This window comes from Chenopodium quinoa, unplaced genomic scaffold (genome assembly GCF_001683475.1).
Source record: "Chenopodium quinoa cultivar QQ74 unplaced genomic scaffold, ASM168347v1, whole genome shotgun sequence".
Classification (NCBI taxonomy): Eukaryota; Viridiplantae; Streptophyta; class Magnoliopsida; order Caryophyllales; family Amaranthaceae; genus Chenopodium; species Chenopodium quinoa.
In genome coordinates, this window is record NW_018744239.1 from 1,717,475 (window position 1) to 1,789,563 (window position 72,089).

Consider the following 72,089-nt stretch of genomic DNA (forward strand, 5'->3'; position numbering starts at 1 on the left):
GACAAGTAGACAACACCCCTACCTTTTGGGGTTAACCTCGCCGAAAATGGTTGCAAGAGGAAGAAGATGATATGGCGATAACTAGTATAGCTTGTACATCCATGCTGCTACTGCAACAGATCTACAAGCTCGAAACAAGTATGACTACTGCAATAGATATACAAGCCCAATAATTTCCCGTCGCTTTCTTAGTGAACACTCAAAATTTGGCGGTGATCGAAATTCCTCAAGGTTTGCTCCAGGTGCTGACCCAGTGTCTTATCGGGCTTCGTTTTTACCCTTCACCAGCAAATTCTTACACCGTTGCTCCATCGCTCATAGTTACCCTTCATATGCAAATTCAAACGTCGTCACTCCGTCACTCGTGTGCAATCGTTACATGCCATACAACTCAACACAATTAAAAAATTATTATTTGCGAAATCCAAGACAAATGTTTGCCACATTGCCATTTAAGTTACAACTTTTGTTACTCATGCATTATGAGCAACCTAGTCATGATCAGCTCCATTGAAAGTTTAAAACTATTCTAGGCTTCTAGCAAGTACTCATGTGACTATGTTTGTAGCATAAATGTTGGTCAAAGCATACATTGAGACAAATCAAACCATTACTTTTATTTAATAGGACTATGCTTAATCTTATGTTAATGGTGTAAGCGTCATATTAAACTTATTTTTTCTAAAATGAATAAAATAAGATGAAATAATAAAAAAAAACAAATATACCACCAAGCACTTTGAAGTACGAAGTATCTATAACTATATGCACGAGGTGCTGAAGACTGTTGTCATATAAAATTAGTGTTTTTAGACTTTTTACATAACTAATTCAAACACTCACTATTAGTCGATCAAAGCTTCAACAGAACAGTCCAAAGCTTTCAAATTTTTGCTTTGCCGATGATATCATTCTTTTCGCAGAAGCCACTACTAGTCAGGCTGCAACAATTCAAAGTGTCCTAACCCATTTTTGTGGAGGTTCTGGCCGGAAAGTAAGTAATACAAAATCTCAAATTTTTTTCTCCCCTAATGTTGATCTTGCTAAAAATTGAGCATTTGAAGTGGTTTTAATATGGTTGAAACTGAGGACTTGGGGACCTATCTTGGAATGCCTACGATAACAAGCAAAGTTACTAGGAACACTTTTGCTTATTTATGAGAAAAAGAGGATAGAAGGGTGGCAGATTGGAAGTCCAAATATATTTCTCTTGCAAGAAGAATAACTCTTGCAAAATCTACTATCTCGACCATGAGCTCTTATGCTATGCAAACGGTAAAAATCCCTAAAACATTTTGTGACGATATTGCTAAATGATGATCAGATTTATTTGGGGAGGCAATGAGGAAAGGAATCGTATTCACTTGCTTTCCTGGGAAACTTTATAACTCCCAAAGGATCAAGGTGGACTAACTATTCATTCAGCTCGTCAAACAAATGCTGCCTTCTTGACAAAATTAGGATATAGAGTCTTGACCGAACCAAATGCCCTTTGATCTAAAGTAATAAGAGCCAAATATTGCAAAGGAAGATGTGAATTAGACATGTTTGAATCTAAGGCGAATATGTGTAATGTTTGGAGAGGTATAACGGAGAATTTTGCAACCTTGTATGAGGGTGCTCGGGTGGCTATGAGATGGAGGAATAATAATGTAGTAGCATTTGGGAAAGAAAATGAGAACCCGATTGATATAGTTGATACAAATCGAGTACAGAGGGTGATGATGTAGTTAATATAAATCGAGTATAGAGGGTGGGAACTGAAGCTTTTGTTAAATGGATTGCTTCCTTTCAAGGGTGGATGGTGCTGAATTCTGATGGAGCAGCCAAGGGTGCCCTTGGGCCTGTTGGAGGTGGGGGTGTGAATAGGGACAGTACGGGTTAGATGGTGTATGCCTTCTCTCTAAAGTTGGGTGCCTGTAGGGCCATTATGGTAGAAGCTCGAGCCTTAGAGTATGGTATGGGCCTAGCTGCAAGGATGAGAATTAAGAAGGTGCAAGTTCAACTTGATAGTCAAGCCTAAGTGATGGTGCTTAATAATACAATGTCGTATAATGGAGAGTGTGTGCATATTATTAATAAATGCAGGAACCTCTTGGAAGACAGCAGTTGGACAATTGAAGTGCATCATATTTATCGTGAAACTAATCGTGTTGCAGAACAACCCGATAGAGTTGATTCAAGTCCCTCCTTTAGAATTAGAAAGAATTTTATATGATGATGTGGTAGGAGTTGCTATGCAATGGTTTGTACACCGTTAATTTTTTTACTTTGCACTAGTAGAAAAAGGCAAAAAGGCACCGCTCAATTGCCACCGATTTTTAAGAACCGGTGACAAAAACAGGGGAAAAATGGGCAGGGATAGTATTGCCACAGGTTCAAACCAAACCGGTGGGGAAAATATTATTCTCACCAGTTCAAAACCGGTGGCTTTCTAATATAAATAAAAACCGACCCTTTATATACCCCCAAACCCTACCATTTCTCCTCCTTGATCAGCTCCGATCCCCTCTCCCCTCTTCTCCTTCATCCTCTCCTCCTTCTCTTTCTCATCTCCTCGACCACCACCACCAATTTTTCCACCACCACCAAGATCACCACCGCAACAATAACACCACCACCGCTACGATAACACCACGAACACATGCATGAGCAACACCGACTTTTATAGAGGTTATGGTTTGATTTTAATCGATTTTTATTTGATTTTAATTCTATTGATTTTAATTGATTTTAATTCGATCTTTATTCGATTTTATTCGATTCTTGTTGGTTTTTAAATCGAATTTATCTGAGTTTTTAAATCGAATTTTTATGGGTTTTTTAAATCGAATTTTCTGAGTTCTAAAATTGATTTTAATTTGATTTTAATAGATTTTATTTGATTTCTTCTAGGTTTTTCTTGGTTTTTAAATCGAATTTTTCTGGGTTTTCAATCGAATTTTTCTGGATTTTTTAAATCGAATTTTTTGAGTTTTAAAATCGATTTAATTCGATTTTTATTTGATTTTAATTCGATCTTCTGGGTTTTATTCGATTTTAATTATGGGTACATTCTTTTTTTTCTGGGTATAATTCGATCTTCTGGGTTTTAGTGTTCTGTTTTTTTTTTTTTTTTTCAGCTTATATATTTTAATCAATTTATTTGTTTTTATTTTAATTGATGCATGTATATTGATTTAGATCTTAAATCGAAGAATAGATTTAGGAATATTGATTTAGATGTTGTATGGTTTTTTTTTTTTTTTTTTTTTTTATGTTGTAATTTTTTTTTGATTTATATTGTATTTTTTATTTATTTATATGTTGTAATTGTTCGATACTTCAATTATATTGATTTACATTGTAAATTATTTTTTTGATTATATGTTGTAAGTTTTCGATTATATATATTGAATGATAATATGATATTCGATTTATATTTTGATGTTGGAATTTTTTTTTGTTTGTTTGATTGTTTGGTATTTCAAGTGAATAAAAAAAAATTATATGGGAGAATTGCCACCGATTAACCGGTGGCATTAAATTTAATATCAAAAAAAAAAGAAGCGGGAATTGAGTATTAACCGGTGGCAATAATATATAATGCCACTGGTTAACCGATGGCAATAATAGTTTTTGCCACCGGTTTTGAACAGGTGGCTTTTAAAGAAGCTATTGCCACCCCCCAAATGCCCACCGGTTCAAAACCGGTGCCATAAGGGGGTTTTGAACAGTTGGCCTTTTGTTTTAGTTCCCGGGGCTCTACCCCTCGTTTGCACAAAAAAAAAAAAAAAAAAAAAAAAAAAAAAAAAAAAAAAACTATTACCCTTTATTTGGTCACAAATAATGCAATTTTGTGGTTAATTACAGTTAGCTACACTAGTGTTTTTTTTTTTTTTTTTTTTTTTTTTTTTTGAAGGAACAATTTGCTACACTTGTTGACCAAACATTAAATTGAAATATTGAATCACTCAATAATTGGATAACCTCGTGTAATTTTTATGCATCTATGCTTCTGTTCTGCAACATAGGGACTTTATGAGAACATATCTCCTCTTCATTGCATCTATTCTCATCAATTTCCTTGAACGTTTCTTCTTCGGCTTTCCCCTTCATTACGGTGTAGAATCCCAAAGCTATGATTATTCCTCCAATTACACTATATGATAAACATTTTTTTCATAGTTCAGCATTTCACTATGATACATTGTACCAAGTATGTCACAGGATATAAGCTTAGAAAGATTAATTAGATACACGTTTTTTATTATAAAATCTATAGTGTTTTAGACAATTGTCACATGTCGGTACATATAAACTATAAAAATAAACTATTAAAAGGATCAATTTAAAAAGGTGTTTCCATTTTAAAAGGGGTATCCAGCAATTGTTACGTCTTATGATCTCTTACCTAATTTAGGACGGGAACCTCTTTTATGTTACCCATTTAACGTCTAAGTAATAATAAGTTGAAATAGTTGAATTTGAAAAAAATTAGTGATTGTACCTCCCAACATGAAGAACATCTCCTAGAAAAGAAACACCCAAGTTAACAGCAATAATCATTTGAAGTGGCTTAAACATAGCCACAAAAACTGGTCCCTTAACTCTGCATGCCCAAGTATTCACGGTATTTACTATACCAACATCGAAAGCCTGTTAAAATATCATTTTTAACGAACACCAATTAGTATTAATTTTGTTAATTTAATTTGGTTCTTTAATTAGGAAGATTATTAACATGATGATCTTGCTATAAGTTTGAATTATTACCCCAAAGAAAATAGCAATCATTTCGATATTAATGGTTGGTGTCCAAACACTTGCATCATTTTCTGCAATCAAAGTAACGATTGCTGCCACTATTGTCTCAAAGAAGCAGCTTATTAGTGTTATTAGCACCTCTGATTGGAAATCTCTAGCAATCCAAGTCTGAAAAAAACATTGTAATTAACATGTTTTTTACACAAAGAAAAATACTATAATTACTAGCTACCTTTGTTCCTTATTGTATTGTAAGTAACACGTTTTTTACACAAGATTTTAAAAAAGAAATGATAGAGCGAGTGAAAAGATGAGATTGCAATTGGCAAACTTAAGAATTCATGTATGCAAAAATATGCCCTTTTGTGTTGTATAGGGGATAAAACTGTAAAATGTCATCATTAAAAGGTGTGAATAGCCAAAAAAAAAAAAAAAAAAAAAAAAACTTGGAATGGTATACTTCATATGATACAAACTTACAAACTACTTCATCTAACCCTATTTTTTTGCGTCAGTGTAAAAAAATGGGTCAAACTTCAAAAACTATAACCATAAATTTTCATTAATCAACAAGAAATAATATAGTCATGTGCGGTTTTGTTAAATTTGTCTCATTATAGTTTATTAATATCAAGTTTTATAATTTTTATGCGTATAAAAATGAAGGTATATACGTTTTAAAATGCATCTTGAAACTATAAAAAGTCAAATGGCACAAAAAATAGGTACATAGAGAGTAATAATTATCTAAAAGCCTATTTTTGTTTTAGTGTATGTGTGTATCGCGTAGAGATGACAATGGATCTGATTCGAAGCAGGTGGAGCTCATCCACATTCATCCATTATTCCATTCGCTCATCCATATTCACCCGTCATTCGCTTCACCCATCATCCATATCCGTTCGTCCATCATATGCAAATGAAATGGGTGTTGAGCAAATGATTAATGGTTGAAGTAGTTAAAGTGAAAAAACTTCACATAAAGTCTAATTTTCGTATTTTTTTTTATTAATAAAAAAAAAGACACTATAAAACATGTTGTTTGATAAAATTAATTTTAATTTTTTTTAAATTTGAGGAAGTTTGAAAAAATCAATTTGCAACAAAAAAAAAAAATCTTGCACATTTTATATTTTATTATTAAAATTCTTAGATAAAAATTTAAATATATTTTAAACGGGTAGGAAGATGGTTAGTGGGTGAAATAAAATATCATCTGCATCCCCATCCGCATCCGATCCGATCCATCACCCGTTTCATCCGTCACCCACTTCTCATCCATTTAATTCGAATTTTTATCCATTTATTTAAAACATGTAGAGCGGATTAGCGGATATCTATTTAATATTGTCCATTTGTCATACCTAATAACGTGTAAAGATTGAATTATCTTACCTTTGCAATATAAGTGAGGGATAGAAAAATGCTACTAGTGGCAAGCAACAGCGCTCCAACGGCCCAATTTGGTTGAGTTTCAAATAAGGAGTGGAGCAATAGCTTGTTTGGTGAAGAGAAAAATATGATTGGTAGTCCTTGGTAGAATGTCACTATGAATGCTCCAATGATTGAGACTATTGTTCCAATCGACTTAAGTGTGCTACTTCGTGCACTAAAATTTATCATCTCCATCCTACATATATTTGAAAAACCATCAATTCAATGAAAAATTAAATAAGGTTGACTAATTTACAATAATTTAATTTATATATGTAGCATACTTTGACTATAACTTTCTACTATTTATTCCTTTATTAAAGGTAAGATGAAGGAAGGACTCTGCTGAAGTGACATCTTTCACAGGTACAACTAACTTAGCTCTGTAGATCAACTCTTGAGATTTTGAGAATAGAGGGGGATGAGGGAATCCCCCTACTCCCAAGCAAATGTAGTTGGTTGCAGTGGCAGAACCAAGGGGGGCTAGGGTGGGCTAGGGCCTCCCCCTTGGTTTAAATTATCTATTAATTGTTGCAGCATTTTATGTTAGTTATACCATAGCTCAGTTGGTAGATAAGTGAGTTATAGGCAATTTCAAGATGATCCCAAGCTCAAACCCCATCCCTTGCATTTTTTTTTTTTTTTTTTTTTTTTTTTATACTACTAATGTTTTACTTCTTTTACTATCTCGTATTAAATAGATTATATCGCTACTCTAGAACATTAGAATCCCTTTTTCAAATATATTCATTACTTAGTTTTTTTTTAAAAAATTTTCTTTTTAATACTTGAATTGGTCTCACTCTTTTTGACATTACAAAAATTAGTATATATACTAATTAAGTTTGGCCCCCCTAATAAAAAATTTCTAGCTCCGCCCCTGGTTGGTTGAACTCGAACTCATGATCTCAAAGTCAAAAGGTTAGTTTCGCACCAACTTACCAATGAAAATGAATGGTATATACAAAATACTTCATGCTAGTACTTTATAGTTTATACGTGGTATAAAACCTTTTTTTTGGGTGAGATAGAGCCGTGGAGGGGTAGAAGTTGAACACAAGCAATAGACTAAGAAAAATTAAACGAACTAAACAAGCAAAGGAAAAAAGGAAACAAAGAATACTGTGGCAGATAAAGTAATGACTTTAAGCAAGAATACTAGTATGCCATAATGTTGTTAGTCATGAAAAAGATGTTCTACCCAACCAAAGATACGAAATTAGCTAGAATGTATCAAATATTCGAAATTAATTACCTCAAAATAATGGCTATGATGAATGTGAAAGCAGGGGAAAGATTATTTATTGCCGATGCAAGAGTTGGTGAGCTATATCGTATTCCAACAAACAAAAAGATGGAGCATCCACAACTGCATTTTTAATACATATTTTCAATAATTTTGAAGATTAGTATAATCTAAATAATCATTATTTCATTAATTTCAATATTAAGTTGATCAACCATAGAAGAGAAACATAGATTAAAAATACAAACTTGAGAACTCAGCTCCAAGGAGAAAAAGCCTCATAATTATAGACCATCCAAGGGGAGGAGGTGGAGTTTTTCTGTTCATATCCAATAAAAAAATATCTTGATAAATAATAATGTGACAACTAAATCCGAACAGAGGTAGTAATTGACGAGTTTCTTGATGGAATGATTGATAACGTACCTGTGTAAAAAGAAAGCCAAGGGAACAAGAAAGAAGAGAGAAATACCATGAGTATAAGTAGTGAAGATATAGTTGCTCACTAGCATAGTGCCCGTGCGATGCACGATTTATAAATCAAATTATTAAACCCGTAGGAAAAATAAAAATAAAAACAAAGGTAATTCATTTACTATTAAAGGACTTGGTTACTAATTGTCAATAAAAAAAAAAGTTAAAGAAACGTTATTTGAATAGTATTTTATGTTATTTGAATTTTTTTTAATTTTTTATAATGTTATTTTATTAATTGAAAAATAATTGAATAATACTCTACATAGCTATATAAGAAGTGGACTAATTTATTTATATCTCCCATTGAGAAAAAACTAAAATTTTCTTATCATACCATTCGCATCAGTAACTACAATCAATCTAATATATACATGTTTTATTTATCCGTCGCACTCATTCAATCTATAGACACAATAATAACCTTATATTTGACCTACCAGAACATATATTTTCCTAAGTTAAGCATTGTGCCAAAAACTATATATTATATAATAGTCATATATATAACCAACAACTGATTAAATATAGTATACAACACAAATATTTCGTATATAGGTATGGATACTGATAATTTTATATAAATAAAATATACAAAGTATATATTACTAAGATTTATCCCTACCTTAATTATAAAATGGTTAACAAAACTCTTATAATAGTGCATGGACATTTATATATCTAAAAATGTTCTTTTTACATATATTTTCCCCCATTTAATTTTAAAAGCCTTAAAATTGTCTCTTGAATTCGCTAAATTGATTTAAAAGGTTATGTTTATTTCAATATTTATAGCCATTTACTATTTTCATTTCCTTTTGTTTTAATTTTTCTATTTAGAATTTATTAGACTATTAGGTTTCAAGATCGAAGTCAATATCTTTTAACCGTACAATCACTAAATCAAAGTCACTCAACTAAAGTTTTGGACATTGCATAGCTACACAACATCCAACACATTTAATGATTACATGCAAATAATTTTAATAAAACTACGCATTCGATATAAGTTATTAAACAATTTAACTATAGATACATTTTGATAGGTTTATATCTTTCATATTAACAAAAATTTACAAATGTTATTATTATATTTTGAAAAAAAATTTAGACTTTGGAGTTTTGTATAAGATAGATTTTGGATAAGTTAATTCCCGTCATATATGCATTGAGTTTTGGGTGTTCTATCCGCTTCACCCTTTGGGCTAATCCAGATTTGAGGATCTGTTCTAGGCTATTAGGTTCCAATCCCCTTTCGATTGTTGTTGCAGGGGAGCAAACACAGGTCCTCCCTACCAAGTGTAGTCACAATCACCACTACACCAACAAACAAACACTTGGTATGGAGGACACGTGTTATAAAATATTACTTTTTTATATTATAAAAAATATTATATTATATACACATACTATTATAGTTAAAAGTATTATTATGTATAATACAACATAAATTATTGCACATGATTGTTGTATATCTGGTATAGTACATGAGCAATGCACTATTTTTAAATCAAAATGTTAGTTTTTCTATAAAAAATTCATAAGTAATAGCATTGTTAATACGAATATTACAATTTAAAACACGAGTAATAGTTATAATATATTTTATATCTATCCTTTTTCCGTCAAATGTCTAATTCAATTTAACTTTTATTCTTCTTGTTTAGATTGGTTAATGGTTCAGTTTTTTTTTTTTTTTAATGCAAGAAAAACAAAAGGTCATTGTAAAAGACATTGTATAGAAAATGAAAGGCCGATTAAAATTAAATTTTTGTTCAAGATTATGTATTTTATTCCAAGACAACATTTCGGCTCAGCATTCAGTATTTGTCAAGGTGTACAACAAACGATAAAAGTAATTTTTACACTATTTTGTATCTTTATCAAAAACTTTTGTATTCAACAGATTACTTGAATTCAATTTAGGATAACTTGTAGACTATTTTGGGTAACTTTTATCAATAAAACATAAGTAACTTTCATTCATTACAGGGTAGATTTTATAGTGAAACGCTAAACATCGCCCGCAATTTACCATATAAAGCCCACAAATATGATATGGTTTGACCATTATGCCCATTTTCTAAAATTGAAATAATCTCGGTGTAAAAAATGTGGAGCCGTACTGGCTCGCCGGGGGAGACCGGAGGGCAGGCCGGAGATGCGGGGGACGCCGGAGGTACGTCGTCGTCGACGGAAAACGAGGTAAGTCACCGTTAAAATTCACGGTTTACCGTCGGAGTGGCTCCGGCGCCTAGGATGGACGCCCAAACCGTAGCCTGGACGTCCAAGCCAGACGCCAGAACCACCAGAGTGGCGTCCAGCCCAGACGCCCAGACCACCAGACTGGCGTCCTGGCCAGGCGCCACTCTACTGGCTGAGGCGGCCCTGCCAGGCGCCAGTCCAGTGGCTGTGGCAGCCCTGGCAGACGCCACCCTTATAAATTAATTTTTTTTTTCTTTTTTGATTTTGTTGTTGTTTTTTATTTAATTTTTTTTTAAAAAAAAAAATCGAAAATGATTTTTAAAAAAAATTTGAAATGGGTTTTTTTTAAATTAAATTTGAAAATTCGAAATAGGTTTTTTTAAAATTAAATTTGAAAATTCGAAATGGTATATTTTTAAATTTAGTTTGAAAATTCGAATTGGGTTTTTATAAAAATTAAGTTTGATTATATATAATTATGCTTTTTTTTTGTGTTAATTCTGTGTAAATATAGAAATTAAATGTATTATCCGTTAAATGTATTTATTGTAATATATAATTGATGCAGGAATATGGTGGAGACGAAAATGATTACAGTGGGATATTTGGACATGATGGTCCATTCGAAGAAGCTCAACAGGCGATTGATTGGGCAAAACAGGTTGCAATTGCAGCTGGATTTTGCTTGGTAGTAGTAACTCATAAATCTCAACGGGATGGTAGAATGGATCGCATTTTGAGATGTGACCGTTATCGCAAAAGAGAAGAAAGAGATTTTCGTACAGCCACTCGGTTTGATACAAAGCGGAAAGGTTGTGGGTGTGAGTTCAGAGTAAAGGTTCGACAACTACGGAGTCGTGACGGTTGGGAAGTGATTGGTAACTCTAAATGGGGGTATCACAACCATGAGATGATAGTATATGAAGAGGGTCATCGACAACTGAGCGGCTTAAGTCCTGCTGCGAAACTAGTTGTGAAAGAAATGAGTGATGCTCAAGTGAAGCCTGCTAAAATATTAGCATCTGTGTTAGAGAAATTTCCAGAAGACCATCCAAACCGAAGACACATCTACAACGTCATACAACAACTCAGGTTTGAACGGTCAGAGGGAAGGAACCCTATACAGCAGCTGCTACACCAGGCACAGTCACGTGGTTACCTGTTCTGGTTTGATTCTGATGAAGATACAGCGGAGGTGACTCATCTTTTCCTTGTGCATCCTGATTGTGCTGATATAATCAAGTCTTGGCCATTTGTGATTTTAATCGACTCAACGTACTAGACAAACAAGTACAAGTTCCCACTGGTTGAGATCATGGGGATGACTCCAACGAACCAGAACTTTCTGATTGGTCATGCAATCATCAAGGATGAGACGGCTCCAAGTTATTATTGGGTGTTGGAGAAGCTGAGAAACTACATCGGGCCTAATGTTCATCCAGCAGCCATCGTCAGCGACTGTGAGGGAGGTCTCTTTGCCCCCATAGCAGAGCTGTTTCCCGAATCGAACCACTTATTGTGCACATGGCACATCAACAACTGCGTGAAAGTGAAAGCCTACAACCTTTTCAAGAAGAATTTGGAAATGGCAGAGAGATTGGTGAATGGTAAGTGGCGGAAGATCCTACAGGCTACCACAGAGGAAGCGTATGAGCGAGCATTGGCTAACTTCAGGGATTCGTACCAGTGGTGTCCGGCACTGGTGGACTATGTGATGCATCAATGGGTCCCTCACAGGGAAAAGTTTGTCAAATATTGGACAAACCAGGTACTTCATTTTGGGAACACTACAACATGTAGAGTTGAGAGCGCTCATAGAGCTACCAAGGACTGGATTGATTCATCGACCGCTGCTTTGGATACACTGTTCGCTAGACTGAACAAGTCAATTGAAACTCAGAAGAACGACATCAGGAACTCTCTAGAGGACTCCAGACGACGACATGGTACGATGTATAGCCATTTTATATTTAAGATTCTCCATGGTCGTGTGTCGCACTACTGCTTGGGGTTGATTTTCACTGAGCTGAACAGGATGAGGGACTTGGCTGACGAAGTGTATGCTCGGTGTGGGTGTGCTATTTCAGTAACTCATGGATTACCTTGCGCATGCACCATTCACTGCGTTATTACAGAAGAAAGGGCGTCGTTACATGTTGATCAGGTCCATTCATTCTGCAGGACGCTTGTTATTGGTGAGCATGCAGACACTCAAACGGCCGACCGTGAACAGGAGGAGTTGGAGCAGTTTTGTTCGATGTACGACCGAGTGTCCTCCAGCCATCCTTCTATTATTCGTGACGCTACTCATGTACTTCATGACATGTTCCACACGTCTACCTTAGATTATGAGGAACCCGAAGGAGTTGACCGTCCTCGAGGTCGACAACGGCGGAACAGGAGTGCGTTTGAGTATATCCGTGGTCTTGGTCGTGGTCGTGCTCGTGGTCGGACATCGTCATCTAGTCGTAGTCAATCTTCATCGTCTGTGAATATGCCCCTGAGAACTGGTACGTTTTGGTTGTTTACATTGCACATAGTTTTAAAGTGTTACTCCTGCCTTCTTAACTGTCTATAATTATATGGTGAATAGGAAGAAACGATGTTGATCAGTTTCCGTACAAGGAAAGGATACCTGCGATCATCATGCCGTACTTGGAAGGGTGGAATGATGTAGTCGGAGATGGTAACTGCGGATTCCGGGTCGTGGCTGATGTTTTTCAAATGGGCGAACACAACTACGGTTTGGTGCGTCAGTTGATGTACAGCGAAATTGCATCTAACCGAAATGTTTATCGTCATGTGTACCAGGATGACTTGGATGGCGCTCTGCGGCGTATCCGGTGGGGAGGTGGACCTTGCGACCAAAATCATTATTTTGACGCGCCCCTAGATCTGTTTGCCGTTGCAAACATTTACAAATGCGCAGTCATGCATTTCGGCCTGGGAGTGCATAGTCAAGCTTATTATCCTTGTACCACGGTTCTCCCTTAGCGGTCGCGTGAGACTGTCACCACACCGGTCAGAGAGCTAGCTATTGCGTTTCTTGGGTCGTCATACAGACATTTCATCCGACTAGACATGTCATCCGATTTTCCAGTGCCACCGATTATACCTCGGTGGTACAACATTCGCACAGCGAGCGTAGAGGGTTGGGATGCGCTATATCATGACCGGATCCACGAATGGAACACCCTAGCTGCATTTTAGTTTTTCATGTTTACATTCTTTATTTGTAATCTTATTTGTACGTTGCTCTTTTAATGAGAACATTAATCTTTTACATTGTATTGCTTACTGCATTCTATATGTTGCATGGGTAAGTTGCGCGGATCCACGAACGGTTATATCAAAATTTAAAAACAGCAATGATTAAGTTGGAAGCTAAAAGAACAATCTAAAATGTTACAAACTTACAACATAATGTCCAATTTAATAAATTAAAACGATGATATTTAAAGTTCTCTATAAATAAAATGACAAAACAATCAGTAATCCCTCCTCGACGACGACTCCCACTGCGCAAGGGTCTGTTCCAGACTATCAACAACAGCTCTCCCTGTTGCACTCATGCTGTCCTTCTCAAGAGAGAGTTTCTGTACGTCCTGCATTATCTTTCCCATCCACTGCATACAACAAAAAACAGAAGATGAAATACAATAACAACATATAAAACTTAATTAAAAGACAACGATAAATATAATATAAGACATACCGCTTCCATGGCAGTAGGCGGTGGCACATAATCATCATCGCTGTGGTCGAGATCTGCGATCAACCACGGGTGCGAATACCGGTTGAACCATTCCATGTAGTAATGGTCACACATGGGAGTAACCCCAGAGGGCGGCCGCTGTAACTCCGCAGTCCATAAGCGGGCCACCATCGGAAACTGGTCCCACGTCCCGGTCATGATATCCGGCCATTGCACGACGTAGTCCCTCGAAGATGCAGGTCGGACCGCCTTCATCGGGCATGCCGGGGGAGGAGGGACAACTTGGACAAATCCAAGCTGGCGAAGACAACGCTGGGGCATGTACGCCTCGACGATCTCACGATACTGAATGAGTCCCGTGTACAGGGTCCTGGGTACCCTAACACTAGGGTTCGGGCCGAAAGGCATCCAGTTCACCTGCACATAGTTTTAAAATTTAATAACATGAATATAATATGTGCAAATAATAAAATGTAGAAACAATTTATAAACGTTACCTCTAAGGGGGACAGCCTGTCCAGCAACAACCGTATCGATCGGAGGCGGTCAACGGACTTCTTCTCCGAGCGCGGACTCCACGCACAAGCACGCGGCATCCCCTCATCAATAGGAACTGGGTCACGATGTGGTCGCAATGCAGGAAAGTACTCGTATATCCAGGTCTGCAATAGAGTCAGACACCCAGTGATACCTGCCGCGTCAGCCCGACTCGCAAATCCTAGTTGGCGATACAAATACGCCAACGTAGCCGATCCCCAGGAAAACTGGCCTACACTGTCGGGGTCACACGCCTCCACTATGTCGCGTGGCCTGAGCTTGTTTCCGCCGCTCTTATCCGGAAACAAGGTACATCCGAGGAGTAGAAAAACATAAGCACTCAACTGTGCGTCGTGCGTCCTACGTGCACTGGGGTACAAACACCGCTGCAACACGGATGCGATCTTCACACCTCCGTGTTCCCAAACACCTAGCGCCTCGGTGTACAGTGCAGCCCTGTCCACCACCAACAACTCTGCCAGCAAATCTGCCTGATCCGCATCAGCCACAGCACAAAGTCGTTTACCCTCAACACGAATCCCCAGAATGGCCTCGACGTCATGTAACATGATCGTCATCTCACCGAACGGAAGGTGGAAAGAGTTTGTATCCGGCTGCCATCGCTCAATGAAAGCCGTGATCAGCGTACTGTCAATCTTATCGTGCATGGTGGCAGGAACGTGATTCACCCCAGTGCCCTCCAGTCGCTCGAACATCTCGCTCTCCGCCGGCCAAGCCTCAGCCCATGTACGCAAAAAGCTACAAGTCTTTTCCCGGGTATGACATTTCAACAACCCCGTAACTGAAGGCCTCTCCTGGTCCTCCCAAATACGGGCAGCTATGTGTCCTAGAAAGCTAGGAATCACACTCCCGTCAACAGGCCCACCGGGCACCTCACTCCTAACAACCCAAGAATCATTACCGGCCCTCGACCGTTTCCTGCTTGCCCCAGATACAGTGGACGCAGATGATGTGCCAGATCTACTAACAAACCTACCACCCCTACCCTTACGCACCTCCACCATATGTGTCTCGTACATGTCATCAACCCTCTGACTGAATGGACCGTAATCATCATACGGTCCACTGCCATCGTCCACATCCTCATCCTCATCTGCGCCCTCCTCCTGCTCCTCCTCCTGGTCACCCTCCTCAGCATCATCATCGTCATCGTCATCCTCATTCCGACGGTGGATCCGTTCTCTACGAGCTGAGGCCGAAATACCACGGGATCTGACATGTCTATGCCCCGACCTCTCCACTAAATAGCTTCTACTAAGAAGCTCTACATTTTTCCCCGCACCATGACGACCTAGTGAATTCTACACAAAATTTTAAAATATATAAACATACAAAAATTTATACGAAAAATAGCTACCACTCCCAAATCAAATAAACTAAAAACATACAAATAATTGTAAACAAAATATAAACATAGAAAAAATACAACGAAATTGAAAAAATTTATAAAAATAAACAACAAAATATAAAAACAATTCAAAAATATATTACACAAAAAAAAAATAAAAAAAATTAAAAACAATATTTTAAAACAAATATAAAAAAAAGGGGGGGGGGCGCCTTGGCTGGACGCCCAGCCAGCGGTGGTGGCGCCAGCTGCAGACGCCGCCACCAGTGGGCTGGCGCCTGGGCTGGACGCCACAGCCACGGCTGCGGCGCCTTGAATAAACGCCACAACCGTGGCTATGGCGTCCAGCCCAGGCGCCAGCCAACTGGTGGCGGCGTCTGCAGCTGGCGCCACCACCGCTTGCTGGGCGTCCAGCCAGGGCGCCCCACCGCCGTCACGGCGGTTTTTCCCTTTGTTTTTTTTTTTTTTTTACAAATTGTACCTTGCCTCCTTGGGACATCCTTCCCTCCGCCGCCGCCGCCAATTCCTTGCCTTGCCGCCTCGACATTGCCGTTGTTTGAATTTTTTTTTTTTAAGAGAGGTTGAAAGAAGATGAGCAATGAGAGTGTGAGTGATGAGAGTGTGAGTGTTTTTTTTAAGGTCAAGGGCAATTTTGTCAAACCAAGTGAATTTTGTGGGCTTTATGTAGTAATTTGTGGGCGATGTTTAACAAATCCCATTTTATAATAGGTGCACAATATTTTATTGTACATCTGATTTTTTTTTTAAATGTTTGTATTGATTTCATAATTGACGTCAAACTAAGTTCTATCGATTTTATTTAATTTTCATAAAAAAAAATATTAGCCTTTCAAAATACGAAATATTTGTTTCCTTAATTATGCCACTTTAATCATATTGCTTCAAATTAGTTATTATTCTTTAACTTGACTATAAATTTAATTTTCATACAAAAAAAAAAAAACAATATTAGTCTTTCAAAATACGAAATATTTGGTTCCTTAATTATGCCACTTTAATCATATTGTTTCAAATTAGTTATTATTCTTTAACTTGACTATAAATAAAGATTGGAAAGACTTTATGGATTATTTGTAGTATTGGAAAGTATATATTTATTATAAAAAAAATTAAATCAATATTTATGTTAGGAAATTATGAAAATCTTATACATGTATAGAAACTTGCTTTTATTGTTTGAAGTTTAATAAAAATAACTATGCTTGAACATGTAAACAGTAATTATATAGATATATTTTATGTTTAAGATAAGCCAATGAGAGAATGACATTTGTCATCTTCACATTGAGGCGCTTGTCTTTTAGTATAATATATAGATAGATTCATTTAGCCATGGCTGCTTTGCTTAATGTATTTGTACTTACACTTATTCCTTCCATTGCCAATAATATTATTTCCAATTTCAATTCCCACATTTTTTTTTCCCGTTTCACAATGGAATTTTCTCTCCAAACTTATTACAAAGTATTTCTTTTGGTATCACCAAAATTGAAAATACATACTTTTGGGCTTTTAATAGAAAATTCATCGTAGTTTAGTCCACCATCACTCATTTACGGAAAAAAGTAAATAATTAAATAGACCCACCATGATTGAGATTTTGATGAGAATATACTTTGTCGATTTATAATAAAATTTGCTTTTAAAAAAAAATATCGTTATAGCAATATCTTTATTTGTCACACAAGTAAAAAATCGACTTCTGATCGAATTGACAATTTGAAGAGTTAAATCCACTTATTTATTAATGTGGTTCTTCCCTTAAAAAATGGAGTATTACGTGGATTAATACCAAATCAAAGACATTGAACATAACGTGAAATGGTAATCATGATTTCCATTCTTGTGATGATGATTTTTCTCTTGAGTTTATATTTTCTTTTTATATTTATATGGCAAGAATTGTAGATGTAGGATTTCATAATATTTACAAGAATTCGGAGGATCATATGAGTATTTTCATTCAAACGACTATGTATCAGTGGATTTTAAGCCGAATCACTGCGAAATTATAGATTGTATTGCTTCAAATGATATTTTTTATTAACACGATTGTTAATTAAATCTACGATATATTTAGTTTTAAGGTGCGTTCTTGTGTTGGAATTCTTGGTTTCCTAGAAATTATATGTAAATGTCATTTGACTATATTTTATTAGTGAAATTTCTTTTCTTCTTGTCATAAAAAAAAACAATATATATATATATATATATATATATATATATATATATATATATATATATATGCACCAATTAATTCTAATCAAAATTTACTATATGTGCCTCAATTCCTCTAATAAATTGAAATGGATACTTTGCACCTTGAAGGCAACACTTTGTTATTCATATTAGATGATGAGAAAAAATTTGAAAATTTTACAGTTTGAAAAGTGACTACCACAAACCTTATTATGTGGCATAATTTGATTGGATTTACTTTGTTATGTAATCTTTGACTTTTCAATGCATGTTTTAATAAAAAATTCATTTTTGCAATTAATTTATTATTTTTACTTTCTTAATTAATTTAAGAAAATCAAAATTTGATTAAGAATCAAAATAAAAGTTGGACATCTACGATCTACCGCCACCAATCCACCGTTGTCGTTGTAGACACGGAAATTTTATGAGTGTCATACATTATACTAAATAAATTAATTTGGGTTAAAATCATATGAATGATCCATTTTAATTAATTTTGGCCCACCTAAATAAATAATCTGAATTAATTAAATATGATTCGGGTCATAAAATAAATCAAATGGACCAGGTTAAAAGACTTCTAAGTCATAAAATGGGCCAGGCCCAAACCTACTAAGTCCATCCAAGGGGTTCTCATCTCCTACAAATACACCATTCCTCCATCAGTTGAGGGGATCTAGAAATCATTATTCCAAGAGCTCATAAAACTCAAACGGAATTCTCTTTGAAGTAAGTCAACAAGCATATCAAACTCGTGCCGACTTGTTCAGATACACTCAAACACATTTGAACAGGACTAAGCTTCAAAGCCCTCGTTCAGGTCTATTCAAACAAAACCCTTGAATACAGGTTGACATCATCAAACGTCACCCTGTATTCAAACTCAAGTCGACGTCATCAAACGTCAACCTAAAGGTGTCACATACGTGTCATCATCAAACTGCGGAACAGGATCAGAGGACTTAGTTTATTTTATTATAAACTTTTATACAGAAATTATACCCAAAATTCATATATTAATATAAATTCATTTGATACTTTATTTCCCGTCTTTATTTATTTAGACACGAAATTTGTGTAAACAAATTTTTGGCACGCTCGATGGGACTATCTCTGCCTCTCATCTCTGTTTCCGCACGTTAAAAAAAACATGAAATGGCCTCAAAGACCCCTACCGTCAAAAGGATCTCTGCTACAGCTCAACAAAGGGCTGTTGAGTTGGCTGAAATGCTTAACAGCCAAACTGATGAGGGCATCGTTACTAGAGGGATGAAGCAAGCTGTTGTTGACTCCGCCGCAAGAAGCTTACGTGCCGCGTCAATCCCAACCAAAGCACGAAAAATTTGCGCTCGTCTTGCTGCTTCTGTGAGGTCTCTCACGTCCTCCACTCGTGAACCACATGAGAGTCTTGTGTTTGGTTCATTAGAGCATGTCACCCATACAAACTTATCCTTCGATCACTCTTATGAAGGACATGAGAATGAGTTTAGTGTGAGTTCACCTGAACCTACTTTTGTTGTTGTTATGGTGACGCACACTAAGACGGTCGAACAACAACTGGCTGAAATGAGCAGTACCCTTGAACAGCTGAAGAAAGATGAGGAGGAAAAAGATGCTCAAATCAAACAGCAAAATGAACAAATTGCTGCTTTGACAAAGAAACTTGAGAAAAAAACGATTGATACTGAAAGCGATGACAGCTTAGATGGTAGCATTAAATCAGCGGAATTAAAGCCAAATGGGGCACAAATTTAATCACTGCTGAACAAGTTTAAGCTATGATAGTCAATGTTGTCAAGAGCCAGCTTAGAGGGGGAGGTTCATATAATAGCCGACGTTATGTGAAGCCTTACACCAGGAGGATAGATGAGCTGAAAATGTCGTTTGGATACCAACCTCCAAAATTTCAACTCTTTGATGGAAAGGGTAACCCAAAACAACATGTTGCACACTTCATAGAGACGTGCAGCAATGGTGGTACCAAGGGTGACTTGCTTGCTAAAAAATTTGTTCGTTCTCTTAAGGGAACCGCTTTTGACTGGTACACCAACTTAGAGGCTGAGTCCATTGACAGTTGGGATCAAATGGAAATGGAGTTTTTGGGGCGATTCTTCAGCACTGAGCGTGTCGTTAGCATGACTGAGCTAACTTAAACTATGCAGTGGGATGAAGAGCCAGTCATTGATTACATCAACCGCTGGCGCGCTCTAAGTTTGGAATGTAAGGATCGACTCACTGAAACTTCTGCCATAGAAATGTGCATTAATGAGATGAGTTGGGAACTACATTACATCCTAAAGGGTATCAAACCAAGATCTTTTCAAGAGTTGGCGACGAGAGCTCATGACATGGAACTCTCAATCACCTACAACAGGAAGAAAAAGGGGCTTGCTTCAGAAGCCAGGAAAGAAAAAAAGGAGTATTATAAAAATGACAAGTCCTCCAAAAGTTCAACTAAGGAGACGTTGTCTGTGACTACTTCTTCTGCACCCATCAAAATTTCAAGGAAGAAGAAAGAAGAAAGTAAGGGTTCATCTTCGAGATTTGTCAAGAAAGATAAACCCACTTTGAAAGAGCTTCAAGCTAAGAAGTACCCTTTCCCAGATTCTAACTTGTCTGGCATGTTAGACAAATTGCTGGAAAACAAAATCATCGAGTTGCCTGAGTCAAAGCGCCCTAAGCAGATGAACAAGACATCCGATCCCAATTATTGTCTATATCATAGGTTGATTAGTCATCCTATTGAAAAGTGTATAACACTTAAGGAGAAAATTATGTAATTGGCAAAGGATGGGACAATCGAGCTAGATGTCGACGAGCCAGTTACATCAAATCATGCCTCGATAGCTACTGAACCATCATTTCAGGCTCAAACTTTGCAATTTGGTAGTTTGGAGCCTGTGATCATACTTGTTGAGAGTCAACCTATTCAACACGAAGTCTCATCTCAGGTTAAACACCAAACACATGTTAACTCCCGAGATGAAGATGATGACAAAGGGTGGACATTGGTGACAAGGAGAAGGCCAAGGAAACAAGTGCATAATCCTAAACCACAACCTTTTCATCGCAAAAGAAAGCAACAAAAGAAGAGGAAATCCATGCATTCAAAGGGTAAAAAGAAAGCAAAAAAGGCCAGCAAGCAAAAGGTCCTCCCTATTGATTTGCTTGAGCAAGAGACGTTGTCTCCTGTAACTTTGGAGGAATATTTCCCGGAAAACTACTATACTGTGGTTACGGCGAATATGGTTTCCTTTGTGGAAAGTGAGGAGGAACAAGTTGATGATGATACATCAACAAAATCAGTTGTACAACAATCCGAGGTGATAGTAAATCAAAAAATATCTACTGTCTTGGATGCTCTTTCTTCGCGCATGGGATGGAGGCAAATTTTTCATTTGCCTAAAGAAATGTGTCAACAGTTATCTCTTTCACTTTAACGCCCAGAGTTGTATGCCGATAAGGTGAAAAATGCTGGAGAACCTGCGGAAGATGCCACGAAATGTGTGTCGTGCAACGCAGCCTTGGCGTTCACAGATGATGATTTGTTGATGGAGTCAAAACCCCACAATAGACCCTTGTTTGTGTTAGGGTACATCCGTGAACAAAAAGTGAGTCGCATTTTAATTGATGGTGGATTTGTTGTCAACATCATGCCAAAATCCACTATGATAGAGTTAGGAATCAAGATGGATGAACTCTCTAGCAGTCGCATAGTGATCCAAGGATTTAACCTTGAAAGTCAGCGTGCAATAGGCATAATACGCCTAGAACTCACAATGGGAGAGTTAACGTCATCAACTCTCTTTCATGTGATTGACACAAAGACATCATACAAAATGTTTCTAGGACGCCCTTGGTTGCATGAGAATGGTGTGATAGCATCGACCCTCCATCAATGTCTCAAGTACTATCGTGGAGGCGAAAAGAAAATAAATGGGGATGTCAAACCCTTTAGCAAAGCAGATTCTTACTTTGCTGACGCCAAGTTTTTTGAAGAAGAAGAGGCGTCAAGTGAGATACTACCTTCCCAAGTCCTTTCAACAGGAAAAAGAGAAGTTAAAGAAAGCACTGCTTTGGTTTCAAATGACAAAAAGACATCTCCTGTCGAGGAGAAGTCTCAACAAAAGGTAGAAGTGGACGAAAAGAGTGTCTCTCAGCTCGTCATAAAAGAAAAGCCAAAGTTATCAACTCCTATTTTGCGATACATCCCAAAATCACGTCGCAAGGAGGGAGAATCACCTTTTGTGTGTCGAGAGGTTAACCTTGATGCTAAGGTAGCAAAGCCAATTGATGACACTACTCTTCAAAACTTGAAGGGTAAAACAACTGTACCATTGGGTAAAGGCGCGCAAAGCCCAATTTCTAAGTTATCAACAGAGTCATCTAAGGCAAAGGAGCTTAACAAAGCAAAATTCGGCCAAAATGCATACAAGCTATTGGCAAAGGCAGGATATGACTTTGAAAACCCAACACCCATGGGTAAGGTCATAGACATTAAAACCAACGGACTCAATGATACTCAGAAGAAACTGCTTGACTATGGCTCTAGTTATCAAGAATCCAAGGCAGGCCTAGGGTTTCAGCGCCCCAAACCAATCAAAATTGGTGTATGGCGTAAATTAGACGCTTCTTCCTCACAGTACATTACTGCCAAAGAACTCAAGGAAGGTGAAGGTGAGAGCGATGTTCCCACACCCAGAACTTTTGTATTTGATCGACTTCAACCATCTACTATGAGGAATCATGTCTCAGTGTTCGATAGGCTTGGAGAATGTGACCATAGGGTGAAAGAAACTTCAAGTTCGCAACCCTTAAGACAAAAAGTATTTGTATTTAACCGCGTAGGCATGACAAATGCCTTTAGCAAAGAACAAAGACAGTCAGCTTTTAGTCGCATAAAGAAAAGGGAAGACAATGTCATAAAAAATGATGAGTCAAAAAGTGTTGTTCCCTCTCGCATGAAAAGAAAGCAAGACATAGATATCACTGAGAAACAACCTTTAAAGGCAAGAGTTCGCACCGTGGTTTTCACTAACCAAAATGAGTCGTCAGACCATGCTATAGAGGAACATAAGGAGATTGTTTCCACGAACCATGTGACGGCTGAAGAGGTGCCAAATCCCGACGAGGAAATAGAAACTGATGAAGCTCCCAAGACACTTGAAGACGGGGGGAAAGCAACAGTAGATGAGTTAAAAGAGTTAAACCTTGGCACTCTTGAAGACCCACGCCCTATATACATTAGTGCTCTTCTTACCCAAGCGGAAGAACAAGAGTACTTCAAATTACTCTCTGAGTACAAAGATGTCTTTGCATGGAGTTACAAAGAAATGCCAGGTCTTAACCCGAAAGTCGTCGTCCATCGATTAGCAATAAAAAAGGAGTGTGAGTCCAAAGAAGCAATCACAGAGGCGATTCAGGCCAGAGTTGATCCCGGAAATTGAATTTGAGGTAAACAAACTCATCGATGCAGGGTTCATTCGTGAAGTCAAATACCCTACATGGATGGAAAACATTTTCCCTGTGAGGAAGAAAAATGGGCAACTACGAGTTTGTGTGGACTTCCGAGTTGAATGAAGCATGTCCCAAGGATGACTTCCCACTTCCAGTCACGGAAATCATGATCGATTCCACCACTGGACATGAAGAATTGTCATTCATGGATTGCACAGCTGGATACAATTAAATTCACATGGCGCCTGAAGATCAAGAAGCCACGACATTTCGCACCCCAAAAGGGATATTTTGCTACAAAGTTATGTTGTTCGTTTTAAAAAATGACAGGGTCACGTAACAGCGTAAAATGAAAAAGATCTTTGAAGATATGATGCACAAAATTGTGGAGTGCTACGTGGACGATTTAGTGGTTAAGTCTAAAAAGAGGGAGGATCACCTAGGTGACCTTCTCAAAATCTTTGAAAGACTACGCAAATGTCAATTGAAGATGAATCCTCTCAAATGTGCGTTCGGTGTTACCTCAGGAAAATTTTTAGGTTTTATCGTAAAACATAGGGGAATTGAAATTGATCAAACCAAAATTAAGGCAATTCAAGAAATGCCTGTACCACGAAATCTCAAAGAACAACGCGGTCTCCAAGGGCGCCTTGCATATATTCGGAGGTTCATCTCCAATCTTGCAGGCAGATGTCAACCATTTAGTCATCTCATGAAAAAGGATGCTCCATTCAAATGGGATGAGTCATGTCAAAAAGCGTTCAACAATATAAAGAATTATTTGTCCTCTCCGCCGGTTTTGGGGGCGCCAGTTAAAGGAAAACCTCTAATCCTTTACATTGTTGCTCAAGAAAGATCATTGGGGGCAATGTGTGTTCAAGAAATTGAAGATCGCAAGGAGATAGCTCTTTATTACTTGAGTCGAACGTTGGTGGGTGTTGAGTTGAATTATTCACCAATTGAAAAAAATTATCTTGCATTAGTTTTTGCGATTCAAAAGTTGAAGCATTACATGCACGCTTATACAGTCCATGTCGTCTCAAAAGTCGATCCAATCAAGTACATCCTCTCGAGACCGTTGTTATCAGGAAGACTAGCTAAATGGGCTGTACACATCAAACAGTACGATATAATGTTCGTACCACAAAAGTCTGTTAAAGGACAAGCCATCGATGACTTCTTTGCCGACCACCCAGTACCACCTGAATGGGAGATGTCCGTTGATTTGCCTGGAGAAGATGTGTTTAACATCGAAATACTACCACCATGAGAAATGTATTTTGATGGGGCTGCTCGTCAAGACGGCGCAGGTGCAGGGGTAGTCTTTGTGTCGCCAGAAAAGCACGTTTTACCTTACTCATTTGTGCTAAATCAGTTGTGCTCAAACAACATGGCTGAGTACCAAGCTCTTATTATGGGTCTTCAAATGGCGGTTGAAATGGGAATTCAAGATCTTGATGTTTATGGAGATTCACAACTCGTTATAAGTCAACTTTTAGGCGAATATGAAGTCAAGAAAGAGGATTTAATTCCTTATCACAAACATGCATCAAGATTGCTCGACAAGTTTGACATTGTCAAGCTAAGCCATGTTCCAAGGAGTGCCAACAAGATGGCTGACGCCCTTGCTGGTCTTGCAGCCACTTTGGCATTGGTGGCAGAGGAAACCATGTTTATGCCTGTTTGCAATCGTTGGGTAGTTGCACCTGAAGAATATGAAGTTGAAGATGACGAGATCGAGGAGGTTGACATGATCACTGTCTGCCAAATTGACAAAGAAGACTGGCGTCAACCAATCATCGACTATTTGGATCACCAAAAGCTGCCTAATGATCCACGACATCGAACAGAATTCCGCCGTCGAGCCTCTCGTTTTGTTCTCTTCAAAGGGACTCTTTATAGACGATCTTTTGACAAGCTATGGTCGAGATGTCTAGAAGATGAAGAGGCAGCCAATACAATAGAGGAATTCCATTCAGGGATTTGTGGAGCTCTTCAATCTAGTCCTAAGCTTCATGATTGTATCAAAAGGGCGGGATATTATTGGCCTTCAATGGTACAAGATTGCATGGAGTTCGTTAAAAAGTGTGAAGCATGTCAATTTCATGCAAACTTCATTCACCAACCTCCAGAACCACTACATCCAACTGTGACATCATGGCCATTCGAAGGATGGGGTCTTGACGTGGTTGGTCCGATCTCACCAAAGTCATCTGGTGGTCACGCTTATATACTGGCTGCCACTGGTCACTTTTCTAAGTGGGCTGAAGCTATTCCCCTTCGTGAGGTGAAAAAAGAAAATGTTGTCGATTTCATTCGCACCCATATCATTTATAGGTATGGAATTACTCAAAGAATTGTCACTGACAATGGAAAACCATTCGTCAACAACTTGATGGATAGCCTTTGCCAAAATTTCAAGTTCACACAACATAAGTCATCCATGTACAATGCTCCTACAAATGGTCTAGCTGAAGCATTAACAAAACGCTTTATAATTTGCTAAGCAAGGTCGTTCCAAAGCCTAAGCGTGACTGGCATGAAAAGATAGGGGAAGCACTTTAGGCATATAGGACGACATACAAGAATGCAACACAATCTACCCCATATTCGTTGGTGTATGGTGTTGAGGTTGTCCTACCCTTGGAAGTTCAAATTCCATCACTAAGAATTGCCATTTAAGAGGATTTAACTAGTGATGAAAATGACAAGCTTCGATTGGCTGAGCTTGAAGCACTTGATGAGAAAAGATTACAAGCTCAACAGAAATTGCAATGCTATCAAGCTCGCATGACACGTGCATTTAGAAAAAAGGTTCGACCTCGTTCTTTTCAAGTGGGAGACATGGTCCTGGCAGTGAGAAGGCCTATCATTACTTCGCACAAAACTAGAAATAAGTTCACATCAAAATGGGATGGTCCTTATGTGGTACGAGAAGTCTACACTAATGGAGCATACAAAATTGTTGATGATGAGGGATTGCGCGTAGGTCCAATTAATGGCAAGTTTTTAAAGCGCTACTATTCATGAAGTGAAAGCCTTGTAAACTCCTAAGTAAGAGGATAAACTGCTTACCAAAAAAAAAGTATTGTTTGAACTACGTTGGCTTGATCTTGCAAGATAACCCGTTTATTTAGCAAGTACATAGGCAGCTTGAAAAAAAAATCAAGTGCAGCCACATCAAAAAAAAAAATCATCATCATTGTACTACTCCTGGCCCGCAAGAGTATAAACTGTGTACGGCTGAAAAAAAAATCCATACTCCTGGCCCGCAAGAGTATAAACAGTGTACGACGAAATAATAATATCAAGAGAAAAATAAAATTAAAAAAAAATCAAAAAAAGTAGTGTTTGTTAACTGCTAAACCATAAAAAAAAAAAAAAAAAAAAAAAAAAAAAAAAAAAAAAGAGGGGTAGCCTATTCTCAATCCATCTGATCCACTCGGAAGGTTTGAGCATTGACTGAAGCTCTTGAAGTTGGACTTTCTGTTGCTCCAATTGGACTATCTCATCAGCACTCAGAATAGGAGTTGCACATAAGTCGTCCAAAATCTGCTTCGCAACGTTCATTTGTTCTTAAATTGATGCGATAGATCCTTTGCTAGCCACTAAGTCATCTATTAGACGATTCTTCTCTTCGTAAGCTTTCGTCAATTCAGCTTCAAGAACTTCTACTCTTTTTGTGACTAAGGCATCTTGTTCCATCAATTGCTCTTGCCTTTTTTCTGCTCATTAGCAAGGTTGAACTCCGCTTGCTTGAGAAACTCAAATTGAGCAAGTATGTCTCTTGTTACTTGTTTATATCTTTGTCGTTTCGCTGCAGCCTCCTCCAAAGCAAGGTAGGATTTGACTGAACAAACATAATACTCAACTTTACGCTTCAGCCGAGCCGGGTCACCCTTGAGGTTTTTTATACCTCGATACACCATGGAAGCTTCTTCAAACCTTTTTGGTACCTCCGAATAAGGTGACGCTTACAACATTGCCAAGTATTGAGCGCCTATGTGTTTTATTGCATCTGCAAAAATATTACTAGAGAAGGGGCCTGGTCAAAACGTGTTTGCAGACATAGTAGGAGCGCAAACACGCTGAGATGAAGTTGTACAGTCATCACCAACTGACTGTTGAACCTCTAAAGCGTGGGAGGCAAGCTCAAGAGAATGAGGACTATCTACTGACTTTAGGCTTTGAGTAGGAGACTGTATTTCCTTCCTTGGTAAACTGGGATAATTGTCACAAACTTTATTCGTGGCGATCCTTATTGCTTTCCCCTTGCCAGTAGTTGGTCTCGGTATAGGTAAAATAGCTTCAACCTCTAAGAATTCAGCGGCGACACTCTCGAAGTCTTGATCATCCTAAAAAAAAAAAAGGTGTCGAAAACTTACAAGTGGTATGTTAGTAGGAACAATAGGAAAATCTCGAAGATCGCCAAAGGAGTCCGCATCGTTTAAAATGTTGTCCTCTTCATCAACAACGTCTGATAGCCTCTTACTCCTACGTTTATGCTTGTAGTTGACGTCAGATTCTCCGTCACTAGAGCTTCCTCCTTGGCTGACATCTCTAGCTGTCATCGATTTAGAGTTGCCTTGTCTGGACAGAGGCTCATGACTCCTTTTACCACCAGCATTGGTCTTCGGTCGAGAAGCACTTGTGTCACCAGCATGTTCCTGGCTCTTCCTAGACTTGTTGGGATCAGTTTCAATACTTGCACAAAGAATGTCAACCTTCTCTCTAAGGTCATTAACTGTCACTTTAGACCACCAAGACCGAAAAGCCCGAGTTACAAGGTCACGCCAATTTAGGGAAAGACAAGGAGTCAACACCCGGGATTGACTGCCATAAAACAAAATCAAGTCCCAATACCGAAGAGCTTCATAATAGCGTACAGATTGACGATCATCTATGGCACGCGTAAGCATACCAGGAACATCTTGACAAAACCCAAATTGCCTACCAAATCGATGAGGATTGTAAGGCTCTATGAAAAATTTGTCACCGGAGCGTACAAGAATGTAGCTAGAGCGAAGGGAGATGAGGTAGCCAAATTGTGGAATCTCGAGCTTCCCATCATCAAACAAAGCGATGTTCTTGTTCTTATTTGGCACGATACACCCAACCCTCGTTGTGGTCCCTTCATGTATCAGATCTCGTGCTTTTTTATCCCTAAAATGCTTTGAACTTTGAGAACCCGAGAATATAGTCATTAAAGAGCCTGGGAGAGCTAAATCAAGATTGTGATGAGTTCCAAAATAGTATGCGAGCTAACTATACAAGTAATGAGCCGGGAAGAATGAACCAGAATAAGAAGGTTTGGGAGACCTCGAAATGTTGTTCAGGCCATGATAAATGCTTCCCAGGCCAGGAACTGCCAAGCTGAACGGTTTACCACAAGCCATCAAGGTTGCGATCTCAAGCGTCTCGGGTCTTATCGATCTACTATCACACTGTGGAAGTACAAATGCGCATAACCAACAAGACAAGAAAGAAGCAGTATAGGCTATTCCCCTTCTATTGTTGTCGGGAAGGCCTAAATGCTGAAATATGGATAATTCTTCATTTGTCCACGCTGTAGGTACGTCTGATAACGTTCTATCAGGGTCTTGTGTAGATTGTGGAGGAGTCGAGAGATATATGTCCTCTTTGGCGGTGCAGCATAGCAAATTTTCTTCTGGTACCAAAATCTAATCCATTCTTTGGATGGAACCTCCTTCCTTGAGCCCGATTCTTTGTAAAGGCAATGTTAAGCAACAAACAAATGCTCACAAGCCTTCAAAATGTACCGTTTTTTTGTCCTCATTTGTTGTTGTTAGGGTCGCAAAATGAGGGACAATCTCATCATAAATTTCCCCATAAATGGGTAAGCCACCAAGTCTGTGCAAATCCCACAGTGAAATGGACCACTCTCATGCCATTGTATGGAGTGTGTTTTTGGTAGGGCACCAACTCTCACACAATGCTCGTAAAATATGCGGATTTTTATCATAGGAGTAAAGTGAGGCATAAACAGCATTGTAGATTGATGCTGATTTCAGATTTTCCCTCGAGCGACAGAGAACGTCCTCAGTCCACTCTCGATAGCTTAGGATGAAGCATGATTCACCATACATCTTTAGAACAGCAGATCCCCATATCACGGACCCTTCAATAATGGAACGACCCAATAAGGGAAGTAAGTTCTTTGTTGCAGGTCTACTCTGAAGGGTGTCTTGGAGCTTGTAAGCCTTTATGGTGTCGGAGACATTAGCAATCTCAACACATGTCACTGCGGAAATTTTGCTTACAAATACTTGATTGCATGCCATTAGGCCGCCGCAATGATTGTCGAATTTGTAGACGCGTGTCAGTCTTGGGGTTGTCACCCTCTTGGTCGACGAGAGAAAGATAGGATTGAGAACCTTCATTGAATTCCACTACGTGCACCTTGTCCATGATCAAAGACTTAAAAAAAAATAAAAAAAAACGTTAGAGTGTTTGACATGGCACATGTATAATGAGTATGTCATAAAGGCAATCTCGTATTGGAATTTCGAGTAGGTCAGTCTTAAGATGACAAGTTCATAACGATTGACATACATGACTTGACATCTCCGATGGGTTCATAACAAAGGGTCCTGACCCATCGCAACATGGGCGACTCAAATCTTCAAGTTATCAGACCTGTCTTAAAGACGTCAAGATCATAACGACTGGCATACATGACTTGATGCCTCCGATGAGTTCATAACAAAGGGTCCTGACTCATCGCAACAAGGGCGACTTCAAACATTCAAGTTATCAGACCTGTCTTAAAGACGTCAAGATCATAACGACTGATATACATGATTTGACGTCTCCGATGAGTTCATAACAAAGGGTCCTGACTCATCGTGATATGGGCGACTTCAAATCTTCAAGTTATCCGGCCAGTCTTAAGATGTCAAGTTCATAACGATTAGCATACATGAATTGACATCCCCGATGGGTTCATAACAAAGAGTCCTGACCCATTGCGACATGGGCGGCAACGTATGGCTACCTTGTAAATCTGTCATATGTACAAACGCTACAAAGAACACACACGCACACACACACGCACACACATATGATATGTACGTGCAATGCCATGTAAATCATAAAATAAAGTGGACAAGGTAAACATAAGTATCTGAGTACTCTGAAATGTTGAATGACAATTGCTACACTAGGATAATCGGATCAAATTGCAACAAGTCATCTAGTATTTAGTGGCAGAGTATAATTAGTATAACAAGAAGTCAAAATTGATGATCTTCGATCTCAATACACAAAAAAAAGGCACTTCAACATGACCAAAAAATATTGCTTGGAGTTTCAACAGCATCGCAATACGAGACAAAATTGCAATTACAAGTTTAAAAAAAATAAAAAAGGTAAGCAAACAAACTTACGTGAGTATGATTGGTTTCTTGAACAATTCTTGAAAACCCAATTACTCCGAAGTCCGGAAACTTCAAATCCTTGTGCTTTTATTGCTGCAAGTTCATGGAGTATTAATCATGGTTGAATCATGATGCATGAGAATTGATTAATTACAATAATAAAAAGGTGAAGTTAGGTATTAATTACCTATTGTTGTTCACGATAAATTTGCTGCGACAATACTCCAAATTCGATTGATATTCAATTACGAGAATGTCAATGAAGATTTCTTAAAGACTGCAAACAAATTCGAAAGTCGCAATAAGTGAGTAATGGTTAAATAATATTAGCATGAATTAACTTGGCAAAGGAAGTTCAGGTGCGGTGATGTTTACCGTTGCGGTTGCAAGTTCAAGAAGAACAAATAACAAGCGGTTGCAGGGGAAATCAGCTATCTTGTTCGTCTACTTGGATGAAGAAATAAAAGGGCTAGATTCCTTATTTATAAGTTACGGTGGACAACAATCTCGAGGAAGATCAAAACCTAGTATAAATAGGAGTTTAACCTTGGGGCTCAAGAATTCCCATAAACCAAACCTAGTACTTAAAAAAAAAAAAAAAAAAAAAAAGTACTAGTGACTTCCAAGTCAAATAAAAAGGTCGAGACCTTGTCACGCCAAACACTTCAAATTGTGTGTGTGACTTAGTTTAAGGGGGCAATTTGTATACACAGAAATTTTATGAGTGTCATACATTAAACTAAATAAATTAATTTGGGTTTAAATCATATGAATGATCCATTTTAATTAATTTGGCCCACCTAAATAAATAATCTGAATTAATTAAATATAATTCGGGTCATAAAATAAATCAAATGGACTAGGTTAAAAGACTTCTAAGTCATAAAATGGGTCAGGCCCAAACCTACTAAGTCCATTCAAGGGGTTCTCATCTCCTACAAATACACCATTCCTCCATCAGTTGAGGGGATCCAGAAATCATTATTCCAAGAGCTCATAAAAATCAAACGGAATTCTCTCTGAAGTAAGTCAACAAACATATCAAACTTGTGCCGACTTGTTAAGATACACTCAAACACATTTTAACGAGACTAAGCTTCAAAGCACTCGTTCAGGTGTATTCAAACAAAACCCTTGAATACAGGTTGACATCATCAAACGTCACCCTGCATTCAAACTCAAGTCGACGTCATCAAACGTTAATAGGTGTCACATACGTGTCATTGTCAAGCTGCGGAACAGAATCAGAGGACTTAGTTTATTTTATTATAAACTTTTATACAGAGATTGTACCCAAAATTCATATATTAATATAAATTCATTTGTTACTTTATTTCCCGTCTTTATTTATTTAGACTCGAAATTTGTACCCAAAAATCAAGTACGTAGGCACGCTCAGTGGGACAATTTTCGCTCTTCATCTCCAATCTTCAAGTCTCAAAACTCGTAGAATTAATGAGGGCATACCAAATTTGCTTTCAAATTCTACAAGAAAATTTCGGACCAAGTTGAATCCGATATCAAATCTCCACAACAGGTCTCGAGGGGGCATTTGTTGACACCGAAATTTTTTTAATTATTAGGTGTTAGATATAGGTAAATAAGTAGATAATATCAAAAATTATAAGATATTTATCTTCAGAATATCATAGATTATTATCTTTTACTCTATGACACTCTATATAACGAGGATCGTTTATAGGGTTTAAGGAGGCTCAGATGGAACAAGTCACAAAGACCCCATCTCCTCCCTACTACCAAACATTGTAGGTATAAAGTATGGATTAAGCCGACAAGTCCCCGTACTACAAACAAATATCAAAATCGTAGCCCTTTAGAGGGAGGAATCAAGAGATATACGAGAGTTGTAACCCACAAGTTATTAATAAAAATAATTGTTCCCGTATTTTTTCTACCTCTTTAATTTAAATATTGCAGGTTTGAATTTTATGGTTTACAGTCGTCCCCAGCACCGTTCCCTTTGCCCCCTTTTCTCGTTCCGACAAACTTGATCGAATCGCCGATTGGACTCGCAACCTCTAACCCCTCCAATTGTCGCAACAATGCTAATGACTCCGTCTTTGATTCACCGGTGATGAATCCTTCGCCTCCATACTTGCCGCCGATGAAGACTCCGTCCTCCTGCCTTGTCGCCCTAAATTCGGCACTAAATGGCGCTTCCATCACCACCTTAATATATTAACAACCCATCTCGCCCTAAATGGCGCTTCCACCACCACCATAACAACCCATCTTGCCATCTCCCTTAACGCCGCTACGAATAAGTCGAAGTTTGTAAACGTGATGCTGAAAAAAACATGCTCACCGCGATCAGCTTTACCATAACAACCATCTTATTGGTGATGGACAACATCAACGCCGCGAAACCGCCGTGTTCAAATCACCGGTTGAAATGTAGAACAATGAATAAAAAATTTATTTTATTTTTAAATTAATTTTGATTTTCTAAAGTTAATTAAGAAATTAAATTAAATCGTGCCACATAATAAAATTTGTGGTAGTCGCTTTTCAAAAGACTGTTGTAAAATCATCCGAAAAAAATTACATTTATTCATGAACATGATGCTATTTGATTAGAGGTGGTTAATAAGTCAAGTCGAGCATGAACCAGATCAATAAATGCACATACGTAGGGTTTTTTTTTTGGAAAAAAAAAATAAATAAAAATAATCTATTTTGTAAAATTGTGTCTAATTACAATTTTATTTTTTATTTTTTTTTTGTAAACCATAACACCATGTATCACCATGTATCCATGTGATATGGTAAAGACTTGGGATATATGTTGAAGAAATTTTAGAATAAAATTTTGAACTTTATAATTTTTTTATACATTCACGTTGTTTCGCAACAGAGGTTCTTTATGAGAAGCTGAATCTTCTTCTTCAGAGCTATATGCCAATCTACTTTCAACAACTTCTTTTTCGGACTCCTCTTCTGCTTTTCCCTTCATCACCGTGTAAAATCCAATTGCTATAACTGTGCCTCCAATCAAACTACATACACCAATTAAGCATTACTTTTATTATTTATTCCGTAATTAAGTTCAGTAAACAAACGAATTTGTAAAACAAAAAATAATTAAATATAATTTAAAAAAAAGGAAATTTAAAAGTGTTATAATCTCATGGTTAATTGTGAGGTACTTCCCCACTATTTTACCACTAGACCATATACTATTTGGCATTATATTTTGATAGGTTAACAAAATAACAACTAAAGTACGTTGTAATTAGGGTCTGTTCACTTTAGCAGTTCAGCTTAATTTCCGTTCAGTTCAGTTCAGCTCAGCTTTTAATTTCCTTCTCTCATAATATATTCATTTCAGCTCTATTCAGTTCTGTTCAGCTCCAATCAGTTCAGTTCAGTTCAGCTCAGTTTAGTATATGTGAACAAACCCTTAATTGAATTAATTTGTTTAAGCAAATGAATTTACTTTAATTTGTTCCTAATTAAATTATGGAGTATTTTTTTTAATACTTGATGATAAGTAATAATGTGTTTTAATTTAATTGACCTGATCTAATATTTATTTGCTTGAGCTCAATTGAACTTACTTAGTACTTATGTCCTGAGAGAGTTCTTTCGATTTGGCTTTATGTCACAGTTTTAGTTGTTGACAACATTAATGAGGAAGAAAAAATAATCAAATATTTTTAGGGTACAAATTTTCATACATTATTCTTAAGATTTAATAAAGAAAAGACATAATTAACATAAATAAGGGCAATAAACATTTTAGAGGGTATAATTATCCAAACACTTATCATAAAAGTATTATTATTATTATCTCAAACTTCTCTAATCAATTCTTAATCATGATAACTTCTAATCAATTCTTTAATGACAAACTTTAAATTTGATTCAATATTACTAAGAGATATAAATAAAATTATTTGAGAATAGAATAAAATTAGTACCTTCCAAGATGGAGAATGTCTCCAAGAAAAGATACTCCCATAACCACTGCAATTATCATTTGAAGTGGCTTAAACATTGCCACAAATAAGGGCCCCTTCTTTCCACAAGCCCAAGTCTGGACAGTATTTACCACACCAACTTCCAAAGCCTGGTAAAACAATATTAAATAAATAAAAAGTTAATGTCGACTACTCCGTAATAACAAGTAAGAAATTATCCGCGGTAGAAATTATACTACCTCTATTTCGTATTAGTTGCAATTTTGGAATATTCTATATCTCACAAATAATATCCCAAAGTTGCAACTAATAAGAAACGGAGGTAGTATTTTCTCTATTCGAAATTAATCGTGTAAAAGATTATATGTAGTCGACTTTATTTTGATGGTAAGAGTATTAAACTTTGATTATAGAAGTCAAATACAAGTAAATACTACTCTGAATAACTTACCCCGAATAAAATAGCAATCCACACGATGCTAATACTCGGGGTCCAAACACTTGTATCATCTTCAGCTAGAAAGGTAACAATTGCTGCTACGATTGTTTCGAAGAAGAAGCTAATCATTGTTATAAGTATCTCTGAGTGGAAGTCCCTTGCTATCCAAGTCTATTGATCAAAACAATATTATACACCATAATATTGCAATTATAATAATGAATAAAACTCAAGAATTGTGTTGGAAAAATGTAGAGAATGGAAAATTGCCTAGTTAGTTTACTTAGTTAGTTAGTGTAGGATGGATTAAACATAGGGCTTGTTCACTTCAGCTTCAGTTCAGTTATGTTCAGTTCCGTTCGGCTCCAATCAGTTCAATTCAATACAGTTCAGCTCCTAATTTCCTTCTCCTGTAAAATATTAATTTCAGCTATATCCAGTTCGATTCAACTTCAATCAGTTCTGTTCAGCTTCAATCAGTTCAATTCAGTACGTAAATGTGAACAAGCCCATAGTCTTGTCGATAACTATTGAATAAAAATCATTCCATGTATCGAGTTCGTTTCAATAGAACAAACTCAACAACATTCGTAAGTATGTGACTAATATATATATATATATATATATATATATATATATATATATATATATTAGTCACATACTTACGAATGTTGTTGAGTTTGTTCTATTGAAACGAACTCGATACATGGAATGATTTTTATTCAATAGTTATCGACAAGACTATGGGCTTATTCACATTTATTGTAAAACACATTTTTTAAGATCCCACATTGAAAAATTCATAAGTATGTGACTGATATATATATACTCAGACTTGTGTATGATCAATATAGAGTAAAGGTAAAATATAGTCCCTCAACTCTTGTATTTGTGCACTTTTAGTTCCTCTCAACTATTTTGTGCACTATTAGTCCATCAGCCACCATATTTGGTGTTTGTCAGCCCAAAGTTGATGGGCTTAGCCTAGTCACCAATAATTTAGAGACCATGACTCATTATATTATTTTATTTTTTTATTTTTTTTTATGTCAGGATTTTATTTAACACCCCTATTAATAACAATAAATAAATAAAAACAAAAAGAAAAATTCCTTTATTTTTTCTTTAACTAAAAAAACCCTCTATTCTTATTTAAAAATTATAAAAAAAAAAAACATGTAATTCAACTTATTCCTCCTTCTCATTTATTCTCCAACAGTCTATCCACCATCATTAAGTGTGTAACATAGCCCCATCTTAGCCAGTCTGCAACATCACCACCGTCATTAATCAATGACGATGCAACCCACCAATTTATACAACCAACACAACACCAATAGCCCTCACTTCCCTACCAACTACTACTCTCCACACTCATGAGCCCGTATCCACCAATTGATCCCCCTATCACCATTGCTGCTACTCGATCCCCACTGCAACTACCACCAAACACAACCCCTTCCGCCCCTAACCTCCCGTATTACACCAACCTTGCAACTTGCATTAATTCACAGCACTACCACTTCTGTTACTCCTCTCATGTCGCCGCAATCGTATCTCCCCCTTCGTGCATCTCCACCACAACAACCTCTACCTTCACAAAACCTAATTCACGCAGCTGCATATCCAACACCAGCCCGCCATTGCTATCCAAACCAAAGCCTAAAATATTTCATCAACCAAAGTAATTTTAAGCCTTGTAATCGTACCACCCGAATCACCATTAATTCCATCATTAGAGAACAATAACTACATCTGCATTAACCCAGATAAATTCTTAAATCCGACCAAATTCAACCCATTCTTAAACACCCTTAAGTGTGAGCAATTGTTGATGCAAGCTTTTGTAAGGTCATGGGGGGAGGATTCAGCGGAGATTTTGAAGGGGGGAAATTAGGGTTGGTGGTTAAGGTTGGGTTTTTAAAGGGGTGGGAGCCAATTTCGAAGGGGGAAAGGGAGTCGGAAGCCATGGGTGAAGGGAGGAGAGAGAAAACTGGGAAGGGGGTGTTAGGGAAGAAGGGGAGAGAGTGGAAGCCATGAAAAAATAAAGCTTAATTTTATTTTTTTCTTGTCAATTTTTTTTTATATAAAGAAAAGTATTATTTTTAATTAATTTTGATTTATAATTAAAGCTGATTTTAAAAATAATGCTGTCAAAAAAAAAGGACAAATAACAAGTAATTAAAAGATTTTTTTTTAATATATTCTGAAGAAAAAAAAAAGGAAAAGTAAAAAAATATGAGTCATGGTCCCTAAACTATTGATTACTTAATATCCATAAACTATTTTGTTGACTCATAGTCCCTAAACTAATGCTTAGTCAGCATAATCCCTAAACTTTTGGCTTGAAAACACAAAAAGTGGTGGAGGAGGGACCAAAAATGCACAAAAGAGTTTAGAGGGACTAAAAGTGCACAAATATAAGAGATGAGAGACTTATTTTACTTGAACAATATGTGTACTTGACTTGTATCTGGAAAACTTTCCCTTTTTTCGCAGACCATCATTACTCATGGTATAAAAATTTATACCATCCTTCTCTCTCTATCACTTTCTCACTCCTCCACATCATCTATACCACAATACAATATATATACTTCTTCCAAAAATCATCCCACTCATGGTATAAAAAAAGTCTACCACCACACTTTCTCTCTTCTATTTGTATTAATAATACACCTAATTTAATTATAATTATATTTCATTTTATTATTGGAAATAACTAATTAATGTTTGTAAAGTTAATTGAATAAAATAAGCAAATTAGGTAGTAAAAAGTGAATTCGAAAAAGTATATAAAACTATATCAATATGAGTGTTTATGTGTACGTCTTGAAAAATTATGAACAATGGTAATTTTTTTCATAATTTTTTACTGTATAATTTTTTTCTTAAAATGCAATTGAAAAAAAAAAGATATATAATAATCAGGCCATATGACGTGACCTGTTTGATTCATGTTTCATGGGAACCAAAACAAATGTTTACTATGGGATCATCAAATGGTATAGTTTTATACTACCAATGTAGTAAAAAATTGTAGATTTTTAATGAATTTTTACACCGTGGTATAAAATTATGCTATAGTGTTGATGCTCTCAGGAATATTAATAAGAATTTTCAAGCACATATCTGTCACACATGCAAAAGCACGTATATTTCTTCTTCTTTTTTTTTTTTTTTTTGTACAAAAAGTATATTACTTCTTTTTCTTTTTTTTCTTCTTATTTATTTATTTATTTATTTTATTAATTTTAAATAATGTGTATGTGGTGTAATTGTTGTAATAACATGTTTTAAAAAGTAGTTGACAACATAACAAGGATAACCACATGCTCCCTCCATCTTAAAATTAAGTGCATGTTTTTCATTTTTACGGATTTTAAATAAAATAGATAATGTAATATTGGGTGCTACAGATAAATTAATTAGATACCTTAAAAACAATGATTGGTGATTCCTTAAAAGCCAATAGTAAAGGAGTGAAATGAGTTGGTGGGAATTAAATGTCCAAATTGTCAAGTACAGCTTTATAAAGTGAGTGAGTGGGTGTGAGAATTATTAACAAGTGGATGAAATCTTGTAAGAAATTGTGTTAATATTGGAAGTGAGGTTAAAAGTGTCTGGAACAGCAAAGCTATTTTTTAGAAATACTCCGTAGTCGCTTAAATTTAAAACACTAGGAAAGGAAAACAAATACTTCGTATTTAATTTTAGGGCGGAGGGAGTAAGGCCCGTTCACTCCACCTTAAAAAATAATATTTAATAAAAATAATTTTAATTCAATAAAATATGTTTAGTTTATTAAAAATAATTTCAATCCAGTAAAAATTAGTTATTTTAAAGAAGAAATATAATAGAGAATCAGTATAAATAATTTCAGTTCTGCAAATATAATTTCAATTCGATAAAATAAATTTTAGTTAGTAAAAATAATTTACGTTCAGAAAAAATAGTTTAGTTTAATAAAAATAATTTTAATTCAGCAAAAATAAGGTAAAGTGAACAGAGCCTAATAAGTAAATATATATGGAGTATATACAACTTTCTAAAATACAAACTATTGTGTGGCCCAGGCTCGGGCAATGCCCCGTTTTGCTAGTTTGTATTTCTTTTGATAATTATGTCCAACTGTTTGTATAATTATGTGTGGCTTGTGCATTGTCTTGGGTATTAATGTTTAATTTGTATCTCTTATATATTTATATTCTAAGCTTGTGAAAAATAAATGAATTATATAGCCTCTAATTTACTTAATAAATGAAAAGACTATATAATTAATTATGTAAAATTTTAAACACTAATCAAAGTTGGTTGAGATGGTAAATGGATGACCTTTATGTGTTGGAGGTTACGTGTTCGAATTTAGATCAAATCATAATTTATTTTATTCAATAAAATATCGAATTTATGTGGCGCATATACTTTGGATAGAGTAGAAGGTAGAACCTTACCTTAGTGATGTAGGTAAGTGATAGAAATATACAACTACCAAAAAGGTAAAGTCCACCAAGGGCCCAATTGGGTTGAGTTTCGTTTGCATTAAGAAGAGAGAATTGGGTTGGAGAAGAAGAAAATATATAAATGGGCATTCCTTGGTACAAAGTCACTATGAACGCACCACCAATTGACACTAACGTTCCCAAAGATTTGAGTAGGCTACTTTGAGCTCTCATGTTCAATACTTCCATCCTAAAAGGGTCATTTTCAAAATTAATTTAATAAATCAATTGACTAAAAAAAATATGTATTATTGTGCTATGAAAGTTTAATTATTCATATAACAAATATTACCTGAAAATTATTCCCATTATAAAAGTGAAAGCAGGAGATAGATTATTCATTGCTGATGCAAGAGTTGGTGAGCTATAACGTATTCCAATAAACAAGAACATGGAGCAACCACAACTGCATCACAAATTGGTAAAACAAATTAAGTAAAATAATAAATAAATGAATAAGTGAGTCTATTTATGAAATTTTTGTTTTTTTCTAGCAATGGTTTTTTTGAAAGAAAACACATTTTAATAATAGTATATGAAATTTTTGTTTTTTTTTTTCAAGCAATCGTTTAGGCAAAGTATATGAATGATGAAAAAAAATCACACACATTCTAAGTAGTTGAATAATTGCAAATGAAATGATCAATCAATAACTATACATTAAAGGCGAATAAAAAATAACATGTGGTAAAATCTGATTAAATAATTTTTCGCCAATTTTTTATTTACTTTTTTGCCAAATTATCTTAGGAAATTTTTAATTCACTACTTGTATAATATTTTCCTACCTACCAATATATATATAAAACAAATCTTCCATATATTTTATATAAGATAAATAGGTAATCTTTCTCTCCCAAATTCAATAAACAATTTTATAACAACTTATAGAAAAATTAAGCAAAATATTATTATTAAAAATAGATATATATATATATATATAGGCATATACAACTTAAAGTTTATCAGAAGCTTTTTGTTAAAGAATATTGACCTTTGTCATACTACTTGTAAAGAGAAAAAAATTTATAAAAATTGTTGAAACACAAACTTTTATAAAATTTGGTAAATCCGTGCAATGCACGGGACCATAAGCTAGTAAACTAAATAAAATAAGGAAAGTTTTTTTTTTTTTTTTTTTTTTTTTTTTTAATTTAACAAAAATATTTTATCAAATCGTCTATTACCTTAAACAAATTTCCAATAATGTTTTTGTTGATAAGAATTAATTTTTTTTTTTTTTTTATTTTTTTTTTATTATTTTTTTTTTAACTACGAGTACACAAATAGAAGTAACTAGTGTTTTAGAAAGGTTGTTACGATTGTGAATTTGTGACTTCTTCGGTGTTGTGAAAGCAAAATGATACCCAACTTTGACACCTTGATGGTAACTTTATTTGACTATTTGAGGGTTTGAGCTAATAAGGAGTAAGATACTTTGTACTTCATTTACCAAAATAAGTAAATTGGAACTTTCGTTTGAATATTTCAAAGTAAGGAAGGATCCATTGAAAGGGATGTTTTAATTTGGACAATTTCATCAATAACTTTAGTGAACTTGTGTCAATTAATTTCATGATTACTATTTTGAAATGTTTTAATTTAGTGGCATTTTATTAATTATATTATTTCACATGAGATCATTTTATAATTACTTATTGTAAAGTTGAACTTTTTGTTTTTAAGGTAACTTTTCTAATAAACCTTGTAACGTCTCACAAGTCACAAGTAAACTATTGATGTAGTCCATGTAGAATAATGTGATCCAAACCTCTCCATTTATTCACATGCACAATATAAAACAAAGCTATCATAAAACAAGGCTATTTAATCCCTTAAAAAACATAAAATAAAATCTATAACTAAGCACAAGATTAAAAACTATCAAAAAAAAAAAAAAAACATATGATTTTAACACGCATAAATAAGAACAAATAGCTAAGAGAGGGTGAGATGAGAAAGATACCAAAGGACTCCGAGTAGGAAGAGTCGGAAGATCATAGCAACACCGATGTGTGGAGATGGAGTTTTCCTGTCCAAATTAATCCCATTTATGAGCATAAAGTTTCATACACAATAAGTAAATAAGCAAAACTCCGATCCCTTCATTTGGGTGTCATAGACACAGCTTACAGGTCGATACTATTATTAAAATTAACTACATACGTGACAACTAAATTTGGCATTGAGGACATGTCACATATGATATAGTAACTTATTCAACAATAATAATAAAGATTGGAGGAATTGGTTACCTGTGGAAAAGGAAGGCAAGGGGAATAAGGAAGAAGAAAGCTATGCCATGAGTATAAGTAGTGAAGATAAAGCTGCTCATTCCTTTAGCCATTGCTGCTTTACCCAATGTATTGCAACCCACATCCATTAATTCCATAGTTAACAGAATTATTACCATCTTTATTTCCCACATTTTTCTTCTTTTTCTTCTTCTTCTTCTTCTTCTTCTTCTTCTTCTTCTTCTTCTTCTTCTTCTTCTTCTTCTTCTTCTTCTTCTTCTTCTTCTTCTTCTTCTTCTTCTTCTTTCTTCTTCTTCTTCTTCTTCTTCTTCTTCTTCTTCTTCTTCTTCTTCTTCTTCTTCTTCTCCTTTCTTTGTGAAAGAAACCACAAGAGTGAAGAGATTTTATATATATTAATGAGGAACGTGCCACAAAGTCTTTGGATTTGGAGTGAATAGTCCTCTTTAAGGCTGGCTTTGGAATTAGTCTTGGCTATTCCTTATTCCTCAAAGATACTATGTATATGTCAATGTAAAAAATTGTTTGGAATGAAAAGTTTTTTCTGTTTTGACCTTTTTATTAAGAGACCCAATTACCATACCAAAATACTACATATAATAAAGTTTTATACGTGAATTGAAAGAATGGTTGTTGTAAAAGTTTTTCTTTTATTCATTGCCACACATGAACGATAACTAATTAATTAATTCATTTGCTAATGTTGTATAATATAATCTACCGTCAACATCAATTATATATAATTACATCAACATCAAATAATAAATATAATCAAATACATATATCATAATAAAATCATTCTCAATAATATCAAGATACTCCCCCTATTTTAAATGCATTAGTTTGATTTTTGCACTATTCATATGCCATGCTTGATTTAATTTTTTTTTTTTTTTTTTTTGTTATAAAATAAACAAATGTTATTATATATTACTTCATTCGCATGTAATTAGATTTGTCACAATATCTAATTTCATAATATAATTTTGTTATAATTTTCAATAATAGACAATTAAAGATATTAATAGTCAAAGTTACGTTTTGGCAAATGAGGCGGTCAAACTAGTGCATTAAAAAAAATAAAAAAAAAAAAAAAAATAGAGAGAGAGAGAAAAGGTTGGTTATGTTTTGACTGAATGAGTGCGTCAATGCATATCTAGAAATCTTTAAGTTTAACTATCATTAAATAAAGGGTTTACCCGGTTAGTGTTATAAGAGTTACTTCGTCACTGTTATAAGGGTTACTCAATCAGTATTACGTGTAGGGTTTATTTGGCCGTTATTATATGAATTACTTTGTTAATTATTTTACAAGCGTTCACATGGTGTGGACAGTACTACACACAAAAAGCGCTGAAACACTTGAAAGAAACTGAATGAGTCCCCCCCCCCCATCCTTTGTTTGTCTATATCATTCACCCTTTTTGATGAGGGTGGCCAATAGTTTGGTAAAATGGTTATTACTTTCTCCATTCATAATTTAAGTTTCCGTATATCCTGAAATCTATCCTTTCCCTACTTGAATTTATTCATCTCTTAGTTCAATGGGGTTTTTGTAAAATTGAACACTACTTTATTCAATGCTTTATCTATATTAATTTGATGGACATTTTGCAACCCACTATAAGATGAATTAAACATAGGCTTAATTCTTTATAAACTAAAATAAAAAATAAAAACAAAGAGCATATATAGGCTTTAGAGCGACGAAGATGATAAAAAAGTTCCAATCTTTCTGAATACCACTCCTAATTAATTAAACTTTATCAAGCTAGACAATTTCCATAATATTAGACCAATCCGAATTGTGTTATGTTACATTGTTACCTTAATGATTTATTCGATCTTCAAATCAAACTCATGAAATCATATACATTAGATCATCACTTACAATATGTATAAATAATTGGATTATAATATTGAACAAAAGATTAGATGAAATTGTATGCAGAAATTTAAAATCATGCATCCATGCTTTTGTCATATAGCATAGGGATTTTAAGAGGATGCGACTCTTCTACATCATCTATGATATAAGCCAATCTATTTTCATCATCTTTATTAAGCATCTCTTCTTCAGCATTCCCTTTCATCACTGTGTAGAATCCAAATGCTATGATCAACCCTCCGATTACACTGCACAAAACGATTTATTTTATATTCATGTATTTTAAAATTTAATACGAAGTAAATTAATTTTTGTTTAACATGGATCATGTGTTAGCTAGGTAAAATTGACTTGGGAATTTTTTATTTATATTTTAATTATTTATAACTTAGGTTATTACGATGTATGATATTTAAAGTCTGGTCGATTGAAATATGTTTTAGTTGGTTAAAGATTATTTTTACTGATTCATTATACTTGTATTAGTGTTTCAAATTAGTGAAGGAGATTATTAATTATATTTTTACTAACTGAAATATGTTTTAGTTGGTTGAAATTTATTTTTACTGATGATACATTACGGAGTATATTAGTGTTTCAAGCTAATGAACGAGATTGTTAAGCCAAGAATATTAATCCAAGGATAAAGAAGTACCTCCCAAGATGTAGAACATCCCCAAGGAGAGAAACTCCCATAATAACTGCAATAATCATTTGAAGTGGCTTAAACATTGCCACAAACACTGGCCCCTTCACTCTACATGCCCATGTATCGACAATATTTACTAAACTAGCTGCTACAGCCTGCTCATGTTTAGATAATAGTATAATACACCAAAAATGTTAATTTTTGTGAGGAAAATGAACATAACCAATGGTTGATTGCACACAATTTAAAACAATAGGTGAAAGCAAGTGTACATACTTTTGTGTCCATTTAGGCACATAGGGCCTATGTATTTGGCATGCACATAGGAAGACAATCTGGGGTTCGGTGGTACATTTTCTTTCTTGTTTAAGTACAATGGTACATTTTTATGTACTACTATACATGTAGAATGTACCATTAAATATAAGTTGTTTGAATAGTATTTTTTATGTACTATTATGCATTTAGTGTTACTTTTTGCCATTATATTGTTCACCTTCAGGTTCCCATTATTTACAAAAATGTCATCTGCATCCTTAATGCATAGGGCCTATGCGCCAAGAGATTTGCGATGAGAAGTGGTTTAGGCCCTGTTCTATTCACCTTAAAAAAATAATATTAAGTAAAAATAATTTCAGTTCAGTAAAAATAAGTTCAGTTCAGTAAAATTAATTTCAGTTCAGTAAAAATAATTTCAGTTCAGTAAAAATAAGTTCAGTTCAGCGAAATTCAGCTTTATTAAAGAAGAATTATAATAGAAAATCAGTAAAAATAATTTCAGTTCAGCAAAAATAATTTCAGTTCAGTAAAATTAATTTAAATTCAGTAAAAATAATTTAAGTTCAGCAAAAATAATTTCAGTTCAGTAAAAATAATTTCAGTTCGGCAAAATTAAGGTGAAGAGAACGAGGCCTTAGTATTAAAAAAAAGAAGGATAAAGAATAAAGAGTAAGGTCCTGTTCTTTTCACCTTAAAAAAATAATATTAAATAAAAATAATTTCAGTTCAGTAAAAATAAGTCCAGTTCAGTAAAATTAATTTCATTTCAGTAAAAATAAGTTCAGTTCAGTAAAAATAAGTTCAGTTAGTAAAATTCAGTTCTCTTAAAGAAGAATTATAATAGAAAATCAGTAAAAATAATTTTAGTTCAGTAAAATTAAGTTCAATTCAGTAAAAATAAGTTCAGTTCGGTAAAAATAATTTCAGTTCAGCAAAATTAAGGTGAATCAAACAGGGCCTAAGTGAAAAATTAAGAAATAAGATGGCAAAGTGTGTTTGTAAGGGAATAAAGTATATGCGTTAAGAACTTTGAAAGGATTCTTAACAAAAAACAGATGCTTTAAAATTCTCAAATTAAAGAAAAAAAAATACGACCCTTAAAGTATGAAAATTTACCCCAAATAAAATTGATATCCATTGGATACCTATGGTTGGTTTCCAAACACTTGCATCATTTTCAGCAATTGAAGTTGCAATTGTTGCCACTATTGTCTCAAAGAAGAAAGTAATTAGTATTATCAGCACTTCTGAAGGGAAGTCCCTCGCAATCCAAGTCTGAAGAACATGAAAGTAATCATAGTTAGGAATTTATTGCAGGTAATACTTAGTATTTATGTCGCATTTACGGAGAAAAAGATAAAACTTTAAAATGTACTACACATGATTTTGTTATAAATTTTCAACTTATTGGAGAATTTTTGTAAAATTGTAATAAAATAATGCAATTTTAAAAATATTACCTTTGTAACATATGCGAGTGAGATGACTATGCTGCTCATAGAAAGAAAGATGCCCCCAACAATCCAGTTTGGTTGTGCTTGATGATGTTCAACAAGAATATGGAAAGATGCCTTGATTGGTGAAGAGAATAAAATGATAGGGAGTCCTTGGTACAAGATCACTACCAATGTCCCACTAATTGATACTATGGTTCCTACCAACTTTAGTATGCTACTTTGTGTACTTAAGTTCAAAATTTCCATCCTATATTCCACAATTCATTTCATAATTTCAATTACTAGCTAAAACTTAATGCTAGAAACATCTTATGGTACAAGTAGAAGGTCAATTGAGCATGATAAATTCTTTTCAATGGTCAAACATACATAGTCAAATACTACCTTCGGTCCAAATTACTCGCAACTTTGGGGTATTATTTGTGAGATATAAAATATTCTAAAATTGCGAGTAATTTGAACCGGTAAAAACTTTTGTATACATCCGGTTTACACTAATATTAGTGTATATCGAGCAGTATAAGGGTAACTTTAAGCCAATTTAGGGTAACTTTTTGCCTTTTTTTGGGTAACTTTGAACATAGTATGATTTTTTTTATAAATCGAACAAGAAAAGTTTTATAAGGGTAATAAAATTACTTTCAATCACTAATAATTGAATTTTAGTCAGCCCATAGATTCTAATAATTTGAACAAACACATGCACAAGAGTCTACTCTATTCGCCACTATGATCAGCTCTACACCAAAGCTACTAGTCCATCTAGTATCAATATTCAAAGTTACAAAGTATATATGGATTAGTCTCATTTTTTGCTTTTTTAATTGTAGAAAGATTAAAAAAAGATAGTGATTATAGAAAATTTAATGTCGAGTAATTAAATAAACTGAACTATATATACAGATTATTAAGGAGGTTTGTTGACACGCCACGGGCAAATTGTATTTGAATTTTCATCTACTACTCAGTATGATTATTACGGAGTACGGGAGTAGTAGTATATATATAAGATCGACCCAAACCTGAGACGGTATGATTTTTCTTTTCACTTATGAAATATCACCCATTTAAACCTCAGTTAAACTACCACTACATGTGGACCTACACAAGCGTGCCCATGTCCAAGCCCAACTTTATTCATTTCCCCTCTTCTTTCTCTAGATGACTTCCTCCACATAAAGAGATAAAAGGGATAGTGCTGAACATGACAAACGGATTGAAAAGTTTTATTACAACTAATTAAATAATAAAACTTGTTAAACTTTATAAGAAAATTAAAATTTAATTGTTCAACATACCAAGACTTTGAGCAACTATGATCAGAACAATCATAAAAATCTTTAAACAAATAAACAATTTGGATACTCGTTAAATGTTAAAACAATATATATGTATAAAATCTTGGACCAAAAAACGATCAAATATTAATATCAAACAAAAACAAGTGCAAATATCTTGAGGAAAATAGAAATCAATAATGATTAATGAAAAGCTTACTTGAGAATTCCGAGCAGAAAAATTCGCAATATTATAGAGCATCTAATAGTTGGGGGGTGGAGTTTTTCTGTTAGAATCCATTGAACAACAATATAAGCAAATATCAAATCTTGTAAAAGTGATCCCAATTAATTGTCATAATTGGTGAGATGGTATCCCGACTTATTAATATAACATGACAACTAAATTCAGACAGAATTATAGTATCTATATAAGCCGATAATCATACCTATGGTAAAGGAAAGCGACGGGTATAAGAAAGAGTAGAGAGATGGCATGAGTGTAAGTTGTGTAAACGTAATTGCTCATTCCTTCTGCCATAGCTGCTTTGCTCAGGGATCGTTCGGTTGAATGTAGGAATTGCAAATTCCTTAGAAAATTGATTTCCCATGAAATTGAACTTTCTAGGAAATTCTAAAAAGTGTTTGGTTAACTAAGGGAAGTGGAAATTCCCATGGGAAGTTCCACTTACCTAGGTCCCCCTAGGTAATTAACTTCCCCCATTTTGTGGGAAGTGGAAATTCATGGGAATTTCTATTTCCCATGAATTTGTCAACCAAACAACTTCAAAGAATTTCAATTCCTAGGATTTCCAACTTCCCATATTTTTATTTGTCAACCAAACAACCCCTCAGTGTAAGGCTACCAACATCTATTACTTCCATTACCAATAGTATTATTATCAATAATTTAACTTCCAACATCTTTAATTTCTGTGTTATTTTCTTTCTCTCTTAGCTTCTAGCTTTTTTCTAAGATTAATCTTCTCTACTCATGAACTAAAAAATGATTAAGTACAAAAAAAGTCAAATTAATAATTTTTTTTGTCAAATTAATTATTATTAAAAAAAAAAAAAAGGAAGTCGCAATGTAATTATAAATTATACAATTAATCACACAACACTCCTAACAAATAAAGAAAACAAAAAATATCTTGCTTTAGGATTGTATATTTCCCACATATTTGGATCTTATGGCAGTAATATATCTACTTTTTGTATTAATTGGTCCACTAAGATGCTTAGCCATTAAAAAACGACTTGGCCTGACCACTAGGAGTTTATGAATTTATGTTAGAAATCACGCACACTAATAATTATTACCATTTTTAAAATACTATCTCCACTTTTATTTAATTGACACATTTCTATCATCACACTTACTAATGTACTATATTAACAACTCATATTTTTAATTCTCGACATTGTAAAAAAAAAGTGAATATTAATATAATATATACGCTGAGACGATTCAAACAAGATCTCACTTGAATGTGTTTTATTATAGCTATAGATCACAAAACTAGTTAAAGTATTGTTATAAATAGTATAAAAGTCAAACGGTCCCAATTTTAATAAAAAAACAACAAAAGTGATTTTTATGATATGTACAAAAGTGAAACACACCGTTATGCATTTAGAGTAGGAATATTCGTTTTTATACCGTTTAAGAAAAGAAAAGAAAAAGGTGAGGTATGTGAACAACAGAATAATGCAAATTAAAATTAAGAATAAATCAATTAAAATGGTGTCACTACTCACTAGCTTAATCTGGTTCAATTCAAGAGGTTGGTCAAGCTCGCTAGAATAGGCCCTCAAAGGAGCCCAACATAGAAGGTAGGTTAACCGGTTTTTGTTTTGCTAAATACTCCATATATGTTTAAATTCAACTACTTTATTCATTAACTATTAATTGTAACAAAAAAATATTTTATATTACACAAATAATATATCTTTGTTGCAATTAATAGTTAATGGAGGGATCGGAGTTTATAATGCTTAATCATGGCCAATCAGCCTAGCTAGCAGTCAAGGCCAAGTCAAATTAGCTTGTGCGTCATGATGGTTTTTCGATGTTGGTTTGAACCATGAGTATGACCACCTTGATCTAATCATAACGTAATAAAATCTAAAGAAACACTCTAATGGGTAGGAGACGATTTTGAAATCAAAGTATAATATGAGTACTGGTATAACAAATACTAACTCTGTTTAATATTAGTTGCAACTTTAGGGTATTGTTTGTGAGATATAAAATATTTCAAAGTTACAACTAATATTTAACGGAGGTAGTATTAACAATACACCTGAATTGAATTCATTAATAACCCAGGCCTAACCTTAAACAATAGAGCAAGTCTATGTCAGCACAACTGATAACTTGGGTACCACTACAACTTTTTCTCTTTGATTTGTTTCTAATAATACAAGTCTTTTTATAAGTACTCCATAATAAAAAGAGTAACTCATTATTCAAATCGAATTCATGTTATATACAATTAGATGTGTTATGTGTACATATACTTTGTATGCATTGGAAAATATATAATTAGTAGATTTAACCAAATATCAGAAATTGCTGGAAAAACTGTTAAACATGCATGTTTTTGTCATCCAACATTGGAATTTTTAGAGGATGTGGCTCTTCTTCTATGATATACGTTAACCTGTTTTCATCATCTTTTTTAAGCATCTCTTCTTCGGCTTTTCCTTTTACCACCGTATAGAATCCAGCTGCTATGACCAATCCTCCAATTACACTGCACAACATGAATTACATAATTTAATTTCATTTTATCAAGCTATTTAAATGAAAATTTGAACTAGGTTACAGTCTTGTGAGAAGACGTTCTAGTTTTGCAAGGATTACATAATTTAATTTCATTTTATCAAGATATTTAATTTCATTTTTCTTTTCGATAAATTAGGTTACAGTTTTGCGAGAAGACGTTCCTAATTTTCTTGTTTCTTACTTAAAAAAAAATAAAAAATTGCAACTAGACCTATCAATCACCTAGGCCAAAGTTTTGTTTGGGGGCATATATGGATTTTGGCCATTTAGTTTGTACAAAGACGGATACATATGATATTAATAAAGATATAATTTATGTTGGGTTTATTAGGTGGGAGAAATTAATTAAATATTGTAAAAGCTTTTCAAATAAAGAAATGAATCGGCGCAAGTATTTAAAAACGACCGCAAATGAAAAATAGAGTAAATATTTAAAAACAAAGGGAGTAATACGCTAGTTTTAATAAAAGAGGATGCGGATATTGCTAAGTAAATAAGTGTATTATTTAATATTTTCTTTTTTCTAAACAGCATATAAAAATTATACTTTCTTAAAAAACCGATGTGACAAAATTTTCAATATTATTTGACAAATGTTACTTTACTAGTACGGGTGTGTACCGTGTGTCCAGTACTATTAAAATGCCCATTCTTCATGACTGGTCATCATAGGATAGATTTCGGGTTTCAAATTGAATCAACAATTTGTTGGCCAGGTAAATATTTAAATTAGTATGATCTAAGGGTATGTTCTCTTCAGCTTAATTTCAGTTCAATTCAATTCAGTTCAGCTCCACTGAGTTCACTTCAATTCAGTTCTTAATTTCCTTCTCTCATAAAATATTCAGTTCAGTTCAGCTCCAACTGTTCTGTTCAGTTCAGTTCATTTCATTCAGTTCATTAAATCAGAACATGCCCTAAGATCTAATATTACTGGGTAATAACTAAGTTACAAAAATATAAACGGTACCTCCCAAGATGTAGCACATCTCCAAGAAAAAATGCTCCCACAATACCGCTATAATCATTTGAAGTGGCTTAAACATTGCTATAAATACTGGTCCCTTCATTTTGCAAATCCATGTGTCGATAATATTTAACGTACCAATTGATATAGCCTGGTCAAATTTTAGATAATACACCAAAACCAAATTGATGAATATCAATTTTGTGAATTAATTAGTATAATAAACATACATTTTAGTAAAAACCATAAAAGTATATTATATTAAGAATTACCCCAAAAAGAATAGAAGTTAATTCGATACCAAAGGTTGGTTTCCAAACACTAGCATCATTTTCTGCAATAAAAGTAACAAACAATACCATTATTGTTTCAAAGAAAAATGTAACAAGTATTATTAGCACCGTAGAAAGGTAGTCCCTTGCAATCCAAGTCTGAAGAAAAGAAAAAAGCAATCATTAGTCAAACAAGGATAAATGTAGTCTTTAATTAGACTCTTGTCTATGGAGAAAAAAACATAAAGCAAGAGAAGAAAAAAGGCGTTAAAATACTGAATAATACATGATTTTGTTATAAGTTTCCAAAAAAAAAAAATTGTTATACTACGTAGTATATATATAAGGTTTCGGAAAATTCATTACCTTTGTAATATACGCGAGTGAAAGGACTACGCAGCTCATTGAGAGAAAGGTCCCTCCAAGGACCCAATTTGGTTGAGTTTGATCAAGTTCCACAAGAGAGTGGAGAGATGGCTTGGTTGGTGAAGGGAATATATTACTAATTGGTAGTCCTTGGTAGAAGATCAATATGAATGCTCCACTAATTGATACTATGGTTCCTATCAATTTTAGTATGCTACTTTGTGAACGTAGGTTCAATATCTCCATCCTACATTATTCCACAATTTATTTCATTTTTAGTAATGACTAAAGATGAATACTAATATAATAATATTATATCATAGTAAATTAAATAATAATATATAATGTTATAAAATATTTAGTTACCTGAAAATGATGGCTACAATAAAGGTGAAGGCAAGGGAAAGATTACTTATTGCTGATGCAAGTGTTGGTGATCTATAATGTAATCCAACATATATACTTAATAAATTTAGAGTGTCCCTTGATGTCATCACATTTTTCAGTATATGTTTTAAAAAATTACTCGTATCTTCAATTATGTATTTTCAAAAGTTATGAAAATTATTACAAATTATAGTTTTTGAAACTACAAATAAAGATAAAAAATTATAATAAAATCTCATATAAATATGTTTTACTTATATATTGATGAATAATCATATATGATATGAATTTTGATGGATATAACCTTCAATCGCAGTTGAAAGGTTTGGAATCTTGAGTCTCGGTCAAGAAACGCTAAGCAACACGAGCTTAAAACCTAAACTAGGCCAAGAATACACAAGCACAAGCTTACGTAAAACTTTATAAATTTCAAATCAATCAATCATGCTTTTCGTTAAACACCATCACGTATTTATAAGCTAAATAATTAGCCTAAAAATCGGTAAAACAAATTCTAATCTAACTAGGAAACTAACTCTAACTTGTAAAGATAATATTTTGCAAATATGATCTTTAAAGTTAAGCTTATCTTATACTAACCGAATTAAACTAACAAAAATATCCTAATAAATTCGGTCATCTAATAATAAACTAAAAATAACAATAAAAATAATTATAATAACAATATTGATGCCTTGGAACCGCATCAATATATGATTAGACCTTCCTTCTCCTCATGAATGTAGTATTGCAAATGAGATCAATATAACAAAATCAAATTCTTGATTAAGTGGGCAACTTTATTTAACTTATTGTAAGAAGAGTTAAAGTTACCCTACAAATATTTAAAGTTACTTTTATACACTACAAAAGTTGTCTTTTTACTAACATAAATATTTTATCTTTAAAAATGTATATATTAGATTAGTCTTAGCCTTCATATAGCATATAATACTATACATTAAAATACAATCAAGCTCCTTACAAATGAAAAGTTAGCTTTTAAGGAATTAAAATTATCATAAAAATTGTTAAAGTTACCTTCAAATTAAATTGACGTTCTTATAATAAAATTAACGTAAGTTTGCATTATACAAGACTTATTGCACGTGTAATTAGCTTAGTTAATAATGTTTAGTTATACAGTTTTTCATTTGGCAAAATTACACTCATTGACACCAACTTAAGAGTATGTTGCAAATATTGACATGAACCTGTCACTTGTTAAATTGACACCAACTTGTCCAAAAATTCAGAGATTCCGACTCGCGATTCTTCTATTATTATTCCACGTTTTGCATTAGAGATGACAATGGATCGTATTCGGATCGGGTGGAGCTTCACCCGCATCCATCCATCATTCAAATCGCTACATCTACATCCCATCCATCACCTGATTCACTCATCATCCATATCCGTCCATCCATCATCCACGGATGAAACGGATGGATCAGGTGACTAATGGATGAACATTTATGATTTAAAAAAAATCACATAATTTATGGTTATTTCTACCACAAGTTATTACTCCCTCCGTTTCAATTTATTAGTCTCATATACTATTTTGGGCGTTTCAAAAAGATCTACCCATATTGAATGTATTCTCCTTTTAACTTAGTTTTTATTTTCTATTTTATACATATTAAATTATAATTGGTTAAATTAATGATTGTGCATTGATGACATGAGTATAAGTAAAGAAATTATTCCCTTGAATTATGCAATTATACTTGACGGTTTCCTAAAAAAAACAAAAAAGTTTAAATAGGGCAAAACTATTTATGAATTGTTTTTTACTTTAATGTTGGATTCCAAATATTCTTCTTCTCTTATTTTATGTGATAGATTCCATATGGGACTATCATATTAAAACGGAGGGAGTATTATTTTTTTAATTAAAAGGAAGCACTAACAAAAATTTTTTTGTAAGAATTAATATGCAATAAATATTAATTTCCAACAAATAAAGCATATTTATTGCAGATTTCAATCACAAAGATTAAATTGTATTTTCTCAATGACAAAAGTTAATACGTAGTAGTATAATTAGAGTATATGTGAAGTTAGGGCCTGTTCTAATAGGCTAAAATCAGCTGAACTGAACTGAACTAAACTGAAAATAAACGTATGAGAACAAGCCCTTACTGTCGTTTAGTTTAATTCAATTTTTATATTAAGGAGGTACCCCCTTAACCTTATAAAGTAGGCACAACTTTCTTATTACTTCAATGTGGGATACACTTTTTAACACTTTTACTCTTTATTTTAAGAGAAAATATAAGCTTCTCTCTGTGATTGTTTATCACATGATTTTCGAAAATAATTCAATAACTTTTTCATGAATTTGGGCTCCATAGTTAATGATGATTGGATAAATTTTGTTGTAAACTTTGTAAACTAAAATTGTTTATCACTAAGCAGGGCAAGCTTCTCTTTTAATGTGGGATAAAAAAAACTTTCACTGACATGTGGGTTTCCTAATAATGGGCTTAACATACTACTTTTATAGTTTAGGTAGTTTCAATTCCTTACAAAGGTGGTACCTCCTTGGTCTTATAAAATGGAAACTCATTATAGTTGTGACCTAGGCCCATTTATCATAGTAATTTACGTTACATTGAGTAGTTTACTAAATACAAAGTACACTACATACAAGTAATAATTAAGTCAAAAACTTTTGTATACATCCGGTTTACACTAATATTAGTGTACATCGAGCAGTATAAGGGTAACTTTTAATTACATTCAATCACTAATAATTGATTTTTAGTCATTTAAAATGTGATTCTTTACTAATAAAGCGTTGATAATTTTTATTTGAATTGGGTTACTTAAACGCATATTGGGGTAACTTTTATTCATTTCAGGGGTAACTTTTAATCACTTTAGGTTATCTTTATAATAAATGTACAATAATTATTATACACCCGATTTTTTAAAAAGTTTGTGTGATTAAGTTTACTTCCGTTATCATGATAATTTACGTAACATGGAGTAGTTTACTAAATACGAAGTACACTAGTAAAGTAGTAATAACTTAGTTTACTTCCAACAACATGTAGTCCAAAAAAGGAAAGAAAAAAAAGTTTACTTCCAACAACGATCCCTCCCCTAAATTAAATAAATAGTGTGTCATTGCTTCATAATAAAAGCAAAACTAATTGAATGGTTACCTCATTAACCAAAAAAAAAGGCCAATTAAGAATAATTATTAAAGTAATAATTAAATTTTATAATAATGTAATAAATAATCGATCATAGTAAAATTCAACATGAAACAAGATGTAAGGAACTTTTCAAAAAAAAAAATGCAAGGAAAAAGTTCATAAAATAATCATACTTGAGGATGGCAAGCAGGAATATCCGCAAAATCGTAGAGCATCCAATGGGTGGAGGCCGTTTTTTTCTGTTCAAATGTATTTAACAACCAAAACAAGCATTATCTTCAAACTTTAAAGTGAATGAAGTTTTTGTACTTCAATCTCACTTCATCTAAAATTAATTGTAATTGATCAAATCAAAATCATTAATTGTGTAATTTACACGATTGATGACGAGACAGATTAAGACAAAGATTAATAAAAAAAAATAATGGAGCAAAAATAATCTTTTGAGAGAGCATAAGAGGTCACTCGAGTCTAATTTGATCATTCGCAACATAATTTTAAAACATGTCGATAACATACATACCTATGGTAAAGGAAAGCAGCCGGAAAAAGAATGAGTAGAGCAATGGCATGAGTGTAAGTGATATAAACGTAATTGCTCATTCCCTTGGCCGTGGCTGCTTTGGTGAGCGTATTGCTACCCACGACCATCACTTCCATTGCCAATATTATTCCCGATAACTTTAATTCCCACATATTTTTTTCCTTTTCTTGATCTTCTCCTCTATCTTTTACTCTTTTTCTCCTATTTTACTTCTAATCTATCTATATGAGTAAATTAAAACATTTGAAAGAAATGCAATGAAATTTAAAATTACACAAGTCTTTTAACAACCACTTGTAAGGAACATTAACAACCCCTTTTACCAATTTAATAATTAGATTGTGGAATAATTTATAGATTAATTTGTCAATAATATATGATATTTTTTATGTAGGTCCCACCAAAAGATTCCACTAATGGAATTAAAGTATTCCATGCCTCCGTGAAGAAATGTTTTTTTTGTTTTTTGCGAAACTACATGCCTGTTCACATTTACTTAATTTCACTTTAATTCAGCTTCAATCAGTTCAATTCAGTTTATTTTAGTTCAGTTCAGTTTCAATCAGTTCAGCTCTTAATTTCCCTCTCTTATAAAATATTCATTTCAACTCTAATCAGTTCAGTTCATTTTAGCTTAGTTCAGTTCAGTAAATGTGAACAGGCCCGACTGCATATCATGAATAATAGGCGTATGGGATATTTTAAAGTTTCCCAACTAAAAAAAAAAGAAGAAGATATTTTTAAAGATAATTTTGTAAGACACTTAATTATTATAGAATCCAAGATTAGGTGATATGTCCCGCCAAAAAAACATAATAACAAATGACTAGGTTAATTGAAATTATTCTTTAAGTTTTTGATCTAATTGGTATGTTATTTGTTTTTGATTAGTTTCATTTAATTTGAATTTATTTCAATAAAAGACCTTGTTCTATTACATGATATTATATTGTTGTATTTTGTGATAATATAATTCAAATTTGTAGGAAGTACAAGAAGAATTATATAGCAAGAATGATCGTTGGTGAAAGATCGATCTCTTAAGTCCATTATTTCGATCATTCACGACCTTACAAACATAAATACTATCTGTTGCTAAAACAAGAGGTGGAGCGAGATTAAGAATGAGTAGAGATTGAGATAGCAAGAGTGTATGCAATGTTTTATACTGCCCAAATATATACAAAACACAACAATATAAAGAAGAGTGTATGAAATATGATCCATATTCAAGTATGCGACTAATTAACAGTGGTTACAACTTTGCTAAGTTAAAAGGAAACTTTTATTTGATTCAATTGTTGCGTACGGGTTAGATTTAATAAATTTCGATATGCAACAACTTTGCTGATAAAATTGAAAATTTAGAAACTCTATAGATCAAACAATCCATCACTTCTCTTTTATATGTCAACATAAACTAAAATTACGGAGTAATAATTAAGTTAATAACCCTTGCCTGGCTAGCCTTAACCATTAGACCAACCAAGCAAGCCAGCCAGCCATCTTAAGCCCTTATTACTATACAATTAGACTCTACATACGATCTGTATGATATATAATCAGTAAATTGAATCAAATGTTATTAAAACTTGTAGCAAAACTTTTATGCATCCATGCTTTTGTCAAGCAACATAGGGATTTTTAGAGTATGCGACTCTTCTTCTTGTATGCTATACGTCAACTTATTTTCAACAACTTTTTTAAGCATATTATCTTCTTCGGCTTTTCCTTTAATCACCATATAAAACCCAATTGCGATAATTAATCCTCCAATTACACTGCACAAAAAGAATAATCTATTTAATTATATTTATCAAACAATTATATCAAAAAATTCACGTAAACATGAGTGGATTAATTAAATTATCTAGCCTTATTAAACATTACACAATCGTGATCCAAATTAAATTTCAGAAACTATCATGTGATAATCTATTGTGATTTTTAGATTACCAAAAAATTAACTACAAGTTAGATTCGTCCTCTATAAATCTAGCTTTCATTATTATACATTTATACCCCCTCTGATCCTGAGTACGTACTCGAAAAAATTGATTGACAAAAGCTGGTCATAAGAATTTGACAAAGTTGAAATACGAAGGGTACGTACCTTCCAAGATGTAGCACATCTCCAAGGAAAAGAGCTCCCATGATAACTGCGATAATCATTTGAAGTGGTTTAAACATTGCTACAAAAACTGGTCCCTTCACTCTGCATGCCCATGTGTCCACAATATTTATCGTACCAACTGACACAGCCTAGTCATATTTTTTATAATTAGCACCCAAAATATAATAATAATAATAATAATAATAATAATAATAATAATAATAATAATACAACAATTGTGCGACTAGCCACACCGTGTAACTGCTTGTAAAAAACGAAGTAATCTCTATAACACCGATAGACTAACTCTTATGATAATGACAGAGTAACTCTTAAATAACAAAGTAAACCTTACAATGCTAATAGATTAATAGAGTAACCACTATAATATTCCTTCAGACACAATCAAATTTTGTAAGCATGCATGCATGTCAATGCACTAATTTGACCTTATTTTTATATGAATATATATATTAATGAAAATTATAATAATAAAAAGGCAAAATATTATATCATGAAACTTTATACCATTACCTATATCTAACAATATATGATAAAAATATGTTGTTATTATGTTAATATAAAACTAAAATCGAAACTCGCTAATATATGAATATAGACTCAATAGAGGAAAAAAAAAAGTTCAACGTGTCCTTTATTCTGAGACAAGGGGAGTACTAACTAAGTTGTCTAAGTAGCACCTATAAGGCTATAATCGTAAACCCTATAACTTTAACAAAGAGTAACCTCTATAACATTAAATGAGTTTTTATTATATTCTTATACTTTAATGCTTATATGAAATCCAATATATTTCAAGGATAAATTTATATTCAAAACATCATCATGCTTGTTTTTATTATATTCGTTTCGGTTTTTAGTTTCTAGATATGCACTTTTTATATTTTGTTTATATTATATACCTAAGATAATTTAATTACTACCTCCGTTACATATTATTTGCAACGATTTGACATAAAATAGAGAGAAAAAATGTCTAATCATTGCAATTAATATGTAACGGAGGCGGTATAATAATTTATTTGCATATCGAACAATTACTTATGAACGGAAAAAAAAAATGAACCCAAAAGAAACAAAGAGTAATGGTGAATTTGATGATGATAATAAACTTGAAAGTGCTAAGAAATAAAGAAAATACCCCTACGAGAATCGAAATGTACTCGATACCATAGGTTGGTTTCCAAACACTTGAATCATTTTCTGCAATTAAAGTAATGACTAATACAATTATAGTCTCAAAGAAAAAAGTAATTAGTGTTATTAGCACTTCTGAAGGATAGTCCCTTGCAAGCCAAGTCTGAGAAAAGAAATAAAGTAATTGTTAGTGGAATAATGACACATGTAGTCCGTGACTCTTTGGAGGAGAAAATTAAAAAAATATATAATAACATGAAAAAAATAACGTCTAATTTTGTTATAAATTTCAATTCAAATAAATATAATTATATAGAGTATTTTAATATTCAACAACTTTTGTGTATGGCTAACCACATCGTGTGGCCAATTAATACATGAGTTATCCCAATATCCCTGACCAGGTAGGTAACCTTTTATCGATTGAGTAAGTTATGACCAAGTAACCCCTTATCTATCGAGTAACCTCTGATCAAGTAACTCCTGACCGAGTGAGTAAACCCTAACTAACCAGTAACTCTTGACTAATCGAGTAACCTCTCACCAAGTAACACCGATCATTCTTTCAAAAACAAAAACAAAAATGTGATTGGTCACACGGTGTGGTTGGCTAACTAACCACATATGAAATTTTGTGTTTAATATTTAAAAGTATCGAAAAAAATAATTACCTTGGTAGCATACGCAAATGAGACGAGTAAGAAGCACATTGAGAGAAAGGTCCCTCCAAGAATCCAATTTGGTTGAGTTTGAAGTTCCACAAAAGAGTGGAGAGATGGATTTGTTGGTGAAGGGAATATACTACTAATTGGTAGCCCTTGGTAGAAGATCACTATGAATGCTCCACTAATTGATACTATGGTTTCTATCAACTTTAGTAAGGTGCTTTGTGAACGTAGGTTTAATATCTCCATCCTGCATTTCACAATCTATATATGTCATTTTAAATCACTAAAAAAACTAACCCATACTAATAAGATGAGTAATAACTTTAACTTAATATCTCACGGTATTAGACCCAAAATAAGAGGAAATTTTCTATGCAAGGTCCAACAAATAGATTTCACTACCTCCTTTCATTTCATTAGGTGAAATTTTTTAAATTAATCAAAACAAGTAAAATATGGCATGAAGCCCTGCTCACTTCACCTACGTTTTTTTTAAACAAACTTTATTTTTGTTGAGTTAAAATTATTTTTGCTGAACTTTAATTATTTTTAATGAACTTAATTTTTTATTTTTTAATAATTCTATTAAAATTGGCAATGGCAAATTAACATTTTTTTTATCGATATTAATGGTCAAATTACGTTATTAGCCCCTTAAGGAAGCATTTGGCTTGCAGAGTAGTAGGTATGGAATTAGAAATAAACTCAAGGTGACGTGGGATTGGAACTTAATTCTTTCATTAATGACAAAATATACAATTTTTTTTTTCCTTGAAGGTATGGTATGAGGAAAACTCAGCTTCCCATACAATGTCCTTAAGATTATCAGATTGAGGTATATATGTGTTTATAAATTGATATTTTCTTAAACAAACTTTAGGTATGAGTTTTACAGGTCCTAAACTTATTTCTCTAACCAAAATCATTTGAAACACCTCCTAACTTATTATTTCAATAGTTAAATATGCCTCCATTAAGCAGGAAAAATATCATTGTAAAATAATTATGTGGCGCATTCAATCAATTTTAATAGAGACATATCATCAACTTAGGCCATATCGATTTATAATCACAAAATATTTTTGATTAAAAAAAAGTTCAAATATCATATTCAAAAAGCTCACATTAATATATCAAAATCTTTGTAGACACTGGAATTTTGTTTATATTTAAGTATTAAATTTTAGTCCTACATAAAAAGGCTTATTTATAGGGTTGTCCCAGTTTCTCTTCTTGAGAAACAGAGTAGTTTCTCTTCTTCAATTTCTCAAGATGGCACAATGGTAAATAAGATAAATTATTTTAATATTTTATATTTTTTTTGTTGTATTTTTTTCCGATTTCTTCTTGCTCCTTTGTCTTCGCTGTCCACAGTGGCGTATCCAGGAATTTCGAACCGTGGGTTCGAAATCTTAAAAAAAATACGATGATTATATATCAATTAAATATTCAATACATAAGTTCAAATTTTGCGACTCAATGTCCGCATCATCAATAGGAGACACAATATCTTCTTCTATTGGAGGATTCCTTTAACTAGGTGAAGAACAAGTAGAGGACTTTTGCGATTTCCGGACACGTTTTCAAAAAGACACTAAACTCATGGTAAGTTGGTAACAAAAGCTCTACAATCTACAATAATACACAAAATAAACAATTAATTATCTAAACAATCTAAAAATTGTTATTTCAATTTTTCTATACTAGTTACAACATTACTACTTCTATAAATCAACTACTTTTAAAGTATGATTCTATTGCAAAAAATTATATTACACATAAAACAAAAATCCCAAGTCCCTAATAAACACATATTTGACGATATAAGCTTCTTCTAATTATCAATTAAAAGACCAAGTAAAAAAATGTAAAATTCTAAGTTTCTACAATTCAATTTGTCAACAATTTAAGTATTCAACAATATATCAAAACCAATTTTAAAAATCAGTAATTAATCTAATTATCACTAAATAAGAAATGTCCATATTTTGGTTTTTTAATGCTATTCTGAAAGCTGAATGTAAGGTGGAAAAAAAAAGAAAAAAATATAAAAAATGAGGGCAGTAAGAATCGAACCAAGACTTACGGGGAACACGCTGATTTAATAGTGAGCTCCTTAACAATGCGCCATACTTACTCAACAGATTATTAAACTCACAAAAATGTCACTAACCCCCCTTTTTTTTTAATATTTAAAAAAAATAAATTAAAACTGGTAATTTTTTTCCAAAAAATCTGTGGGTTCAATGAACCCTCCTAGATCCGTCCATGGTTGTCCACCATCGTCATCAAACTTTGCGAATCACCATTGTAACTACTTTCTTCCTCCATCTAGTCATGCTTTCCTCCTCCATTGGAACGACACTTAAACTAACATCTCCACCACTAAATTTCCGGCGGCTTTGCTGCCAATTTATACAAAAACCCTAATAAAAAATAAAGAAATTAGGGATGGTTAACCCCAAACGGAAAAGGTTATCGTCATCCTCCATTAAACTATTTCTCTACCTTCAATTACTCCTGGATATGCTTCCTCCTACGTTAAAACTGTGAATATCTCCATTGAAGTTCTACTTTTTTTTTCCCAATCTTCTACAAAGTTATAATATTAACCCTTACTTATTTGTTGAAATTACAAATTTACCCTCTTGAGATACAATCATGTTAATCAATATGAGAAACTTGTATTTACCTCTTATTTATAAGGTTTATAGAGATTCGGGTGGAATAGGTTATGAAAAATACCGGTGTGTGTTCCTATAGGCGTGGGTAACTTACATCGTACAACTGTTTTGCAGAAAGAACATACTATACAAATATAAAGAACGTGCAACTGTAATGAAAAGAACATATTACTAAAATGTAATGAACATATACATAAAATAAAAAGAACATATTTGCACCAAAAAAGAGTAAAAAGAACATATATATTCATATTTCATCGCCTCTTTATTTGTATGTTGCACATTTCAGTTTTTGTTGTTTACAATCGTCCTTGATAATTTTTTACTTTAAAATCAGTTCGTTTACAATAAATCATAGTTAAAAAAAAGGGGTCTTAATTTGTCAAATTAATTAGAAAAATGATTTCAGGTCAGCTATGAAAAAATATTCATAGCCTAAACAATGCATTATTTAATATATATATATATATATATATATATATATATATATATATATATATATATATATATATATATATATATATATGGCCCAGGAGTTGCACCGGATTGCCACTTAAATTAAACCTTGTGATTATATGTCAGTAATATTTTTGTTTTTTGTTTTTTTTTTTTTTAAATTAGTCCTTGCAATTTGCAATTATATACATTTAATTGTAAACTAGATAATTCCGAGCCATGCTCGGGTCTTAAATTAATATTGAGTATAAATTAAAATATAGAAGTATCTATATAAATATAAGTCATCAATAGTTAACCACATAGATAAATTAATTATTTTGACCCAAAAAAAAAGAAGAGTTTAGGAGGGAAAAATCCCACAATAATGATCTAACTTTAATATGTACTTTTTATATATTTGTTTATTTTTCATTTCAAAATTAAAAGAAAAAAAAATTCCCAAAACAAATAATTCATCAAATATTAAAAGAAAAAAAATAGATCTCATAGAAAAATTGAATGATGAAAGGGGTACTTGAGAGAAAAAAAAATTAAATTTTTATTGTTAGCAAAAATAAACTAGTTTTTCGAAATTGATACTAATAATAATATAGACTCATCACAGGTGTTTACATAGGTTGGACTTGCATCAAGGTGGTGGGATTTTGAGTAGAGAGTTGGTTATTGTTCGCAGTTTATTTATTTTCATAAGTTTGAATTTATTTAAACTCTGTTTTTATTTATTTACTACTTTTGTGGGGTTTTGAATAAGAGCCTTAATGGTTCCAACTTGTAGCATTTAATTTGGTTTTGGTTATTGGTTTTGAAACTTAATTATAACTGAGTTAGTTTTTCTGCTGCTATTTTCTGATAAAGCCTTAACGTTTGAACACGTGACGGTAGCACGCCAGTAATTCTCTTGAATATTGTTCATGTCGTCACAGGTTTAAAGAGAGAATTATTGGGTGTTACAAAGTGGTATCAGAGCTTAGGTTCGATTTAATTACCACTAAAGTCAATTTAAAGTTTTTGGGCGCCTATTGTTTTTAAATCTAACGATTTTGGATTTTAGTACTTGATTTAAAGTTAAAATGTTGTTTTTGAAAATTATTTTACTTAAAATTAATTAATTTAGCATTTATTTAAAATAATAAGTATGTATTTATATATAATTAAATTAGTGTGTTATATAAATATTTTAAAATAAAATGAAGTTGAATATTCATTATACTCTTTTAACTTGGGTACTATTTGTTTCATTTTATCGGTGAGTTTTGGGTAGCCTTAGGATGGGCATATAAGTTGATGAATTCTTTTTATGTGCATTGTATTCAATTTTTGTGTTATTTAATGTTGAATGAAGTGATTTATGCAAGGGAATTATATATGTGGTATATAGGAAGATATGTGCAATGTAATATCTATGAGTGATATTATGGGTTTGTGAAGCATGTAATTATGTGAGCTTGATTTATGGTTATTTAATGATGCTATTTATTGTTTGGGGGTTTATTAATAGGATATTTCTTTCTTTATTTGACTAACCTCCAAACCTTACACCCAATGAGAGTTTATTTTACTTGAAGAATGGATGAAACATGTTGTGATAATGAAATATTAAATTGAGAATTGAGTTATGACTTTCTTGTTTTCTATTTTGGTAAAAGGTTATTACTTGGAAATTTTTGAGAATAAGCTTATGATCTTAAGGAATTAAGTAAGTTTAATTGGGAAATTAAAAGAGAACTTGATGAGCTAGTAAATAAGTATTAAAGTGTGAGTTGTGAGTTGAACTACGAGTGTTTCGTAGAGGATTGGGAGATGATTGAGAAGAGAACTACGACCTACGAAATTATAATGAAATGCTTGGTGATGTTATATATTGAGGTGAGTTATGGGGGCGTAACTCTTTTCTTTTAAAGGGGGTAGAATACGACGTAATTTCGCTTTTTACCTAAATTATGCTATTTATTGCTTGAGTTTGCATGATTTTGCTTATTAATATGCACTACTATTGTATTTACATCCAATTAAAGTATGTAAACTTTGGCCAAGTACGAGTTTATTAAGCATAAAGTTCAGTTTGTTGAGTGTGCATGTTGAGGATCAAGCAATTTACAGCAATACAAAATACAAAAGTTTGAATGGTTTTGGAAAATTTATGGTTTTCGAGTTAAGTTTCGAGGGCGAAACTTCTTTTAAGAAGGGTAGATTGTAATCCCCCGAATTTTATAAATATTTTATAAATGAAATTTTATTTTATTTATAATATTTATTTGTTATTTTTCGGAATTTAATTTCAAAAGTTTCAAATTATTAATCTGGGTCAATTATTTGAACATATTATTTTATGCACCTTTATTTTACAATTTATGTCCAATCAAAGAAGCCTAACCCATTTGTTTACCTAATTGACCCATTATTTTTATGAGGCCCAATCTTTCTATTTAACCTACAACATTCTCCCCTATCAATACCCCATTAATCCCCAAAATTTTCCCACACAATAAGGTTAGTCTTATTTTTTCCTTTGTTTTATTAATTTGTATAATTATAATTATTGATTTATGGGTTTTGATTTTATTGTTTGAAATTAATTTAATTAGTATCAAATTGTATTTTGATGATTAAATTTGATAATTTCAGATTTTATAAATGTCATAATTTTCAAATTTTGTAAATTTTATAACCTAGCACTAGGCAAAAATTGATAATGGCCACCGGTTGAAAACCCCCCATTGCCACCTGTAGGCGTCGTTTGAAGTGCGCCTACGTTAAAATCATGTGGTGAATATGCTTGGCACTAATAGGAAGTGGGAATTGACATTACGATTAGGGACAACGATTAGGGACAAATCAAAGTAGGGAGCCGCCAACAAGTTTTTAAGGAACTTGTAAACCGTTCACGGATCATAAAAGGCAACCACGATAAAGGGACAACGAAGGCAACAACGATTGACCCGTGAAGGTTACACCCCATTCATAATCCATGAGATTACTAACTCCATATAGTTCGGAACCACGAAAGGAGGATCGGGGATGATGGTACGAAGTGAGTCATGGAGTCACATTCGCCCGTATTGGCCTCTACTCGATTCTTATATTGAAAAGCACTCCTGTGATCTCAAAGGCGTACAAACAATAATTCAATTCGCTCCAAACTATATTTAACTAAATTGGTTTAATATTAATGCACACATAATTCTAAAATATTGGTGATCACTTCAATTAATAATAAGATTAAAAGGAACCTAAACCGGTTGTCCAAATTATCTTATTAGGCGTGATTTTCAATTACATATTCCCTTTAACATGCAATACGGTGATCATAAAAAAAAATAGAATCAACATTAATATAAAAACCAATTTAATCACAATTCCAACAACATAAAATCGTTAGAAAAATAATAATAAAAGAGCATGATCCTTACTTTGATTCTGTTTGTTTGCAACTACAAAATAATAAACGAGTTAGTAACTTCAAGGAAATAATAAAACGATGATTAAATTAAAATAAATAAAATAAAGTTGATTTTGGGACCAAACCCTCAAAAAGTTCTACCTTTCACGCCTTGGTTTAAGGACAGAACCTCGAGTAAAATATGGACTCCTTTGAGTACTTGAAGAAAGAATTTTGAAGTAGAGAAGGGTAGGCTAGTGTTTAGGCTAAAGCATAGAAGAGAGAAAATAAAATTAGAGAATTCTGGGTGCCCCGTACATCAGAAATGAAGGGGTATTTATAGGGAAAATGTGCTGAGGGAGCACACGGAACCCTAAAATGATAAAAACCCTAAAAAAGTATCCCGTGACACGGTCAGACTGTACCGTCAGACGGTACACTTTCCCGTGACACAGTACAGTTTTGGAGTGATGCGGGAAATTTTCAGAAAATGGAATGAAAAACGCGTTAAGGGTTTACGCGGAAAGGACACGGAACATCCCGCGTCACGGCAGACCTCCCGTGTCACGGGAAGTCCCACCGTCAGATGGGAGTGGTTCCCGTGACATGGTCAAAATGTACCGTGACACGGTCACCTCCAGTCCATTTTTCCGTCTAAATTCATTTTTAACCCTAATTTCTTTCGGCTTTTTAAGTGCCGATTGATAATTTCGGGCTTTTTTCTGACTTTCATTATTCGGGCTAAAATAAGAAAATAATAAAATAAAAATAAATAAAATGTTTGGGCTAAAAATAAATAATAAAATAATAAAATAAAAAGGTTTGGGCTTAAAATTAATTAATAAGCTTGGGCTAAAATTAAAACTATGCTTTTACCAAACATCAAGACTAATCCATGGACCTTTCAAAGGTATGAATTTAATAAAATACGATTTTTTAAGCACTCTCGGGATTAAATACTAAACCCGACCAATAGAGGCGGTGAAAGGTTATTTATCATCGGGTTTGGTTTTGGGGAGACATTTTTAGGTGTCTACAGAAGCCCCCACTTTGACTAAGTTTGTAGAAACGTTAGTTTCGAAAACGATAGTCAAAGTAGTCGATAGGGACGGAGAATGATTTAAGACGTTCTGCGATCCTAAATCATTCTGTATACGCCGATACCTGCAGAAAAATGTTAATTCCACAGATAAAAGAGTAAAGGGATAGAATATGTATCTGGCACCAGTGTATCGGTGACAAACGAATTTGGCAGCTTCCTAAGCTTGAAGGAATCTACCGAGTGACATTGGTTGAAACGCTTTCCATGCTTGAGGAAAGCCGACTAAAGAGTTTGACAGTTTTCTAAGCCTGAAGAAAGCTACCAGATAATACCTTCCATGCCTGAGGAAAGTCGAACGAATTTGGTGTCATTCTATGCTTGAAGAATTCCACCGATAATGCCTTCCATACTTGAGGAAAGCCGACAAAGGAATTTTGTGGTTTTCTATACTTGAAGAAAAATCCACTGATGATGCTTTCCATGCCTGAGGAAAGCCGACTTGGCGGTTTTCTATACTTGAAGAAAAATCCACCGATAACGCTTTCCAAGCCTGAGGAAAGCCAACTTGGCGGTTTTCTATACTTGAAGAAAAATCCACCGATAACGCTTTCCAAGCCTGAGGAAAGCCGACTTGGCGGTTTTCTATACTTGAAGAAAAATCCACCGGATAACGCTTTCCAAGCCTGAGAAAAGCCGATTGATGATGAGATTGTAAGTCTCTGTGTATCGAGAACCTTGCGTCATGAAATGATGGTGGTCCGCTTGTCCCCGGACGTGGGCTGTAGATAAGACCTGCAAAATAAAATTTGCCAGGGGACTCGTATAGACTATGATTGACTTGACCAACTAACTTGACCCAGTTTGACTTGACATGACATGACATGTGTATGACTTGTGATTGTGTGTTTCTTGAGTGAGTGTGTGTACTGGCACAAGCAATTAAAAATGCAAAAGCAAAAGATTTGACCAAGTTTGACTTGACATGACATGTGTATGACTTGTTAGTGTGTGTGTGTAGACACAAGCAAACGAAGATGCAAAAGCAAAAAATTTCCGTCAATTTTTGTCATGAGTGGAGGGTACCGACTTTCTCACGAGAAAGAAAGATGTGAAAACTGAACTTTTATTTTCGAACTTCCTTCGATGAAAACTTGGAAAAAGTTTTTTGAACTTCCCCAAAATAAAATAATGAAAAAGGAAAGAAGTTTTGAACTTCCTACTTGAGCAAGACGAAATGAATCGTATGGATTGAATTGCTTGTCCTAAAAATAATGTATGCATGATGCAAGCTCTAAGGACAATTACATCATGTGACACGATAGATGAATGAACTTAAGTCATGGAGCTAAGCATCATATATGGTGTAAAGAAGCGATTTTGAACGTCACTTAGGTCTGGAAGCTAAGCACGTATAGTGATTATTGCATAATGAACGTTGCTTAGGTCAGGGAGCTAAGCACGATATGCTTTGTATGATTAAAAATCATTGATATATAAATGTTTCTTAGCACATTATGCGAAACAATGAACATTGCTCAGGTCAGGAAGCTAAGCAAGTGTACAATATTTCTTCTGCTGAATGTTGTCTTTAAATATGATGAAACATGCACAGTGTTGAAACAAGATTTCATGATAAAGGGCTCTTAAAGGAAAGGATGATTGATATGGATGTGTGAGTGAAGTGTGTGAATGTGATACTAAGGCTGGCTGCAAGGGTTATAGCGATGGAAAGAGATGTGAGAAGAGTTAAAGATGATGACTCTTCAGGCTGGGTAAGCTAATGTGATTTGGGTTCAAGCCTCCAAGTCTAGCTCTAAATGGGTAGGGATAAGCATTGGATATTCTTTGACCCGATCATGCATGGATATGAATATGAATATGGCCGCACCTCGATGTGAGGTTGCCTACGTATCCGTTAGGAATCAGGCCGAATGTAGCTCTAACCGAACTTTGCACCGAACGTAGGAATCAGGCCGAACATACCTGCACCAATTAAAACAAAAAAAAAATCTATTAAAATAAATAAACTGCAAAAAAAAGGACGATCTGCATGTACCCTTTAATCGAATAAAATCAAACCCAGAAAAACAACCCACAAATTAGTAAAAAACCCAGAAAAAAAAACCCAGATATTGATGACCAAGAACTCAATAAAAAAAACCAGAATTTAAATCGAAATCAAATCGATTAAAATAAAAAAAAATCGACTTCAAATCGATTTCACCCCAGAAAATCCCAAAATAGATTAAAATAAATTGATTAAAATTAGTTTTAAACCCAGAAAAAACACACAAATTAAAACAAAACCCAAAAATTTAATAAAAACCCAGAAAAAAAAGAAAAATAACTCATAAAAAAAAACAAAATCCCAGAAATCAGTGAAAAAACGAGAATTAAATGGAACTCAAAAAAACAAATCGAATTGATTTTCAAAACGAGAATTAAAAACAAATTGAGAATTAAATCGAACTCAAAAAAACAAAAAGAGTTGAAAACGGATTGATTTTCACGAACTCAAAAACAAAAAAGGAAAAAAAAATCCCAGAATTAAATTGAATTAAAACCCTAACCTCGTGCATGTCTTCGCGGTGTTGGTCTTGGAAATGAAAGAGAAGGAGATGAGAAGAAGATCGAAAGATTGAAGAAAGATAGGGGATGAGAAGGAGAAGGAGATCGAAGATAGGGGATGAGAAGGAGATGAGAACAGAGAAGAGAGGGGAGAGCAGGAGAGAGAAAGAGGAGAAGGGAGAGGGGAGAAGAGAGAGAAAGAGGAACGGCTGATGAGAGGTAAAAGAGGTAGGGTTTGGGGTTTAAAAGGGGGGCTTTTTTTTTAACTGATTATTGCCACCAGTTCAAAACCGGTGGCCTTTATCATTATTGCCACGGGTTTCTTTGAATCGGTGGCAATGTGGTTTTGCCTCATCCCGCCCATTTATTAAGCCATCGGTTTTCAAAAATCGGTGGCCATTGAGCGGTGCCTTTTTCAATTTTTCTACTAGTGTAGGGTTTTTAATTATTGAAAATCCTGATTTTAGAGTTTTTATGAACAATTGATTTAGGGCTTTTATAGTAATGATGTTTTGAAATTTTGGTGATTATAACTAATGATTAGTTTAACTTAATTCCAGATTATTTTGAACATGTAAATTTGTGTTTTAATTTTTAGATTTCTGTTCGTTAATATTAATCCCGTTTTAATCCCGATCAGATTCTTAACTCATCCAATTTTGTTGAAAAAGTAGTGTTTTCCATGTGGAAATAACGTTTTAAGAAAGACACACTACCTTTGGTAGTGATAACCACCCTCTCGTAGCCAAATTCAGCGTCTAAATATGATTTTCGGACAGTTTTTTATTTTTTTAACGAAGTTTTTTTTATGCTTCAAATTTTATCCTTGAGTTTGATTAATAAAATTAATTATGTTTTATTTTAATTAAGCATAAATATATGTTTTTATTGAAGTTTTAAGAGGTTTAATTTTTCATCATATTATATTGTTGGAAATTACTCGGGTTAGTAATATTAATTGTTGTTGTTGTTTTTAGGAAGTGATTTTTTTTCCTAGGAGACTTTTAATTGAGTATTAAAGTGATGTATTGATAAAGTTTTGAAAGGTTTTTAATTAATCTAAAGTGTTGGAAATAGTTTCTAAGTACTACATTTGATGTTTTATAAAGAGGGTTTAATCACCCATTAAAAAGGGAGATTATTAGGGGTTTTTAAATAATTTTCAGATTTTTATTAAACTTTAACTTGTTTTAATTTCATGTATAAGAGTGTATTTTAAGGTTTTTAAGAAGAAAATTTAAATAACTATATATAAGCCTTTAATTTTAACTAAAGGGAAGGTTTTAAAGTGTTGTTTGATTTGGGTTTTGAAGGTTTTAAAGTAAGTTAGTATTGCTGTAAATTTGATTGATTGGGTATTGATTGAGATGTTATTGTTTGGTTTAGGAGAGGAGTTTATTGAAGGTGATTTCTAGATAGTCAAGTGGCATACCAATTTGTTTATTCCAGGTATGTATGAGTTACGAAACCTTGCCTTTAGAAGCATGTTTAGGAACGTAACGAGAACCTAGTATCATGTATAGAGAAGACTGAGTTAAATTGTTTGGTTATACATTGTGAATTTCGTATGACGTGCACTATTTTATATTACAAAAATTATTTGTGCTCTAATTATGCAAGGTGAGCTTAGAGGCAAAGATATGTGATTTGTGGAATGATTTATTTATTACTCATTCATGATTATTGAAATAGGATGAGTAACGAAAGAATTCAAGTCTTATAAGACGAGGTTAAGGTTTTGGGGTGCCTTATGCACTCAAGGTGTTTATACACCGAGGTAGTTAACGGAATAAATAATAAATGTTGCTTGTCATTAATAAATCAGGAATTGAAATTGGAAAGTTGTTTTACTTGATTGAATTGATATTGGATTGCTTGATTGTATTGTTTGCATACGAGTCATCGCCAAGTCTAAACCTGTAAATCACGTAAAGTGCAAGATGGATGAGCAATAAAACTCTAGATGGGTGCACTTCTAGAGTAATGACAATCAGGGGTACACGGGGTATTAGCCGTGTACTTTTCTCAAGGTCGTCT

The 72,089-nt window shown here is 33.7% G+C and overlaps 5 protein-coding genes across 6 annotated transcripts; 1 reads left to right on the plus strand and 4 right to left on the minus strand.

The window, feature by feature from the left end:
• Positions 1 to 3,289: 3,289 nt before the first annotated feature.
• On the minus strand, positions 3,290 to 7,938 carry LOC110694591 (WAT1-related protein At3g28050-like). The gene is made up of 6 exons (XM_021871757.1): positions 7,853 to 7,938; positions 7,436 to 7,549; positions 6,142 to 6,376; positions 4,756 to 4,914; positions 4,490 to 4,638; positions 3,290 to 4,141 (listed from the first exon to the last, which is right to left on the minus strand). The coding sequence occupies exons 1-6, from the start codon at positions 7,936 to 7,938 to the stop codon at positions 3,982 to 3,984; spliced, it is 903 nt and encodes a 300-aa protein (XP_021727449.1). The 3' UTR covers positions 3,290 to 3,981.
• A 16,741-nt stretch (positions 7,939 to 24,679) lies between these two features.
• Positions 24,680 to 25,912, plus strand: LOC110694592 (uncharacterized protein K02A2.6-like). Its single transcript, XM_021871758.1, has one exon. It carries the CDS (start codon positions 24,680 to 24,682, stop codon positions 25,910 to 25,912), a length of 1,233 nt encoding a protein of 410 aa, XP_021727450.1.
• A 7,497-nt stretch (positions 25,913 to 33,409) lies between these two features.
• On the minus strand, positions 33,410 to 42,185 carry LOC110694110 (WAT1-related protein At3g28050-like). The gene is made up of 7 exons (XM_021871272.1): positions 41,941 to 42,185; positions 41,652 to 41,717; positions 39,978 to 40,091; positions 39,638 to 39,875; positions 35,196 to 35,354; positions 34,745 to 34,893; positions 33,410 to 33,820 (listed from the first exon to the last, which is right to left on the minus strand). The coding sequence occupies exons 1-7, from the start codon at positions 42,111 to 42,113 to the stop codon at positions 33,652 to 33,654; spliced, it is 1,068 nt and encodes a 355-aa protein (XP_021726964.1). The 5' UTR covers positions 42,114 to 42,185; the 3' UTR covers positions 33,410 to 33,651.
• Positions 42,186 to 43,333: 1,148 nt separating this feature from the next.
• On the minus strand, positions 43,334 to 46,600 carry LOC110694525 (WAT1-related protein At3g28050-like). The gene is made up of 4 exons (XM_021871710.1): positions 46,214 to 46,600; positions 45,870 to 46,028; positions 44,481 to 44,629; positions 43,334 to 44,073 (listed from the first exon to the last, which is right to left on the minus strand). The coding sequence occupies exons 1-4, from the start codon at positions 46,454 to 46,456 to the stop codon at positions 43,899 to 43,901; spliced, it is 726 nt and encodes a 241-aa protein (XP_021727402.1). The 5' UTR covers positions 46,457 to 46,600; the 3' UTR covers positions 43,334 to 43,898.
• A 3,198-nt stretch (positions 46,601 to 49,798) lies between these two features.
• Positions 49,799 to 56,299, minus strand: LOC110694111 (WAT1-related protein At3g28050-like). 2 transcript variants are annotated; one of them, XM_021871273.1, is made up of 6 exons: positions 55,961 to 56,299; positions 55,611 to 55,676; positions 51,884 to 52,130; positions 51,518 to 51,676; positions 51,249 to 51,396; positions 49,799 to 50,246 (listed from the first exon to the last, which is right to left on the minus strand). In XM_021871273.1, exons 1-6 carry the CDS (start codon positions 56,131 to 56,133, stop codon positions 50,242 to 50,244), a joined length of 798 nt encoding a protein of 265 aa, XP_021726965.1. In that variant the 5' UTR covers positions 56,134 to 56,299; the 3' UTR covers positions 49,799 to 50,241. The 2 variants fall into 2 exon arrangements, with proteins under 2 accessions (XP_021726965.1, XP_021726967.1); XM_021871275.1 differs by lacking the exons at positions 55,611 to 55,676; positions 55,961 to 56,299 and adding an exon at positions 52,250 to 54,971.
• Positions 56,300 to 72,089: the final 15,790 nt, after the last annotated feature.

Bases quoted from the DNA above. Each gene is read 5' to 3' on its own strand.
- LOC110694591 (XM_021871757.1), bottom strand. From the start codon at position 7,938: ATGCTAGTGAGCAACTATATCTTCACTACTTATACTCATGGTATTTCT. The intron at 4,639-4,755 runs GTAATAATTCAA...ATATTTTAACAG, and splicing joins TGATTGCTATTTTCTTTGGG to GCTTTCGATGTTGGTATAGT. The intron at 4,142-4,489 runs GTACAATCACTA...TTTATCATATAG, and splicing joins GATGTTCTTCATGTTGGGAG to TGTAATTGGAGGAATAATCA.
- LOC110694592 (XM_021871758.1), top strand. From the start codon at position 24,680: ATGTATTTTGATGGGGCTGCTCGTCAAGACGGCGCAGGTGCAGGGGTA.
- LOC110694110 (XM_021871272.1), bottom strand. From the start codon at position 42,113: ATGTGGGAAATAAAGATGGTAATAATTCTGTTAACTATGGAATTAATG. The intron at 41,718-41,940 runs GTAACCAATTCC...TAATTTGGACAG, and splicing joins CTTGCCTTCCTTTTCCACAG to GAAAACTCCATCTCCACACA. The intron at 39,876-39,977 runs GTAATATTTGTT...TGACCCTTTTAG, and splicing joins ATAATGGGAATAATTTTCAG to GATGGAAGTATTGAACATGA.
- LOC110694525 (XM_021871710.1), bottom strand. From the start codon at position 46,456: ATGGAAATTTTGAACTTAAGTACACAAAGTAGCATACTAAAGTTGGTA. The intron at 46,029-46,213 runs GTAATATTTTTA...CATGTTCTTCAG, and splicing joins CACTCGCATATGTTACAAAG to ACTTGGATTGCGAGGGACTT. The intron at 44,074-44,480 runs GTACTTCTTTAT...CGTTTTGTGCAG, and splicing joins GATGTTCTACATCTTGGGAG to TGTAATCGGAGGGTTGATCA.
- LOC110694111 (XM_021871273.1), bottom strand. From the start codon at position 56,133: ATGTGGGAATTAAAGTTATCGGGAATAATATTGGCAATGGAAGTGATG. The intron at 55,677-55,960 runs GTATGTATGTTA...ACATTTGAACAG, and splicing joins GCTGCTTTCCTTTACCATAG to AAAAAAACGGCCTCCACCCA. The intron at 51,677-51,883 runs GTAATGAATTTT...TCTTTTCTTCAG, and splicing joins CACTCGCGTATATTACAAAG to ACTTGGATTGCAAGGGACTA.